We start from the raw sequence: 72,089 nt of genomic DNA, 5'->3' as shown, positions 1-72,089 counted from the left end.
TACACACCTATTGTGCAATCTTTGCAAACTATAATATTTTTCATGTTAGCATTTTACTTGCATGTTTTCCCAGACCCAAATCATTATCAATAATTTTATAACTTTAACTAATAACTTTTTGGATTATTTCTTTCTGCCCACTGCAAACCAAGCATTATGACCACCAGCTCTACTGTTTACACTGATGAATTATCTGCTAGTCTCTTCTTAATAGTCGAGGGATGAGTACTGCAGGACCAATGCACCCAGACCTTGGATCTTGTGACCTATTTGTAAATAGGTAAATGTATCACTTTATCTGTATATTGCTTCTTCAAAAAACTCTGTGCTATATACTGAACAAGTGTATAACTGGACTTTCCTTTTATTGCCTTTTGTCCAAGGATGGTGTGACAAACACATAAGGATAAATACCGTAATTGTCGGGCTATAAGCCGCTACTTTTTGCACAAGCTTTGAACCCTGCGGCTTTTAGTCAGGTGCGGCTTTTCTATGGATTGTCCGTGATTTTTGTGATATCGTAAGAGGATTTGTTTTGTTTGTTCCACTGTTGTACAGCACTACGTTGCCTGGCGGAAGGATCGGGGTTCAAGAGTGGTATGTTGGTCACATGTCCGTCCGCCAGGCAACGTAGTACCGTACGAAGTAGCGCGAAAAACAAACTTCAAAGTAGCGCTACGCGTTCAGCGGGAGGCGTGGATGATGAGCGGCGATAAACTTGCGAAAAGCAAGTTATGCTCAACTCCACTGGTGGATTCTGACAGCGTGGAAAAGTGTGAAAACATCCACGATCACCAACGGATTTCGAAGGGCTGGACTGCTGCATGATGGAGAGGAGGACACCGCCACGGCCCTTCAGAGGGTGTTCGACTCTGACGCTGACAACGAGGATTTGTTTGGTTTTGAAAGTGACAACGAAGGAGAGAAGCTGAGAGTGGATGAGAAGCCATCCTGAGCCTGTTCGTGTCCGACACTGGAGAAGAGGTGGTTTTAGTGCGCAGGAAGAAGAGAAAGATGGTGGTGAATGACTGACTTTTCTTCTTGTTAAAGCCGTGTCGCTGCACCTGAGCCTAAAAGGTAGGCCGAATCTATTTTTCTGGTGTGCTGTAGGTTATTGTTATGTACTACATTTGTTACTCGTTTATGAAGCACAGTACATGTTCCGTACTTGTAATTACCGCTACTTGTACATATACCTAAAAAGTTATGCAAATATGTACCCGTAACTTGTTTTTCAAAATATTAATAAAGGGGCGTGTCTCCAAACAGCCATCTCTTTCCTGACAATTCCCTTTGTGCATATTCTCTTATATATGATAAGTCAACATTGAAACACCTGCGGCTTTTAGTCAGGTGCGGCTAATGTATGTACAAAACAGGATTTTCCCCTGATTTTAGCTTGTGCGGCTAATATTCGGGTGCGCTTTGTAGTCCGGGAAATACGGTAGATGAGTAAGTGACTGCTGAACAATACATACTTTACAAAATATAAAGTAAACATAAGCTTAAAATAAGCATGAGCGTAAATGAAATTTGAAGTGCTGAAAGAAACAATTTTACATGCCTATGAACTTGTACCTGAGGCCTACAGGCAGAAATTTAGAAATCACAAGAAGTCCAGCATTCAAACATATGCTGAGTTTGCACATGAAAACGGGGCTCTTTTTGATAAATGGTGTCCTACTAACAGAGTTAGTGATGATTAGTCCCTTTGTGAGTTAATGCTATTGGAGGACTTTAAGAATTCTTTACCCGATGGAGTAATAATGTTCTCAAACGAACAGAAGGTGATGTCAATGTCAAAAGCAGCTGTGGTAGCCGATGAGTTTCTGTTAACAGATAAAAATGTGTTTACCCCTTTTTCTCGTCCAGGCAAACCTGCAGCGTTGTATCCTGCACAGCTTAAGTCTAGTTGCCCCTCCTCTAGGCCAGTAAGACTACCTTCACCTCCACATGGTGAGCGTTAATGCTTCTACTGCCATAAAAAGGATCATCTCATTGCAGAGTGTCTGGCATTAAAGCATAAACAGCAACCCTCCTCACAACCAGAAGGGGTGGGACTGATTAAAGCCCTTCATCCTAAAAGGGAGTAATTTCACTGACTGGGAATCCAAAAGATCAGCAACTGGTGAAAATACTGAGAGACACGGGGCCTCTCAGTCCATCAGAGAAGTGATCTTACCATTTTCTGAAGAGTCATTCTGTCAATCAAGTGTCATTGTCCAGGGAGTAGAACTGGGATCTCCACATTTTGCTTTGCCTTTCAAAGGTATTAACTTCATCCTAGGTAATGACTGTGCTGGAGGCAAAGGCATGTCCGTTCCCGAAGCATTAGACAGACCCAACCCGAGTCTGGAGTCTACTTCGGCTCAAGACCAGCCTCTGTAGTTACCCAGTCAGAAAAGTATGACCCTGACTTGGCTGATTCCTTTAAGAGGTCAGATCCCCTTGGCAATGTCATTACGCTTAAGTCTGGATCCAAAGGTCAGGCCAAAGTTCCACCTGCTGACAAATTACAACCAGTCCTGCCTTTGTCATTCTCCTGAGAGGAATTCATTACAGCAAAGAAAAATGATGTAACACTGTCAAAATGCCACTCTTCCATCCTTAGTCAGCAGGAGACAAAAGAAAAAGCTAGCTTACTTTTCAGATGAAGCTCTACTGATGTGCAGATGGACGGGTGAGGTCTCGGAAGACGTAAAGTGGTCTGCCGTTTATCAGGCAGTGGTGCCTACTGCCTATCGTATCCAGGTGCTGTGCACATGACCACCCATGGTCGGGATAATTGAGGATTAACAAAACATACAGCACAATTACAAACATTTCTTCTGGCCAGGTCTAAAATCGGATGTTATTTGTTACTGCCATACATGACAAAACCAACTGACAAACCAAAGAATCCCTCTGGCTCCCCTCTGTCCTGTCCCAGTAGCAGAGGAGCCATTTCAAAGAGTGATCGTTGACTGTGTGGGACCTAAATCTAAAACTGGATTTCAGTTTCTGTTGACAGTTATGTGTGCTTCCACCAGGTTTCCTGAGGCAATCCCACTACGGAGGATTACGGCTCAGATTGTTGTCAAAGCTCTGGTGAGATTCTTTTCAACCTTTGGTCTGCCTAAAGCTGTGCAAACTGACCATTGGTCAGTGACCAAGGCACCAACTTTAAGTTGAGTGTTCGACCAGGCCCTTAAAACATTAGGCATTGAGCACATAACCTCTAGTCCTTACCGTCCTTAACGTCAGGGGGCGCTAAAAAGGTTTGATCAGACTTGATCAGTCCATGTTGTGGAAACACTGTTACAGTTCTCAGCGGGACTGCGACGAAAGTGTTCCCCTTGTGTTATTTGCCTGTCATGAAGCTAAGTAAAGATAGGCTGGCTACTCCGTTTAACAACACCAAAATCCTCCCAGAGTCTGTCAAAATGCTAAATGACAGGTTAAAGAGAGCTTATTCCCTATCAAGGAATGCACTACCAACTTCACAAGCAAAGATGAAGAGACACTTTGACCAGAGGGCTGTTGACCATTCATTCCAGCCAGGTGACAAAGTGGTCCTTCTCCTTCCTGTGTCTGGCTCAGCTCTTTCTGTTAAATTCTCTAGTCCTTAAGTTGTAGACAAAAAGCACAGCAAGACCAACTACATAATTCGGACCCTAGATCGTAGAAGCCCTGTCATGTCAACATGATGAAGCTGTATGGCCCAAGAACAGGTGGCTACATCACTGATGGCTTCTGTTTCCAAGGTGAAATAATCCCTGATGAAGATGGGTTGGTGTTACGGGGTGCTGAGCCTCAAAGTGCTGGACTAGGTAATTCGAAGGGTTAACTGGTGGCACGACCATAGCTGGACTGGCCATCGGGTATTTGCCCGGTGGGTCGATGGAGATTTTTCGTTTTTGTGGGCCGATGATTTTTTTTCTTGTAACGATATAAACAATGAGAGGTGGTGGATTGGCCAGATGCTGGCAGATGTGTAAAAATAACTCTGGCGGTGGCTATGGTGGAGCTTCCACAGAGGCCAGCAGGTGGATGAGAGAAAGGGGAGGCAGGAGGAGCAGAGACCCGAGGTGGCCGCCGGTCCGAGTATCAGGTGAACTGAACTTCAGGTAAGAAGTTATGACCTGCAGTCCATCTGGGTCAGATATAAACCAAGTTTAGGTGGAGTTTATTTTCGTTGTGCTGACTTTTTACAGTCAGTTACAATAACTCGTACTGCGTGCTAGCTAGCATGATGGAGTTTCTACAGCTGGGTGGTGCTATTATGTTACTGATGTTTAACTTTATTTTGTTCATAAGGTTAGTTAGTAGAGTTTCCAACCGTCCCGTAAAAAACGGAATCGTCTCGTATTCAGAGAAAATATTACGCGTTTCGTATTGAGGTGAAAAGGAACAGTTTGTCCCGGACTTCAGCTACAATGAAAAAGACACAAAGCTGGATTTATTCTGTCTTTACACTGTCAGCTGCCTCTTCTTCTCTCATTCTCTCCTGTTTCTACTTCAATCATGAAACTGATCAATGATCAGCTGATCGTCTCTCTTGTTTGTTTATCGCCCACTTTGCGCCAGAAAGAGGAAACCAGCGGATGTCGCGCTAAACAACAGCAGCACTTTTGAGCTTGATCAGCTGTTGTTAGAATTTATTTAATATTAATTTCTAGGATCAGCTGATGTTTGCTGGAGCCACAGCTGTAAAGCTGCTGGTCATGATGTCGGTTTGGATATGTGGTGAGAGGGAAACATGAAGATGAAACCAGGAGATGTCCTTACTGAATCATCAGAGCTGTGATGGAGAAACAGGTTTACCTTTTAGGTGACATGGATGAGTTGAAGTTATGAACTGTTTCTGAGAGACAAATAACACCAGGATCCTTTTCTATGTAGCTGACAGCTGGTAACTGTGCAGGGGCGGGTCTAGCAAAGTGTTGCCAGGGGGGCAGGTAGGGAATTAACAGGGAGAGGGGGGCACAAAGAAATACTTTTCTTTCTTGTTCTCATTTAAAATGTCTCACTTTAATAAATAATTATCTGAATCTTACAACCAAAGTTTTTATCTGACATAAAATGTATAGAAATCATACATATACCAACAAGACTGTGCATCACTGTCACAACAGCGTTTTCATCCAAAGGCTTTATGGCTTTAATACCTGGGGGGTCGGTCTCTAGTCAAAATGCCCGGGCCGATTTTTTGTCCCAGTCCAGCCCTGCGTACGACACACAGTGAATTAATCTGGGAAGGTGCATTAAAAAATAAATGCCCGGGCCAGCGGTGCACATCGCAAATTAGCTCGCATAGACACATTAGTTGTGCCGCTTCTTAATGACGGTATCTTAGCTAACAACCCCAACTACCAGATTCAACTTGTAATTGGCTAAAAATAACTTAGCCTACCAGTGAGAGGGACGTTGCTAGCTGGCAGTTTTATCAAGCGATGTTGAAATTTCCACATTCTGACACTTCAAAAGCTTCAGCAGCTGTCGGCTCAGTGCAGCATCAGCACCACGGAGATACACGGATACATCCGTAGACTCGAGACAGAATTCACTATGTGTTTTTGGGACTTTCAGGTGTTTGGACCAATGTTTTCTTTTCTGATCAAACCAGAAATCTTTAATGAGCAGCTGGGTTTGTCTCGCACTGGCTGAGTTAATGCCAGTTAATGTGACATGGAAATGCAGCTGATTGAACTGAAAAGCTCGACTCTGTGGGGTCAAAGTTTGCAGAACTACGAACGCAGCTGGAATCCACAGCTGTGCGTGTTCATGGAGCTGCATGTTCACCTGCTGGACATCACTACCTGACAAGGTTAACTGTCTTCAGAACATTGCAGAGGCCTTATTGACAGTATTTGGCTCTACATGTCTGTGTGAGCAGATTTTCTCTCACATGAGTCCTCAGGTAGCCTCTGAATGCTGGACACTCGGAGACCTGTGTCTCCTGTCTGCTCCTAACTTCTCTTTACCATTCAAACTGGAAATAGATGCCAGCACAGTTGGGGCAGGAGCAGTGCTTCTCCAGGAGGATAATCAGGGTATTGACCATCCTGTGAGTTACTTCGCTTGCAAGTTTGATAAACATTATCTCAAGTATTGTACTATTAAAAAGGAGACGCTTGCTTTGTTGTGGGCCTTGCAGCATTTTGAAGTTTATATAGGGTCAAGTCTTCACAGATCACAACCCTTTGGTGTTACTCTCTAGGATGTATAATCATAACCAGCGACGTATGCATTGGTCACTGATTATTCAGAACTCTGTTCTCGACATCCATCACAAAAAGAGATCAGAGAACATTGTAGCAGACACACTCTCCCGTGCTACTTAAACATGTTACCAAAGCTTGGCTCCTAATGGGTGGGGGTGTTACACGCCACCATAAGTGGCTGCTCTTGTCTTTCAGGTGTCAAGCCTCAACCTATATACCAATTCAGAGTTAATTGGCACGTGTCTGTTGGCTGATCTGGGCACAGTAGACCAATTGCTCGGCAGGGATCATTATAAAAGGACACCTCCATGGCCAGCTGGGCTGCTTCTGACGGTCTCTGAACTTTTGTTTGTAGGTTTGTGTGTGTGTGAACAGAGTGTTGTGGTGGGAGGCTGGACAGGTAAGTTTGGGGTAGCCCATATACCTGCAACAGAGTTACAGTTGTTAAAACCACTAGTGTAGTGGCGAATTTCTGTCCCAAGCTTCGAAAAAATATTTCTTCCACTTCTTAATGTGAGCTGTTCAGATTTATTTCTGACTCGTACATACAAACAAAAGATGTCACGGTCAAAAAACTACTTGCTGCTACAGCGCACATTTCCATTGCCGTCCTGGCTCACTCTAACCTGCTACCACACATGCGCTGTAATGTTTTCTTACCCGACACAAACTAAACGCGCAGCATTTATTCTCTAACAACATATTATACAAAATCAAACATGTAACATAATAACTGAAACAGTATCAAAAATATTTCTCTATGGAGTGGCTCTAACAACTAGATTATGTAGTTGATGCCACTTTTGTATGTTTATGAGCTTTTTTGTCGAGCAGCCCAGCAGGCCTTTTGCGTATTGGTTTAGACTTTAAGGAAGCTCTTTGTGCTGTATTAATTCCTTTGATTTGGCTCGAGCCCCTAGTCCTCCTCCCCCACCTTTTTCCTTTGCTAGGTTCATTATTGTCAAGGCATGGTAAACGATAAATAGACACTGCCTGACTATTCATCTTTCTGTTGTCCCTCTCTTTCATTAATTTTGGTTGTGTTGCTGTCTCCCCCCTGCCTTAGCCCCCACCGTGGTGGGGGGTGACGTAACAGCCATCGAGTGAGACAGGGCCAACTATGAAAGAATCAACTGCTCCAAAAACATCTTTAGGCTCACTTGAAATTTGCAGCTGCCCACACAGACAAGCCAAATGCTTCCTGTCAGACAAGACAAGAATTGTTGGTCTGTTGGATTTTCATGTTGTACAGTTTTTTTGTTGTCTTTGTGACCCCAATACATTAGTCACGTATAACCAGATCACAGTGATAAACCAGGCTATATAATTACATTGGGATCAGGGAGTCTAACTTCAAGGCACGTCTGCTCATTTGGTGAATATCCTATGTCTGAAGAGTCTCCCTTTCTGCAGCATCTACTCCCTTGGGCAAAAGCCAGCCTCTCTGTTTCCTCAGCTGTGGATGTGGAATTCAGCCAGATCCATTTGTTTCTATCAGCAGAGGGCTGTATCTCCAGAGAAAAAGGTTCAGCGATTAGAACAGCTCATAATTTTCAAAATGACATTTTTGAGAGCTGCTTCGTGTTTTAAAGCTGTCGAAAAGCTTCCCAAAGGTTAGTTTAGTTCTAGCTGAAGTGAAGGACTGAGGATTTTCTCTTTGTCTTCTTATTTCTTTTAGAAAACTGAGGGTTTCTAAAAAGGCAACAATTGCTATGGACAAGAAGTGGTGTTGTTACAGCTGTCTGACAAAAATTGACCAATTAATAAAAACTGGTTAGTGATGTTTTTGGCCAGTACAACGTCATAATAGACGTGATGATGGATTCCAAAGTTACTGTGATCTGGCATTAAGATGGCAATTGAGATTAAGTCAGTTCCTGTTCTTCAGTCAAGTGACCGAGTGAATGGAAAAGTGGTTTTAAACAAATTGAATGAGAGAGTTCTTCCACTCAATGAAGGACACAGGGCAGTTTCTGAATTTCCCTCAAGACATAGCTCACTCACCTGCAATTCCATTAGTCAAAAATGAACATTCATATACTCAGGCAGGAAACAAAAATCTAGAAGGTGCCCGCGATGTAGTCACTTAGAAGCAGCTGACAAAACTGTCAAGAATAAAAGGCACTGCTGAATATCATGTAAGTGCGTTTTACATCTTGGCCACTGAGAAGTCTGAATTTTGATTATTTGAAAGATGTGGAATTACATTTAGTGAGGATAACAAAGTGTTTGTTTTTGTAGCTTTACATGAACGTGACTAAACACAACAGCTGAACATCAGCTAAAACCAAAAAAGCTTTTATATCCTTGTACTTGTACTGTTGTCTGGGTGAATCTTATCAGTGAATCCTTGGTCAGTTTATAACAGTTCTAATGTTCAACAGGACCTACAGTCGAAACCACAATATCTTTGTGCAAGGTAATAAAGTTATTGTCATCACTGACAAATATCAGTCTTCCTGTTGACCCACTGCTACATCTTCTGCTTGATGACTCTAGGCTTCCAATGACAATGAAAGCACGCAAATTGTGGCTGGCAGGCATAACTGCGGCCAAAAAGCTAGTGGTTCAGAGGTGGCTACCACCACATGATCTCTCGGAGAAACACTGGTTACATGCCTTCTTAGATATCTTGTACTTGGAACTATCCTCAGCTAGGGTCAACCATGCAAACAGTCCAAAACTGGCTAAAGGGAATTAGAGAGACCAAAAGCTTACTCAGAAATGTGCAATAGGGAGTTAATACATGTTATTCTCTTTTTGTGTTAAATCACTGATCTATTGTACCTTTCTCCTTGTTCATTAACCTGTAGTGTCATTGGAATGTCATGGTTATGCTGCAAATGTGATATGTGTTGGTAGGGAGGGTGGGGGTGAGGAGGGGGAGAAAAGGGACTCAGGGTTTGGGGTAATGTTCTCGAGAAACCAAATATATTGTATGTTTGTGGCGTGCTGCGTAAGACAGTTTCCCTTTGTTCTAAAAGCAAATAAATATTGCATTATAAAAAAAACACTATCTTTATTATCCTACGTGTAACAAATCTGTTTATTAACAGTCATGTTTGTCAGAATGGATAGGTCAGTTGTAAGTAGCACATTTTCACAGATGTTTGTTTTGGACCCAAGAATTTGTAAAGTCCCTCCAGTTTGTGATGGGATGACCTTTTAGCAACCACTCAAAGAAGAACTAAACAGAGTCTTGGTTGAAAAGTGTCAATACAACTTGACCCAAATGCAAGACACAATACAAAGGCAAGAATAGCTTTCTGTACTTTACTGTGTATATACACAATATACATGACATGGTGTGACTGTAGGAGCCCTGGTTCGACTATGAGAGTGGCAGCAAGTCTCTGAGGTGATGGACACTGAAACAGAGGAGAGACCGGTTACTGATCTGAGTGAGAGGAACCAGAAGCAGAGTAACACTGGCAGGGTTAGTGGTTTACTTGAGTATGCGAGGAGCCTAACGAGGAGCGGTTCTGAGTGAATGTCCAGATGCAAACAAATTCCAACCTGTTTTCCAGGTGCAACCAGAGCCGGTGGGCAGGAGGACAGGCAGGTAAAGACGGCATGAATCCAGAGAAGCGTGAGTAACCTTAAGCTGAGCTCAGCAGCTAATGGAAGAGAAGAGTAGTTCAGCGTGGCATGGACTCGTGGTGTGGCTGCTTGGAGAGAGAAGAGAACAAGGTCAGTACAAAGAACAAAGAATTATTATGTGGTCTAGTTACAACCAAGTCTTTTTGACCTAAAACTGGTTTAGTGACATGAAGAGGGCCAACAACATAGTAGAAGTTAGTTTTTAGTTTGACTCCATAAGACAATGTGTGGGCAGGGAATTCAAATCTCAACGTTGGAGTGTTCTGGCTCTAGATATGATTGAATACTGAGTACTGCCCAACATTGCATTGGTCTGTTTTGTGCCCCCTGGCCTGGTGAGTGTCAGGGAGGAGTGTGATCCTAAATCCTGGCTATGCGCCACCTAGTGGTCTCTATAGGTAATGCCATGAGATAGAACATTTGTAGTGTGCAGTGAGAGAACCACTAAATCAGTAAATAAATACATAATAAACACAAAAAATCTAACTGACGTGTCAACTTTTTAAAACTTGTTTAAAAACATGGACTGAACTGTGATCCCCACGAACAATGAATTAGTTAACTATAGCTATTATTTTAAACACACATTTAACTGTTCATATTTTCAGTCAAATTACTTTTAATTTTTTCAATTATGTATGAAAACGCAAATAGAAATGCATACTTTCAGTTTTGTGCCACAGCTAGTCACCCAAAACTCCCTTTCAATAACATCCCAAGGATGGTGTATTGTACTGAGATATGGTAACTGGAGGGATGCATCCAGGTGAAGGAGAGAGGGCGCAGCAAGTCCGCAGCCCCGGTAAGCAGCAAAATCTGGGCGAGAGGCGCCGTAAAGCTCGCGGCTCCCCTTTGCCACAGACCCTTCCTGGCCGAAGCGGAGCCAACTACGACGCACCACCGCAGAGGAAATGTGCCCGGCGGGGAGGCCAGCATTTGAGTGTTTTTTCAGTCGTCTATTGTCCAAATTTGTTGAGTCTGTGCAAACTGTAGTATCAGTTTCTTGTTCTTAGCAGACAGCAGTGGCCCCAGTGTGCTCTTCTGCTGCTGCACAACACGTGTCGTGTAAAGCAGAGAGTACCGGAAGAATGCTACTTGGTCTGTAGTTACTAACAACCATGTTATGGCCTGATTTAAAAACAGTTGTAATCACTGCGGTTTTCTTTCCAAGCACGTGGAAACACTCTATTATTAATGGGACAATTAATGGTTTTTTATAATAGGAGGAAATAATGCCTCCTGAGTTTTGATAAATACTGTATCCATTCCATGTTCTTCCGTTTCCCTTGAATACTTGACAGAACAAACTATCCTATGAACTTCTGAATTAGTTGTTTCTCTAAAAGTCAGAATAGGAGCATTAGTATAGAGGAGTCATTATAAAGCCGCACATGTGCAGTGTTGGGGGTTCTTAGTAACAGAAATGTGTTACACACTACTTGCTACTTTTCTTAAAAGCAATGCAATATGTCACCAAATGACTCGCTGAAGACAGTAATGCAGTTTTTCCTGTCCTGAATGCAGTTTGCATGTTACCAGTGCGCTCTCCACCTTTTACAAAAACACTTCGTCAGATAACTGATGAACAAAACCTGAAAACATGAGCAACAAAATGATGTTAGCTTGTCTCTACCCTGTTGCTTCTCTGTTGGATAGAAATGCAGAAGCACAGAGTAGTAATGAGTCGGTGATGATGGACTGGGCATTTCAACAGCAGACTGTGAATGTGATGTTACCAAATCTCCATGATAACACATAAGTGATGAATCTGGACATGTTGAATGACCTATTCATGATTTCACAGACCGGGGCATGAATTGAATTCCTGGAGCTTTTAAAGATGAAAATCAAAACACTGTCCCTGCTGAGTGGAAACTATTCTTTTGTGATTTTTCACTCAGAATTAGGCCAAATGTTGCACTGCACACAGTCAAACATAGCTTTGAATATTCTGGTTTATAAAGAAGACATATTAATCATCAGGAACTAGGACGATTCATTGACTTGCCGTTGCTAAGTGAGCTAGGCGGTGGTGTCTGGATGTGTTCCTGGCCAGCAGGGTGATAAATCTCTGAATCCCTCTCCCAATCTCTTGTGTCACAGCCATCAGCCTGTGTTTAATGTTTCCTTTTGCTGGTGCCAAGAAGCTGTCCCCCGTGGTGTTGAGTCCCACATCATGCTTAACAGCAAAGCGCTCACCAAGAGGCCAGGCAAAGGCCAAACATTTATTCTGTGTCAGGAAGTGAGGGAGTTAAGTGTGGTTAATGTGCAAACAAGCATGGCAGGACAGCTTAGTAGCATCTGGGAAAAGAAGGTGAAAGCTAATATGAAAATACATCAATAAAAGTAAGTGCTTTAAGGGATACGAGGGAATGAAAGGTCAGGCATGAAGCAGAAGGGAGATTTGAGGCAAGCTTGGATGATTGTGCTCCTACTAGTGCCTGAAAATGATCTTTCTTTAGAGGTTCCCTTAAATATGGGAGAAAAAACTTCATGTTCACATAAACAGATGACTTTGGGATGGAGTGGAGACACTCAATTGCATCCAGCTGTTGTGCTGATGGATGGGAAGCAACCATTTACTGAAAAAGTGGTTCTGGTGTGATGTGCACACACAATCATGTGCAGCATGGAAATGGTAGCTGGCTTTTGGCCCGTTATATTAGCAATAGGGAGTGGGAATGGAAAATTACAAACTGCACGTCTCTGAAGAAGTCTTTGCTCACGCAGACCAGGAAAGTGTTTTTGTGCATTCACATGTAATGCCAGAAGCATAATCTATTTTGCTTAGAGAGAGCTACGAACAATGAAAAGCTGAGCTCAATTTCCACCACAGTTAGGAGGTGGCCTTAATAAAAATAACTCACTGCTGTCTTTGTGTGTGTTAAGCACATATTTAATGAGCAGTTTCTTTCAAGTGCAGAAACCAACACTATTCATTATACCCTCAGGATTTCAGGTTTCCACCTGCAGTAAAAACAGGAAAAGTCCTTATGAATGCGCGTCAAAAATCAACAGATAGTAACCGTTTTATCTTTTATCCTGTTGGGTCACAGTTTTCACTTGATTTTAAAAGCTTTGCACATTACAAAGTTCAAGCACATCATTGCCCAGCTCAATTAACCTTTTTTGTGGGTCAAACAATATTGACACCAGTCATTTTGTGTTTTTCTGAAATAATTCTGTTATTGTCTACAAAATATTAAAAAATAAGCTATCGGGAAATCCTCCAGTTTAAAATCCTGTTTAAAAAAAGCATTTGGGACAATTGTGTTGGTGGCAGCTTTTGTTATAATATCAATAATATTTATATGAATATGGGATACTGTTACATGTTTGCATAGACTTTTGTGGAATATGGAGACACTCCTGGCAATGGAGTGAGCAAAGTGAGACTCATATTTTAGGGTTGGTGGAGATGAGTGTGAACACCCAAACAATCCCTGTCAGTGATGGAGAAGCTTTGATGAACAAATTTGGTAAGAAGTTCACCAGCATGAAGGAAATGAAGTTTCGAACTTTCCTTAGGGGGACCCCAGCACGCCTGCTTAAAGAAAAGTAACCCTCTACTGCATGACCTTTTCATTTTTGGGGAAAAAAAATATTTCTCCCAATTTTGGGGGAGTTTTAGGGTTCCTAATAATATATCAATCATAAAATTTGCCCCCCCCCAAACAGATATTGGTTTGTTGCTTCAAGGCAACACTGTGTGACAAGGGCAGTAAAACGCCAAGTTATTCTTTAATAAGTTGTATTTGTACAACAAGGATGAACAAATAAATAAACAACAAAAAACAATGTAAACATTTCACAGAACAATAAAACACCAACATTTGACCATAACCCCATGCGCGCACACACACACACACACACACACACACAGTTACTTTACCAACTGACCCCTGACCCCTGAGCTCCTAAGTGTCCCTCAAACCTGATTCAGGGATCCACTCCTCTACTTCACTGTCACTCCCTGAAAGCTCACTGTCCTCACTTTCTGAGGACAGAAAGCACACATTCCCTTGGTTTCCTTCCATAAAAGGTATTTACATCCATGTCCTCTAACTTTGGGTAGATTGTAGTAAAAAACATTGACTATGATCATATAAATGCACACAAACACATGTCTACACACATATGCAAATGCATTATATTGCCTGAAAAAATTGGGCTAACTGCGCAGTGTTGCCTTGAGGCACCAAATGAAAGTTAACAATTTTACTGTATAAATAAATTTTAAAAAGTAGATCAGTAAATAGCATTATTTGAAAAAATATATAAAAAAAGTGTGACACCTGACCATGTGGGCGGAGCATGCATGAAATTGAATGTTTAGTAGAACTGTGCAACACAAGCACTTAGTTACAGCATGTTTCATTGTATCCAGACACAGCTAGAGACACATGCAGCAGCATCTGTGCAGTCGACAGTTGAAGAAAAAAACATTGAAACTTCACTTCAATACGTTGGTTCCTTTGTTTAAAAGGCCGAAATGAAGCAAGGGAGATCAAGAAGAGGATCAGTGAGTGCTTCACCATACAGTACAGTACAGCTGATTAACCTACGAGAAGAATTTCAAATTCTACAGGCTGAAAATGTCAAATTAAAAGAAGAGGCAGAAAAATCAAGAGAAGCTAAAAATTCAAAGTTTGAAACTGAAGCAGTATTGCAGGAATTACTGCATGTAAGTCTAAAACTTAAAGGAGAGAAAATGGGAAAACAACAGGCAGAAAATGAGAATGAAAATATCAAGAAAGAACTGTTGGAAGCTCAAAAAGCGTTGGAGGAAGAGAAAACCACAGCACAAGAAGCCAAAAATAAATATCAAACTGCAAAGAAGGAGGCAGGAACTGTGACACAGGAATTACAGGAGGTGCAGGAAGCTTTTGAAGAGGGCAAAAGGAAAATGCAGTTGGCAACACAAGAAGCTGCAAATGTAACGGCTGAAGCTGAAACACTAAGGAAGGAATTACTGCACGTAAAGCAACAACTTGAAGAGGAGAAAAAAGGTAAACATGAGGCAGAAAATGAGATTGAAAATATGAAGAAAGAACTGTTGGAAGCTCAAAAAGTGTTGGAGGAAGAGAAAATTAAAATGCTGGAAGCAAAGAAAGAAATGAAGCAGAAGAAGAAGTTGCTGGAAACACAGGAAGCACTAGAAAAAGAGACACGTGGAAAATGGGAGGCAAAACCGGAAAGTGAAACTCTGAAGAAGGAACTGATGAAAGTGCAAGAAGAACTTGCAGAAGAGAAAATTGAGGTGAAGGTATTCAAGAAAGAAATGACCGGCTCTGCGGTGACCAAGAAAGACTGCAAAGACGCACTTAAAGAAATACGAAAGCACAAAAAGGAAGCTAAAGAGCTCCTCAAACACAAAGTGAAACTGGCCAAACAGCAGCTGAAAGAAAAATGTAAAGATGCAGCATCGAGTTTGAGGACATCAATAGTTTCTTCCTCCTTCCCCCTCGCTCCACCCTTCTTCTTCTCTCTCGGTCTCTCGCTCCTCTCTCCTCTTCTCTACCCTCACCCCTCACCTCTAACCCACTTTCTCTTTCACCGTCCCTCTCCTCCTAAAAATCCCCCCAAACTTTTCTTGGGACGTTTGTTTGTTTTTTAAAAACTCTAATCTGAATACATCTACTGAAATACACAAATAAAATTGCCATAACTTGATGAGACCTCATGTTGCCTGCTTCTTTTCTTGTGTGTCCGTGGATGTAAAACAGTAACACACTTTCTGCTCTGTGTGTCTTTAATTGTAAATAAATGCAGTGCAACAAACTTCTGCTCTAAATCTTTTTTTAGCAGAAAGCTTTTTTTGCCCCTTCCTGATTTCTTATGTTTTAACATGTTTGTTACACTTACATGTTTCCGATTTCAAATGTGAACACAGATGTTCAGAGTAAATACAGATCGTAGTTTTTTAAATGATGATTTCATTTAGTTTGGGGAAACAGCTCTCCAACTTTACCTCATGTGAAAAAGTAATTTCCTTCTAAACCTAATAAGTGGTTTTGTCATCTAGCAAGAACTGCAATCAAGCATTTGCAATAACTGGTGATGAGTGTTTTACAGCGCTGTGGAGGAATTTTGGTTCACTCTTCTTTGCAGAATTGCTTTAATTTGGCCACTTTGAAGGGTTTTTAAGGTCATGCTAAATCATCTCAATCTGATTCCACCTGCAACTCAACACCTCAAAGACCAAGGAACTGGTTGTGGACTTCGGGAGGTCCAGAGCAGGTCCACTGCCAGTTCAGATAGAGGGAGAGGAGGTGGAGGTGGTCAAAACGTACAAGTACCTCTGGCTGTGGGTGGACAACAAACTGGACTGGTCAGGCAACACGCAGCACCTGTATAAAAAAGGACAAAGCCGACTGTACTTCCTCAGGAGGCTGAGGTCTTTTAACATCTGCAGGAAGCTCCTGAGGATGTTTTACCAGTCGGTGGTTGCTGGAGTACTTTTCTATGCTGTGGTGTGCTGGGGGAGCAGCACAGCAAAGAAGGACTCATCCAGGCTGGAAAAACTGATCAGGAAGGCGGGCTCTGTGGTCGGCATGAAGCTGGACACTCTGGTGACAGTGGCAGAGAAAAGGACACTAAAAAAACTGCTGGACATTATGGACAATGCTGGGCATCCTCTGCACACGGCCATAAACAACCAGAGGAGTCTGTTCAGTGACAGGTTGCTTCTCCCAAAGTCAAGAAGCAACAGACTTAAAAACTCCTTTGTCCCACCCATCATCAGACTGTTTAAAGAACCCGTAGCTTTCCAGGCCCCTGTAGCCAGTGCAGCCGGGGGTAGCGTAATTGGTGGATCTGTTTTGAGACATGTGAAGCCAGAGACACCAGCAACCATAGTCAGTTGTTTTCCAAGGGCCAGAGCAGGCGACATTGAGGAAAATTAATTTTTATAGCAGCAATCTTTCACACCAGCCTATTAATCAACCAAAGACCCAGACAGACTTTTAATTCATTTGAAAGCCTGATGCTTAACATTGTCCACCCCAGCTGTGAAACTCAGAAACCAGTCTTACCTGTTATCATCTATCGTCCACCTGGGCCTTACACAGAGTTTCTCTCTGATTTCTCAGACTTTTTATCTGATTTAGTGCTCAGCTCAGATAAAATAATTATTGTGGGTGATTTTAACATCCATGTAGATGCTAAAAATGACAGCCTCAACATGGCATCTAATCTGTTATTAGACTCAATTGGCTTCTCTCAAAATGTTAAAGAACCCACCCACCACTTTAATCACACTCTAGATCTTGTTTTAACATATGGCATAGAAACTGAACATTTAACAGTGTTTCCTGAAAACCCTCTCCTGTCTGATCATTTCCTGATAACATTTACATTTACAATAATTGATTACACAGCAGTGGAGAGTAGACTTTATCACAGTAGACGTCTTTCTGAAAGCGCTGTAACTAAGTTTAAGAATATAATCCACCCACTGTTATCATCCTCAATGCCCTGTACCAACACAGAGCAGAGCAGCTATCTGAACGCTACCCCAACAGAGGTTGATTATCTTGTTAATAATTTCACCTCCTCACTACGTACGACTCTGGATACTGTAGCCCCAGTGAAAACTAAGGTCTCTAATCAGAAGTACCTGACTCCGTGGTATAATTCTCAAACACGTCGCCTAAAGCAGATGACTCGTAAGCTGGAGAGGAAATGGCGTGTCACAAATTTAGAGGATCATCATTTAGCCTGGAGAAATAGTTTGCTGCTTTATAAGAAAGCCCTCCGCAAAGCCAGAACATCTTACTATTCATCACTGATTGAAGAAAATAAGAACAACCCCAGGTTTCTCTTCAGCACTGTAGCCAGGCTGACAAACAGTCAGAGCTCTGTTGAGCCAACCATCCCTTTAACGTTAACTAGTAATGACTTCATGAACTTCTTCACAAATAACATTTTAATCATTAGAGAAAAAATTACCAATAATCATCCCACAGATGCAATATTATCTACAGCTACTCTTAGTACCATTGATGTTAAGTTAGACTCTTTTTCTCCAATTGATCTTTCTGAGTTAACTTCAATAATTACTTCCTCCAAACCATCAACGTGTCTTTTAGACCCCATTCCTACAAAACTGCTCAAAGAAGTCCTGCCATTAATTAATTCTTCGATCTTAAATATGATCAACTATCTCTAATAATCAGCTATGTACCACAGGCCTTCAAGCTGGCTGTGGTTAAACCTTTACTCAAAAAGCATCTCTAGACCCAGCAGTCTTAGCTAATTATAGGCCAATCTCCAACCTTCCTTTATATCAAACATCCTTGAAAGAGTAGTTGTCAAACAGCTAACAGATCATCTGCAGAGGAATGGTTTATTTGAAGAGTTTCAGTCAGGTTTCAGAGCTCATCACAGCACAGAAACAGCTTTAGTGAAGGTTACAAATGATCTTCTTATGGCCTCTGACAGTGGACTCATCTCTGTGCTTGTCCTGCTAGACCTCAGTGCAGCGTTCGATACTGTCGACCATAATATCCTATTAGAGCGATTAGAACATGCTGTAGGTGTTACAGGTACTGCACTGCAGTGGTTTGTATCATATCTATCTAATAGACTCCAGTTTGTGCATGTAAATGGAGAGTCCTCTTCACACACTGAGGTTAATTATGGAGTTCCACAGGGTTCAGTGCTAGGACCAATTCTGTTTACATTATACATGCTTCCCTTAGGCAGCATCATTAGAAGACATAGCATACATTTTCACTGCTATGCAGATGACACCCAGCTCTATCTGTCCATGAAGCCAGATAACACACACCAATGAGTTAAACTGCAGGAATGTCTTAAAGACATAAAGACCTGGATGGCCGCTAACTTTCTGCTTCTTAATTCAGATCAAACTGAGCTTATTGTACTCGGCCCTGAAAATCTTAGAAATATGGTATCTAAGCAGATTCTTCCTCTGGATGGCATTACCTTGGCCTCCAGTAACACTGTGAGGAACCTTGGAGTCATTTTTGACCAGGACATGTCCTTCAACGCACATATTAAACAAATATGTAAGACTGCTTTCTTCCATTTGTGCAACATCTCTAAAATTAGAAATATCCTGTCTCAGAGTGACGCTGAAAAACTAGTTCATGCATTTATTACTTCCAGGCTGGACGACTGTAATTCATTATTATCAGGAAGTCCTAAAAACTCCCTGAAAAGCCTTCAGTTAATCCAAAATGCTGCAGCAAGAGTCCTGACACAGTTTAATAATAGGCCAATTATTAAACCCCTTTCTGAACCAGTGAGGCTTGCGATGTCATCAGTGATGTCACCCTTAAAGAAGCATGCCTCGATACAGGCTTCATAAAAGACCTCCTGAATTTCTCAATACATGCTGCAAAGCCTTGGGACAGTGCATCCCATCACTTACTAGCAGTGTGACTGCAAGACTCAAGCTTTTTTGTAAATATCATTTAAATAATAAGTGTGAATATTCAGACACAGGAGCAAGAAGCCTTTTGCTGGAACCCTTTTTTCTCTCATGTAGCTAGAGGCTTTTGTTTGTCCTTTATTTTCAGTTTAGGAAAAATAGAAAATGTTAGAGACTTTAGTTTGTTTTAGTATTTCTCACAACTCAAGCCAATAACTTGCAGCTTAGCATGTTCATTTGTTTGCCATTGGCTTCCTTCGGTGTGGTTGGAGTGTCATCACTTAGCCAAGCAAACTGGAATTCCAGACAAAACATGACTCACTTTTCTATTGCAAACATAACAGTTCATGAAACACTGCGTTCAGCACATTAAGTCCACTCCTACATTTGGATTTAAGAGATCGAATGAGGAAATTAAGACTAAAGTAACTAAAGTAGGATTAGGCTTAAAGGGTTATAGAACAACATAGTCACACCTTTGCTGAAAAACATTTTGACTGATTGTCAGATTGTTTCCTCATGAAGCGGTTAGCCAAAGTACCACCACCAACTCTTTTTGTCACAAAGCTTAATTCTCAATGGACACACTCAGGATCAACGACCTGCATCAGTCCTACAGCAGCAGTAGGAGGGTAGCAGCATACACTGGCAGCTGCTCCAGTCAGCAGCACACATATTCAGTCTCTAAGGAATAAGTAGCAATACGACTCAGCGTTGACTCATGACTTTCCGTCTCTGCCACGAGCAGACTAAATCTGCGGTCAGAACCATTCCTATGGTACTTATTCAGTAATAAAGTCATTCCTCAGTTATGCATAAGAAAAACACTTACCTCTTAAAGCTGGAGTTGTTGAGAAACTCTCTTAACAAGTTGTGGGAAATTCGCTGCAACAGTCATCATCATTGATTTACTTGCTGCTCCAATCTTTAGAGACTTCATTTAAAATTTTAACGAATAAAACAGAACAAAAAACTATGAACTGTAAATTATTTGATTAAAGGCAGATGTTAAAAAAACTGGAATTTTGGACTATCGCACTCCCCAGTGTAAGTACTAAAATAAGAAACTATGTACTTGAGGATCACATCCATGCACTCTGAAAACTTTGAAATACAGTATGCTGGATAATGCAACGCAAAGGCTTTCCATTATACTGTACTAACACCTACATTAAGAAAGGAAGTCAATCAGTATTCACTGTGGGCAACATTTTCTGGTCTGTCCAGCCATTTACGTGAAAAGGGAAAAACATCTCTGGATGGAGGAGGGGGCCTAAGGGTACATCTGTCACCATCGTACAATGCTGTGATTGCAGCCATTCCCCAACTCTCTGTGAATGGGACTCATGGACATTGATCAGTGAGCTTTGATCAGTGGTTGTTGATCAATGGTCATGAGAATTTGCATATTAATAATCAAGAATCTGACCTCACAGCGTGTTGGTCAGATGTGTTAGTTTCAGTCATTATGCAAATGTACTGTTTATAAGATTGAAAACCTGCAGTCAGCTGAGACTGAAGAAGACGCTTGGATGAAGGATGAAACGTCCCATAATGTCAACTCAGGAAGTTACCGTCATGGCTATGATTCAATAAAAAACAACAAACAGGTAGTAGTGCAGGAGACAGCCAAACTGCTTTTGGAAATGTCCTGAGAGGAAATGAGTTTGTGCACATTTAACATTAACATATAGGGAACGCTGATGGTGGGTAGGCTTCACAGTTTATATCAGAACACAAACTAATGTGCTACAAATGAGCTCGACTGGATTTCTATTAAGACTGGAGCTTTTCTTCCTTTACACTATGACAGTGTTCATGCTATGACAAATATGCCCCACAAGAAGTGTGCACACATCACACATACCAGCCGTAGCACTATAATGTCTCCAGCTGAGATTCTGTAAGAATGTGATAATAATAAATTGCAGTACCTCGCTTTCTTTACTTTGTCTTGAATCACCAAAATGTGAACAGCCTGAAGAAAGGATGAGGGGACTATAGCGTTCGACTCTTCCCAGCACCAAAAGAAATGGCAGTTCTGTCAACATTTCTGTTGTCATCAGTCTAAATTTCCAAGGACTTACTTATTACCTGGAAGAGTTCTTTCTAAGTTGCAACAGAAAATTCACACATGTAACAATCCCACATCCTTAAAGTTCACACACACTTTAACCAGACATAATGTTTTATAACATAATTGTTTTTTTCAACTACTAAGAAAAAACAAATGTTATGATGCTCAGTTCAACTTTTCCATCTCACCATAAAGCTTGGCTAGCATGGCAGTAGCATCCCGTCTGTGGCTCGAACACAATCCTCCCGGTTTGTCCATGTTTACTTTCATGTACTGACATGTTTCAATGACCAATTTCTGTGGCATATGGACACCTATTAATATTACTGCAGGAACGGTTCGGACCAAGGAAAAATATGGCAAGAAAACACTTATTAAACATAAAGAATCAAGTTTCATTTCAAACGATTCCATTTAATATTTTAAATCAAACTGGAGTATGTGTGGAGGTGGTTTAGAAACGAAAACACTGACTGTGTTGTCTGCTTTGTTCTAGATGGATGCTGGTGTCTCCTGAGTGGACTGACGGTATATTTTCACGAAGGCCTGGACCCGAGAAACGTCAAACATCAATGAAGGCTTCAGGTCCCAAATGTCAGATTTCCATTTTGTGAATGCAAAAGGTTTGCTTGACTACACAGGCAGGCGGCTAACCTTCAGAGCCTGCTGGGTGGCTGAAGGACGCAGCACAGGTGAGTGTAAAATAAACCAAGCAGGACAAAACATGCTTCTTTATAAACGCCACTTGTTTCGACAGTTTAAAACGTCACTCAGGCTTCAGAGTTAAAGGTATAACTAGAATTCATGGAAATGAAAAGGCATTGCTACGTATTGGGTAGAAAACAATGCATATTTGCACCAGAAAACATATTTCCAAGACAAAGGTTGACATTTTAAACAATATATTGCTGTGTAAGACACAATGTCCCAGGACTGGACAGAACAACATGTACACTCGTCGGGTAAGAAAACAAAGCTTGAAATGCAGCAGGAGTACAGCAAAGAGAAAAACCTGTGAATACAGATTAATGTGACACTTCAGGTATTTTAAAGCATGCGGACATTTCTATTTAGAAAAGCTACTTAACAGGACACAAAGCTCTTTGTAAAATGATGCCCATAAACAGCATAATTCAATCATACACTCTGATAAGTATCAAGACAATAACATAGAAATGTCAACAACACATTTAAGCTCAGGTGATTACAGCACAGGCTTGTCCATAAAGGTAAAGGTAAGGTGCCAGGTTACAGCATGCAGTCGCCGATTCTTGAATTTTCTGGCATTGTCCTGGAGGGTGGACACTACTTTTAGTGTTGTTTAACAAGTGGACATGTTAAGATCTGCTGACTAGGAACGTCAAAGAACATGATCCTTATCATTTTAATCAAACCATTCACTGGATGGGAGCTCTGAGTTGGTTTGCAGTGGTCCTTCCCTTCAGTGGCCTAACAGAGCTGCTTCTTTATTATGTGGCTCAGGAGTTTGGGGTTTTCATTCATCCATAGCTAACAGACTGTCACTGAATCACTAAGAGCCTCCTTTAAAAGGTCCACCTCAGAATTCATCCATGTGTGATAATGTTCTGGAAAACCTTCAGTAGATCTATGTGGAGTCTTACAGATGCAGTGACCTGACTGAGTCTGAAGGATCTAAAGTTAGATTTCAGTTTACTGAAGTTAAATCTCTGATGTTTCCACTTCTCTTGTGGACTTATTCACAGGAATGAGAATTTTTCATTTATTTTAAATAAATAAATAAATGTAAGAAAACATGCCATTTGATAACTGCAGTGAACAGGTGATGCAGGGGACAGGTGCTCTCTGCCTGACAGCAGGTCTCAGGTGCTCGAGACACTTGGATCCAATCGTTTTCTTATCAGTTTATCTAATTTAGAGTTGCAATGTCTGGAGTCCACTGCAACTGACATTGGACTGATAAACAACGAATAAGTCATCTGCGATCTTGAACAGCGGACTTTCGTCTACTTCTGTAAGGTCCTGAACCACATAACGTCGCTGTTACCACAACAGAAAAGCAGCTTTGTTTGTCCGTATAACACAAAAGCGCAACAAGAAAAGCTTACCATCATGAGATACATGGCTCGCCAACAGCTCCACTATTCTGGTATCCTTCTAGCTGTTTGGACTTTTGCAGACCTACGTGGACATGAGGTGGTATCTTGGCCTTATCTTACAAATGACTCTCGCTAACTCATTTCACAGGAGCTACTTTTCACCTTTAAAATGTGTTTTTAAAATGTCTTCAGGGTGTGCCACAAGCTCTGGAACAATTTAAGTTTTAAAAACAAAAACAGCAACAATCAGAAAAAAACTTTAGAAAACTTTTGTTTATGGAGAGAGTGGCTGCAGCTAGATCCAAATAAATGGATGAGGAAAACCTGTGTAATAAGGACATTGGGTGATTGTTTCTGCAGCGAGACACAGCTCACCCGGAGTGAACTGAGCCAAGTATCAAAAACAAATTCCAGTCAAAGGCATTGATAGGCTAGGATGTTGCAAAGGTCCAGTAAGGTTGTGTTCAGAGCAACATCTGCACAGCGAATTAGGAAAAATAATTCCACAATGTTTACAAAACAGGATACAGACACGAGGGACGAATGAGAAAAAGGAAAATACTCTTATGTCATCCACCGAGGCAGTCCAGCGGACGGTGGATAATAAAATACAACCCTTCTATCATCTTATCCATCTGAACAAACATCATGGCTTCCATCAGGTTTCTCCTGCTACTTTCAACGTTTTTAGAAATTTTTTACAACAGCCTAAAAGGTCAACATTCAAAGTGGAGTCAGCACTTCTGAAGTCAGCCAGTGATGTTTGACAAGAGTTCAACATCCCTTCTAGTTCATCCTGGAGGTGTTCAGTAGGGTTCAGCTTCTCCCACCAACCCCATCCAACCATGCTTTAATGGAGCCTGCCATGTGCACTGGAGGCATGGAAGAAAGCTGTGCCGGTTTTAGTTAGAATGAGATGGATCCAACTTATAATGAAGTATGAGGCACAAAACCCACGATAAACAAGGTTTATTTTGGAAGGTTGATATTGTTGTGATATTCAGCAAGCAACAGTTCACAGAAGTGCTAATGAATACTGACTGTACGAATGCTAAGAATGGGAACTGATAAGATCAATATCACTTATTGATTTTCACTGGCTCCGCTTTTAGAGTCATCACCTTCACTAAGCAGCACATCAACATTATATTCGTTCAGAGTAATTGCATGCTGTGCGATCAGTGCTGGGGTCTTTACTCAAAAATATATTAGTCAGAACACTGTTCTTAAAAGCAATGAAGTACTTTAGTTTATTGTTCCCAGGAGAAAGTCCTCTGTGACCTGAAACTATCATCTTATAAGCATTTAATAACATAAACCTGAGGCAGTCCCAGCACACACCAACACAAATCCCTGTCCTGACGAGGACACACATGTGATCCTTGTCTTAGTATTTAGGTATGAACACGAAGCAAAGATGAAAACCAGCACAGAGACTTTAAGCGATCGTACGGTGCCTCTACTTTAGAAACATGAACAGGTAGAGATGAAGGCTTCATCGCTGGCTTCGATACCGGTTAATGTTCAGGCTCTGACTGCTGGGCTGGCGTCAGATTCACGATGCTTTAATTTAGCTCTGGGTTCTTGGCTAGCTTAGCGTTAGCACGCTGTGCTGTCTGTGTAAGCGCCTCCAAAGAGCTGATGTTGTGTTAGCGACATCATTAACAGCTGTTTCTGTCCTGGACACACTTTCCTTTGTACCACTGCACTCTCACGGTTTTGTGCAATGAAAATAACTGTGCCACCTCATCGGCGCATGAACTGAAATCGGCTGACTGTAGTGCAAATGCAAGGGGATAAGCAGGGTTGATAGGCAGGCAGACTAACTATAACTGGAAACTGGTTCTTATAGAGAATTTAGATTCGTATCCCTACCAACTGCACATTCACTCTGTACTGTGATGCACTAAATGAGGCTCTTACATAACATCCTTGGCTTTAAATAAAATACGACAACAAGAATGAAAATGAGTGAGGTGAATGAGTGAGGTGCAGCAAAGCGCCTGCAGAGCAGCTGTGGCAGAAACCTTGGGCTGTGGAGACCTAACGCAGAGATGTTAGACAGCTTTACATTATTAGATGTGACAACAGTTCAGTGGTATGTTGTCTCCAACAGCACCTCACGTTCCAAGTCCACTATACTTTGAACTCCATTGACACAGCACAGATTTCAAATGTGTAGCTGCGAGACATCAAACAGTGATGTAAGGCACTTTCTTTACAAGTGCTACTGGTTTTCTGTCCAAGTGTCTGACTACATACAGAATAAGTCATTAATGACTGCTGATCAGAAGACTGTTACAGTACCAGTCTGAAGTCACATTGAACATGACTACATGAACATTTTAAAAAGAGAGAAACTATAAAACACGACTATATAAAAAGACCTGATTTTTTTTCTGTTTTATACCCAGAAAGTAACAGTCTTTTGGTTTCAAATGAACCAGATATTTTTGCATATGAATGGCTCAGAGAATAAAAACAAAAAATAAAATAACTCAAAGTAACAGATAAATAAAAGTATAAAAAGCTAACCATGTCTTTAGTTTCATACATACACGTCACAGCATCTGTCCTTTGGAAGTTCATTATTACAGATAAGATGCAAATCCCCCAATTTGATAAATAAGTGTTTTCTCCAACAGAGTACCTGTAATAGTAGTTTTACAATGTGTGTTGTTAGTTATCCACATAAATCAATCGATTAATAAATAAACCCGGCTGAGGGATCAGAAGTTTTTGAAGACCTCCAAGTCTTTCTCGGCCACAGGGGGGTCTTTTTTCCAGTCATCCTCTGGGTAAACATCAAAGTTGGAGGTGTCGCCCTCATGGGAAACCTTAGGAACTATAGGAGGCTGGAAACAAGGAGGAGGAACGTGTTAAATGGAGGTGTGGAACTGCAGGGCAATGCTAGTGAGTATTCACATACAGGCAGTGTTCTTAATTCATCCAAAGTTTGATCCATAAACATCCGGACAGGGACACAGTTCTCTATTCAGCACTACAAAAATCGATCGCGATAACACACAGACTTTAAATTCAGTTCAAAGGGTTATTTATTTATCTATAGATATATATATATATATATATCTATAGATCTATATCTAGATATATCTATATCTAGATATAGATATAGATATATCTATCGATATAGATATCTATCGATATAGATATCTATCGATATAGATATCTATCTATATGAAACAAGTCCCTTTATGTAAAAATGGCGAAAAAGTAATTGAAAAAATTCATTTCATTCCGACGTGTCGTCCCTTGAAGCCACACAGAGGGTGTCGAGCTAGATTGTTTCCTAGTGTTTCCTCTTGACTGAAATCCTCTGTATTTACATTCCTGAAGCCACTTCTCGATTGAATATTTCCACATTCTTTTCCACTCAGCCAACTGTCTGAAAGATTTTTTCTCTTTGCGTGGGTTTTCCCTGAATTCTGTAGTTACTGAGCTCACCACAGCATTTCGTCTGTAAAGACCGAACCCGACAGTCGATCGAGCAGTTTTCATCATGTGTCCCATAGCTTTGGTTTTTCCATTGAGATCTCTTTGGATTGCAAACAGTTTGCAAATGCAAAGACATCATCATCATCAAAGACATCTGTTGCATTCGCCATTGAATAATTAAGAAATAGAGCAAAAAAGTCCAATTACTCTATGAACCTGTAGAAACTGAAGAAAACAGGAATGTCTGCAATGTGAAAGTCCTTAAATGAAAGTCTGCAATTCAATCACAGCATTATTGCATCATTTGAAACCATCGGTGTACTAGCGCACAAACGCAAAATTGTGAAAATGATTCTAATGTCCAAAATGTAAGCAGATTTTTTACCATCCTGATATGAATGTAGCTGAACAGGTGAAAAATACACCGAATCAAACCCACCTTTAGTTTCCTCAGAGGAACGGCCTCCCAGTCAATAGTTTTAAACCATCGGTGCTTTTTCACGTCGTCGGCTCCATTCTGAAACAGACAGCACAGATGTGTATGCACATACAGTGTTGGGAATATGTATTTGCCCCCTTTCCTCACTTCAGTTTTTTGTATATTTGTCACTCTTTAATGTTCAGTCGCCTGAAATATTGTTCAAAGAAAACCAGAGTAAAGGCAAAGTGCAATGTTTAAATGATGATGACAGAAAAATGCTAAACCAACCTCGCCCCCGATACAGTAACTGTAACATTTTGTTACACCCAGGAAATTCCAGCAGTTGTAACAAAGTAAAATGTTACAGTTACTTTATTACAAATGACGGAATTTCCTGGGTGTAACAAAATGTAAACATCTCATATTCATGGCTTCTGATTTTTAAATCTTTATAGAGTTTTGAAGTGTACTATAATCACAAAATGATGACGTTATTATTAATCCACACATTCAATATTCATATAAAGTCAGGCATTATTAAAGTTTTGAAATGAAAAAATAGGACTACACATTGTCAAAAGGAAATGGTAAATTAGTGGCACTTTTCTACTGTGAGCAGTCAAAGCGCTTCATACAACTTGCCTTATTCATCCATTCACACAATCACTTTTTTCCATGCTCCTTCAATCCAACATTCACACTCCAGTGGAGGCATCACAGCAACTCGGGGTTACGATCTTGCCCGGAGATAATATTCGGCACGTAGACTGGAACAAACTGGGGTCGACCCACCAAATGTCCGATTAGCAGGTGACTGGCTCTACCTGAGCTACAGCCAAGTCTACACCAAGGTCATGATTTACAGAAACAAACCTCCAGCAGAACCTCATTTATTTCTCTTTTTTTTCAGAAAAACACACCATCACCCATGGGTTTTTTTGGATCAGAAAATTGAAATAAACTCCAAAAGTGCACCAGCAGGAACTCTGATAGGCCAGGAACAATACTCATCTCCCACTAATATGCCACATTTGACCAATCAGAGCTCCTGCTGCTGCTCTGTGCAGACTGCACTCAACTGAAATTTGATCTACTTGACTTTCTCAGCGCATGTGTCTGCGTGAGTGAGGTGAAGCCGTGCGAGTGCACTGACCCAGACGAGGCTACAGCTGGTCGGCAGTGTCGGCTGATGTCTCGACTCAACAAAGAGCACGAGCAGATAAATCAGCATTTGATTTGTCCCTGAGCTTAAGACTGGTTTTTAATATCACACAGCTCAATTTGTCAACTTAAGATGGATGTAAAAACACATTGTGAGGCTTTTAATTTGAAAACATTGTTCAAGAACAAAATTGTCAAATCAGTAGCAAAAATATAAGAAAAAAGTTTATCCGTCATTGACCAAGATTATTGGGAACTTTAATGTTTACTTGACAAACATATCATTTTTTGGACAAAAGTAGTTCATCAGTTTCTTTGAAATAAACAAACTCTCAGTGTGTCATTATTCTAGTGCACTGTTCAACCTCCCAACATCAAAATCTGTGTTCTGTTAATGAGCGATGAGGCTGAGGAATACTGGCAGCCACAATCAATATCATCATGTTTGGAATTATGTGGCGTTAATCACAGAGCTCAGAGAGCCATCTGTTTTATTGAGAGCAGCTCACAGTGTCACACTGACTTCACTGATGTTCACTGACACACTTCAGTTTGAATGGAGATCTGCACTGCGCTGCCATACTGCATCACACTCTGTGCATTTCAATCATTTCTCCAGCGAGTTTGATAGTTAGCAAAATCCTAATCCTAATTTTAAAAATAGCATGTGTAACGTACTTGTACTGGAAAATGATTCACTAGGACTCACCTATCATGCGACTGTCGTTTTCCATCAAACACTCATTAAAACAGCGACCAACAGGTATGTTAGAGCAGCGGTCTCCAACCTTTTTTGCGCCACGGACCGTTTTATGCCCGACAATATTTTCACGAACCGGCCTTTAAGGTGTCGCGGATAAATACAACAAAATAAAACTAGTACCGGTACCGAAAAAAAGAAGTAGATTTATTCATAACACACGTGAAAAGACCCAGGAAAACAGAGTAAACGATAAAAACGATAACAAAATAACGCTGAAAACCGATAAAAACCCTGAAAACCAGACATTTCACACCTGAGCCTCAACTCTCGCGGCCCGGTACCAAACGACTCACGGACCGGTACCGGTCCGAGGCCCGGGGGTTGGGGACCGCTGTGTTAGCGCACTCATCCCCGACTGGCCGACGGAGGGGCGGGGTCACAGACACAAGGCAGCCAGGTGGGGAAATTTTGCTTTTACATTTTGTGACTCATTTTATTTCTCAATCTGATAAGAAAACTATTCAATCAGATAGTTGTTTGTGGTGAATGAAATACAGTTACACTTTCAAGCACTTCTAAGCACCACATCTGAAATTCAAGCACTTTTCAAACCTTGAAAAGACAACATTACAATTCAAGGATTTCAAGCACCCGTACGAACCCTGCTACTAAAGTTGGACACAATACAACCTGTAATTCTATCAACGACTCATTAGAAAACACTGCTGTGTTTATGTTCTTCATTGTGACTGGCTGCTGCGAAGGCTTAATTGGTCGTGGTCAGGTTATTAAAAACTATTGTTGGTATTCAAATTTGTTACGGACATATGAATGCCTCAACACCTCGACTTGAACTTATGAGTTCCTAAGCTTTTAGAAGTTAATGAGAAACCCAAAGGTCACTAATTTACAGGCTAACAGTTCAGGAGCACAGTAGACGACCAGGTTTGAGGAACTCGAGCTAGTATCCAAGCTTTTACATCGTCCTTACAACTAGCACGCTGTTGATCATGAGGGTTTACATCTCTTGCACGCAACGTCCAAGAATCAAACCAACTAAATGAAGTCAGAGAAGGAAAATCCACTTGTTTGAACTACTAGATGCAGCTTGAAAGCAGCACCAACCACTTTCCTGGCTGTAAGCCCAGAAAATGTTGTTTCTGAAATACTCGGCGTGAGCAGCCCATCTGACTCTGACAACCCCGCCACATCCAAAGTCACTAAAGTCACTTCGCTTCTTAAATGTTTCTTTCAACTTCAGTAGGTCATCTAAACAACCCCGATATGGGCTGCAGTCAGCTGATTGACTGATTAGACATTTATGTTAACAAGCAGTTGAACAGGTCTAATGAATCCGTCACTGAGCCACCGTCACATGACCTCCTCTTGTCATAAGACGCAGACACACTTCTGCCACATGGTGATATTTATTAAAACATGCCAGTCTCAGAATGGGATCCACCAGAACCATCAATAATGAAACAGCTGTGAGGAACGAGAGGGACATCAAATCAGAAAGAAGATCAACTAAACGAACACACGGCTAAAACTGGAGTAGACTGCGATTATCCAGAACTTCCTGGACGTTGTTGTGAGCTGGGAAAAATCCCAAACAAACGAACACAAAAAACATCCAAGAGAGAGAGGGAAGTCTGGTCACCCAATGGAGAGTGACCAATTTCAAATAAGTCATCAATGCAGCAGTTCAAATGTGCACAGTAATACAATTCTGGCTAACTGACTGTAACAAACTGGACATTTCTCTGAAAGGAGCTGGCGCTCGTTAAGCAAAATGGCTTATAAAATCATAACTGCAGATTGTATCCATCTGTTTTAAAATCTGTGAGCATAAAAAAGAGCTGCCCTCTATTAACACTCGTGTATTATAAGAAAAAAAAGAATTTGACTGATTTTCTCCAGAACTGTATCAAATGATTATTGGTCTGTGGATCGTTTCATACCCACATATCAAACCTATGTATCTTTGAAACTCTGTCTTTGTCCTCAAAACTCTGTTCTCCATACTTCTGTCTGAAATAAATGTCTCCAACTTTATGTTTTTCAGAAGAGTGAAGCTGCCGCTCTCACTGGAGAATATTTACATTGTAATTCAGACGTATTACACATGTACTGAAAAACCACAATAACTCCAAAAACCCTTCTGCATAAGTCTATTTCTTCAGGATTACGGTGCTCCAGCCGGACCACGGGCTTGTGCTAGTCATCAACTGCCTACTCAGAGTAAGACATATGGCACCACGTGGTTACAGGAGGCAGGAAATCAAACTAACTCACCTTCATGTTGCCTAGCCGTCTGGCTCGGTCAATCACGAGAAACTTCTTTATGAGGTCTCTGAGGAGACAAAGGAAAAGTCAGTGAATCCACAGCTTCACAATATAGTTGTACAGTACTGTCTCTGTGGGACACAACCACTCATGTCTTTCCAGCACTGTCACAATGACAAATATCTCCTCATTGCAAGGTGACTGACGGCCTATTACAGGTGACAAAGTGAGGTGTGTCCATTTGACAATCTCCAACTGAAGCAACTGAGAACATTTTTCAGCAAGACCTTCATCAGACCATAAATCAGAACATGTGATATAAACATCCACAGGGTTTCTCTCACAGGTGGCTGTAGCTCAGGAGGTGGAGCAGGTCACCTACTGATCGGAAGGTTGGAGGTTCGATCCCCGCCTCCTCCAGTCTGCATGCCAAGTATCCTTGGGCAAGATACCAACCCCAAGTTGCTCTCCGATGCGTCCATCGGAGTATGAATGTGTGTGAGTGTAGTTAGAAAGCACTCAGTATAGAGGTGGTGTGACTGGGTGAATGTGGCGTGTTGTATAGAGCTTTGAGCACTCCGGGAGAGTAGAAAAGCGCTCTATAAGAATCAGTCCATTTAAAGCGCGATACCTGCCGATGAACAGAAAGCTAACATATCTCAGATCCAACCATCTGCTAGCAGGCTGATAATTACGACAGCTGGATGCTGACAAGTCGACTATTTCTCATTTGTGACTGAATCACACTGTGTCTGAACTGTGGGAACGACACTTAATAAAGAAATATTTTAATTTAATGGGAATACTTATGGCAATTCATGGACTTCCAAAAGGAAAACAATTAAAGACACTTTAGACAGACTGTTTCTGCGTTTCCATGTAAGCATTCACACAGACAATGACTGTTCAAAGTCACTCTAAGAGGACGTTTTACAGGAAAACATCAATACAGTAGAACCCCGACTTACGAAATGAATTCGTTCCCGAGGGTCTTTCGTAAGTCGAAGCACCCATCGCGCCTTTTGAGTGAACGATGGGCTATAGGCTAATAGCTAACAGCGAAGCGCAAGTACGAAAGCCAAGGGTTGTCACATGATTCGGAAGGCATTCTGGGCTCAGCCAATCAGAGCCAGCGGATTTCGTAACACGGGCTGAAATATTGCCGTTCAGTGCCTTTGTAACTTGAATTTTTCGTTTAACGGGGTATTCGTAAGTCGGGGTTCCACTGTATATCCAATAATTCATGTAGTTAGAACGAGTCAAACTTTAATAGGAACTGTGAGCCAAGACACTGAGGTAGAGGAGAATCCTTCAGGTCCGATCAGTGAGTTCCTAGGAAGTCCTAAGGTAGCAGCTCATTTTAATACTCCTTTCCTATCTTGTGCTGGGACATTTCTCCAGTCTGTCTGCTTGTCTACATTCAACAGCAGCAGCTGCTGGAGAGACGGCGGGTGTCCCTCTGTGCGGCCTGTCACAGTTTGATGGATGGGACACTGTGCTGTGGACTGTGTAAGAAAGATATTCATAATTGTGGGAATATTAAAAATCCCTTCCTCTGTTGGCTGCTAGATAGATGGCTTAAGAGTGGCAAGTTGTGACTTTGCTGAATTATCAGTGGCTGACCTCTCCACAGTCACTGCATTAGAACTTAGTGACACACACACTCCCACCCAGAGTGCCTGTAATCATTCCTGCTCCTCCGGCTGTTGTGATGGGTGTTGTGCACTGGGTGGGGAACCAGTCTAAAAAGGCCAGGTGTGTCATTAGTGACTGCAGATCCACCCAAAGTGCCTCCTTAACCACAGGGACCCTGCAGATCCCCTCAGGAAACGGCCACAACAGCCGTTTGAAGTTTTACACCGAGTCATTTGAATGACTGTTAGTGTGTCAGTCAGCCTCAGTTGGGATACGAGAATTGTCTGACTGGCCACATCCTGCAAACAGGTCCACCTGCAGGCCTTTTTTGAGCAGCTGTACCACCATCATGCATATATCTGCATATCCAATAAGTACTGAAGTACATATTGGGGTGGTTGTGGGTCAGGAGGTGGAGGAGGAGGCCTTCTAATCAGAGGGGGTGTGAGTCGACCTCTGGCAGCTCCAGTCTGCATGCCAAAGGGAAGGATGCTAACCCGGGGTTGCTCCCGATGCGTTCATTAGAGGACAGCTGTGTATGAATGTTACACAGAAAGCACTTATAGAAAAGAAGTGCTTCCATGAATGAATTCTTTCTGCTTTCACTCTGACAGAAGCATCGCAGGACACCTCGACACACTGACAAGAAGGAATGAAACAGCCAACCTTCCAACTAGATGGCCTGTTCTACCTAAATAACATTCACAGCCACTCCTGTGGTTAACGATAAAAACCAACCATTGGCAGACCGATTGCTGGGTTGTGTGTCTGATCCCCTGCATGACGCCCACATCTTACTTGACATAGAAATCCAGATGACGTGGGAATTCCAGTTTTGCAGCCAGAATCTTCTGATAGATTCCAAATGGATTGTCATCAAAGAAAGGTGGATACCTGTGGAAAGACAGAAACGTCAGCCCAGCCTGCTGAAGCTGCAGACACACACTGACACACAATCACAAACCCAATTCAGGATCATGATGCAAGGAACAGGTAACAGAGGTAGGAGCTAAAAGGCTCGCGCTCACCTGAATCACTTAACAAACCTATGAATGAACATGTGAGGGGTCACCGTTTTGGGTCTATAAAAACCTTCTGGTGCAGACAGTGCAGTCTTTGTCCACAGCTGATGATTTTGTATGTCTGTGTGTGTACTCGCCCTCTACCATCCATCCACTGAATGCTTTCCCAGCTCTCAATTCTTCTTTTGGCCTGGACAAGTCATTACCCACAAATTACATAATGGCAGCTGCCTCTAAAGACCTTACACACGGAGCAGAAAGGCACATAATAACACAGTTTGTCACACCCTGCTTGTGTTCCCAGTGAAAAGTTGCAGCCATAAAACTGTTGGATGTGGGGCCTGTGGGAGCTGCAGTTTCTCTGAAACTGATGCTGTCACAGCTGAGGAATTTAGGTCAGATTGAGAATGCAAGTCATCTACCTCAAAACAGCAAAGTCCTGACTGCAGCGTGTCCAACATCCATTTGGGTTTAGTCACCCTGTGTGAAGATCAAGCTTCACACACGACTATGCAAAGACTGCGTTTCACCCGACAAGCTTCTTCAGTTCTAAAGACGTCTTCAAGAAACTTAAAGGAGTCCAGTTGCTTTCTTTCCAAGCTCCTTAGACTACGGTCGTGTCCAAATTCACGGGCTGCATCCTCCTGAGGCCGCATTTGTAGACCGATTACGTCACAGCGACGCGCCGAAGGCTGTCCAAATTCGTAGACTCCTCCGAATGCAGCCGACAAATGCGTCCTCCTTTTCCCCGAATTTGAAGGATGAGTCGGGTGTGTCCTTCGTGGCCTACCATATCCCAGAATTCATAGCGCGGCCCAGCCAAACTCCAGTTTCCAACAATGGCGGCCGCTACTAAGTTTTAAAATTACTCTTACTAATCTTTCTGGGTCACAAAATAAACTTTTAACATATTTTCAGGCGAGAAAGTAGCTGTGTAAACATCAAATATCTGCTCGGTTTATCAAGATATCGCATATTTGCAAAAGTGCTTCGACGTTTTCGGAGGCGTCTGCTACCCACCAGCTCGATAGCTAGCCGGGAGCTCGAGGGTCACTGAAGCCGCCGAGAACGGCACAACTCCCGGCACATCATTTTCAGATCATCGCGGACTTTCGCTGCTCGGGTTAAACGTGATATATAAGTCACTTAGACAACCCAGAAATGTTATTGTTGGGCTTTTTTCAGTGTTTTGTTTGTTCGTGAGTAAATCGGTTTGGCTGAGATTAAAGTTATTAGATTAGATAAAATTAAACTTTATTAATCCCCCGGGTGGGTTCCTCCTTGGTTTTCACACAGCTGAATAAACAGCAAACAGAAAACTGATTAAACAGAAGTGTGAGACGGTCGAGAGTTTACGCCAGTGTCCTGTTATATTTTAGATAGCAAGGAGCAGACGGCTGAGCTGATTAAACTCCACCGAGACAGCGCTGACGCTACTCAGAAGGCTGGACCGTCCAATTTCACGGCCGTTTACTTCCGGCCTACCCGACCTTCTGAGGACCCGGCCCACGTAGACCGCGAAGGCCGGGTCCTCAGGAGGATGCAGCCCATGTGACCTGGATGACTGAGGACCTACACGGTTACACACATATGTTCTTGTTGTTTGAAGCCAATATTGACAATATACACATACTACATATGCATATGATTTTCTGTAGATTAGTAGAATGACAATCTTCTCATTAAATATCCTTTTGTTGTTCATTGGCATTTTGACATAATTTGGCTTTTGAATAAAAAATAAAATTCCCGGCTCGCCCCGGGAGCTTGAGGGTCCTGCACAGTGTCTTAGCTGTTCCCAGGACTGCGCTCTTCTGGACACAGATCTCCGATGTTGTTCCCGGGATCTGCTGGAGCCACTCGCCTAGCTTGGGAGCCTCTGCACACAGTCCCGCAGGATCTTAGCTCGGTCATTCTCCACCACCCTTGGGGGCATCTGTCATTTTGACCTCGGGACTTCCAGGCTGCATTCGGCACAGATGTTCCTGTACACTAAGCCGGCCACTTGGATATGATGCTCCATGCACGCCCTGCCTGCTGGCATCTTGCACCCTGCTGTTATGTGCTGGATTAGGGCTGGGTTTTGATGATCGATTTATCGATTAAAATCGATTCTGACTTGGATAACGTGATATCGATTCATCAAAATCCTGAATCAATTTTTAAATATAAATTTATTTTGGCCGAAACGCCAGAATCTCAGGTTAAAGCTCACAAAATTTCAACAACCACCAAACAGCTGAAACAGTAAATCAGAGCAGGAACACGGATTCTGCACAGAGACGTGAACACAAAGCTCGACCCGCCGACGCATCAGAATCAGCGAGATGTGACTTTCTCACCGACGGCACGGACACGGTCGGGGCTGAAAGCCGACAGCTCGCTGATCCTGATGTTTCGGCGGGTCGAGCTTTGTGTTTACGCCCTTTTTGCGCTGATTCTAAAGCTGCAGGTTTGATCTCTCTCCAAACATTATTGACCGAACCAGCAGCAAAAGAAGCTCCAAACTACGCTTCACATAAACATCGTCATGAAGTCACTCTGACTTTTGCTGTTTTGCTTCCACCAGGATAAAATCACATTCATGCACAGCTCTCTCTCTCTCTCTCTCAGCAACAGTTTCCCATCTAAAAATCTCGGCTTTCTGCATTATTCACTTGCTTGTTACGCACCAGTCTAAGCACCAGCGCTGTCAGCCGCTGTGTTTGGTTTTTACTTCCAACAACAGAGCCTCATTTCTGCCGTTCAACACTAATCAAATTAAAACTTTTTAAAATTGTGCAAAATTGCAAAACGCCGCGTCTCTAATCAAACCTCTGTAACTTTGCTTGACTTCAGCAGCATCAGGTCATGTTCACATGTTGATTCATGGTTTTCTTTCGTTCTTGTTCTACTGCAGAATATTTTTAAGGTTGTCTGCTTTAAAAAGTCAGGCCAGAAAAATCTGCTTCATGTTTTTCTGTTTTGTCCTCAGTTACTTTGACAAAGAAAAGACATCTGCTGTGATGCTCACACCTGTGATGAAGTCAAGCGTCAGCTTTGTTTTTATATATAGAAATATGGATATGTGCTGTGATCAGAATTACAATATTTCTGGCTGTCTGAGGCAAAATTTCCCCGATTCAAATCGAATCGATTCTAGAAATCAGTGATGATACCCAGCACCATGCTGGACTGTCTCAGGGGCATCTTTACACAGCCTGGGGTCTGCCTGCTGTGATAGACCCCAGCCTCTGTGGATCTTGTGTCAGAGCTTGTTCCTGTGCTGCCATGATTAGTGCCTCTGTGCTGTCTTTCAGTCCAGCTTTGTCCAGCCACTGGTAGGATTCTGGATGTCAGCCTCCTCCTCTATCTGCCGGTGGTACATACCGTGCAGGGGCCTGTCCTTCCATGATGGTTCCTCCTCCTCCTCCTCTTCCTTGGGTCTCTGCTGCCTGAAGTACTCCCAAAGCATGCAGTCATGTTTGGCCATCTTCCTGATGTACTCGCAGATGTTCGTTGTCTCATCCTGGACCGTGCTGCTGACGCTCTCCAGTCCCCGGCCTCCTTCCTTCCACTTAGCCTACAGCCTCAGGCTGCTGGACGTGGGGGGAAAGCTTTCCTAGCAGCCTCTTCATGGTTAATGTATACATTACTTTAAATTTGAACATTACCGCTGACTCCCAGGGATAGGGAAGGCTTAAAAGAAAATGCAAAATGGAGCCTCTGCTGATTGCAAGGGAACGTTACAACAAAGAAGAATTCTCCAGAAACCAGTTGCATCCACAAAGCTAACCAATGTGGGGAGATCATGGGCTTTTCTAAAATAAGATCCTGTCCTTGTAAAATGCCCTCGAATGAGATTTTATGTCAGCTTCATGAAACAGCCTCAGGGGAACCTCTGAGGTGTTCATTCAATTACTAGAAAGCCTGAAGAATCACTAAATGAACATGCATCGTAGGTTTGTTCCAGCATTTTCAAATCAGATTGTATTGACGGCTGCCGTGTGGAGGAACTGCTTTTAGGTTTCTTGTCGTTTCTCTTCATTAATTTATGTCCTGCAGTTGGAGTCCAGACCAGCAAGTGTCCCCTCCAGCAGCTCCATGTAACCACCAGCCTGATGCTCTGCTGAGCTGAAAAATCAGGTATGCAGAAAAGTAAGTTCTAGAAGAAATAAGGTTTCATACACACTGCCACATGTACTGCAACTGCAAATACAAAAAGGGTACTGGTTTCCATTAAGGACAGGAATATGGGCCCAGAAGTAAAATTATGAAGGAGACTTTCCCCCCTAATCCTTGACTTGATGTTTTTCCTACACATGCTTTGGCCCAAAGCAGGACGATCTACTGATACTGAGTTTTCAAAAACAGCTGCTGCATTCTTTGGTCGAGACGTGTGACAAACAGCTTCGCGGTGATGCTGAATGAAGAGTCTTTGTCCGTCTGTGGAAGTGTCCCTCTGCTGGGAGCAGCACAGCCTGCAGGTTTCCCCACATACACTAACACTTCAAAGCCTGCTCACATTCATACTTGGAAAAAGGTCACATTCCTTCCACAAATTCAAAGCCGTGGAGCTTTTCCCAGCAAAACAGACAGAACCTAGATGGAAGAGGAGGATAGGCCAGGCTCACAGAAAGGTGGCATTTCAGTGCAACTGGAGGAGGGCGCTCCACAGGGTTCAGCGTGATTTATCTAAGAACGTTATGTAGAGTCTGGACAGGTGTCAGTGGCACATCAAGGGTCAATATGAAACTCTGTAAAAGCTTTTTTCCTTTTAAGACTGGAATGTGTCCGAGTCACTGCTTTGTGTTTCTTTCCAGACAGATGGTCTCAGATTTTCACTGAGAGACACAGAGTCCACAGTTTAACTCTTTTTTCCACCCTCAGGCAGTTTTTACACATTTGTGTTAAGCCCCCCCCACTGAGGGAAATTTCAGTTAAGATCCTCTTTCCTCCATTTTGCTCAGTTGCAGAATAGAAAGTGATGCAGTGTGGGATGAACAAACAGACGACACTGAGGAAGCCTAAATCCACAGAAACACTGTGGAAAGTTCTCACCAATGCTAAACAAGCTACTCGCCAACTGGCTTGAAAACCTGTTTTTCTGTCTTTACTCATTTTATGGTAACTACAAAGTACTCCTGCCATTACTTTCAAAGGGTCTCTGGCATGTTGTAGTGCTTCCAAGCTTTGCACAGTGCTGTACATAATGCAACATGCACTGGTGCAATGAAATCATTGCTGGGTTAATGTCTCTGAAACAAGCCAATCACAGCCTTCAGCACTGCTCCGAATGCCACAGACGAATGGAAAGCCTTATTGTTTGTGAGCACATGAGAATAAACAGAGGTGCTTTCTACAAGGATCAGTGCTGTTGTTCTTCATGTGCTACAATGAGGCCCATTCACAGACTAATTTGTCACAGCTCTACAGCATCTAATAATGACAAGATTTCCCAGCATAAGACCATAACAGCAGTAATGCAGGTCTCTCTTGGAAATGAGATTTTTACCTGTATAAACAAAGGACTAATAAGTTAAAGTGCGATTAACTGAATAATTCTTCTGCTCCATGAACACAAACCACTCCAGTGGTCTGCTCTCTCTGTGCAGAGGTCCGTACTGCCTTTATGTCTACCCAAAAGGTTATTTCAGGGATGTGAGGGAGACCTCAGTGGTTGTCAGTGTGTACCTGCCTTATTGTGTGTGTATCTGCAGATATTTCTCTGAGCTGTCAGACTGTAGATTTCAGCAAGTCTCCCTCCACATAACAGCCGTGGCCTTGGGCCTGACTTTAACCTCCTAAGACCCGAACTCTTCCACAGGATACATTTTTAATCTCTTTGATATTTGGGCTGATTGATTGTCCTGATGAATGTAAAAACAAAGAATTACCAGATTTTTTTCTACCTTATTTTTGTTTCTAAGACAAATGAGAGCCACGTATGAGGATATTTGTTTAAAATGTTGATAGAACAGTAGCAGCATAACGTCCTCGTCAGTGGACATCAGGCCCTTGTAGAGCAAAATTGAGTATTTTGGTCTAAATAACCCAAAATGTGATGTCCACATATGTGGACGCAGGTCCTAGGAGGTTAAAGGTCAAACAGGTTCGACTCTGACTGCCTTTTACAAAATGAACGAGTGCAGATTTACCCCAGTCGGTCTAATGGAGGAGAGTGCCCTCTAGTGTTTAAAGCAGGTGTAGAGATGTTTACCATAGACTGCACCACTTACCCAGCCAGCATTTCAAAGATGAGGATGCCCAGAGCCCACCAGTCCACTGCCCGGCCGTGACCTTTGCTTTGGATGACTTCAGGAGCCAGATACTCAGGAGTCCCACACAGAGTCCAGGTCCTGATTGCCAGAGAGGACATCAAATATTTATTCCATCTCCTGCTTCCTCAATCCAAACCTACTTGTGTGACAGCTGTCTTATTATGAATGACAGGTTTCATTTTAATTTTCTTTCTGTCAAAGTTATTGATTCTTTCCATATAACTAGCAGAGTAGGAACAGCTTTGGTGTGAAATGGCTTCATGTTTAGATCATAAATGAATGTTATTAATTCATTCAGTGGCTAAACTGGCCACAGAAGACCAACCTGAGCCTTTTTACTCGTACATGATTTCAGGTGATTCTAACATCCTTCTCATTTGTATTTGCATCACCATGATGGTGCTGCAGTTTGTCCAGAGACAAGATGCAAACACAAACACAGTTCTGTGATTCCCGTTATCATTGCTTTTTGTAATCTTTACCTTCCACACTGCTAACGTGATCTGCACTTGCATTCTGGCCCAGCTGTGTCATCTTCAGTATTACCCTGAGGATGTGGGGCCTCAGTGTGGACGTGGGAAGAGTAATGGATCGATGTCTGCCTGAGTGTAATGTGGGCGGGCATAGGGCTGTTCGATATAACCATATATATCAGATGACAATATAAAAACGTCTATGTTTCATTTTACGCTATCGTTTGTTTTGTGGTGTCGCAAAATAAACTGTTTACGGCAATATTTCTTCATGGTTCTGATGTCACTGTAGCGGCTGTATTCATCTCTTAAAGTTCTCTCTTTCTCTTATATTTAATATAACCACACTACGGACGGACAAGCGCCTGTTTTTATACGTGGTCTTAGCAACAACGACGGTAGCAGCATCGCGTGTCCGCTTGTTTATGTTCCACATAAACCTTTCACAATAAAGCTCAAGATCCTGTTGAGACTTTTCAAAATAAACTGAATCACGTGAAAGATGCAGATTATTTACGGATGAGAAGTAAAAAGGAGCCGCCAGGTGCTAAAAAATAAACCTTAGACTCAAACGTTAGAACAGGCTTTTCCCCGCAGCACGCCGTGTAATAAATACTCACAAAGAAAACGGCGCCGTTACAACTTATGTCTAAAAATGTATCGTTTCATGCATCGTTAAAACACTCGACTCCAGCTACATGACGCCCAGCTGGAAACACTTCACGCAAGACGAGCTGCCCGACTTTCACAGAACTTACAGAAAATGTTACATTTTTGTGATTTATATCGTTATCGGACGATAGACGTCTTATATCGGGAGATGAGATCTTGGTCATGGCGGGCAGTGAAATCAAATACTGACCAACAGATGAAGGAGGTGTGAACAATAACGGGAAGCAGGAGCAGCTTTAGAGATGCTCAGCTCGCAGTCATGGTGTCTGTGTACACTGCCTTACACTTAATGCAATATGCTGCTTTAGTCAACTCTATTCACATTTGTAAACCTCATTTCAGTTGGGTGCACACGATAATGTTACCTTCAGAACAACTTACGCCTGTTCTAGGGTGGACACAATCTGAGACAAAGGCTCAATCATGTCGACCAGAACTTTTCAAAATAAGTGAAATGACAATTTGTGAGGTGAAAGAATAAACATGCACGACATTGTTTCAGTCTCTCCACATAGAAAGAAGTCCACCAAAGGATCCAATACTTAGAGGAGCCTTGGAAGATCGTCCTGACACTCCATACAGCTAAACAACAAGCACGCTGGTGAGAGCTGCTTTTGGTTTTGATTCATACAAACTCTCCTGTTATTGTGCAGACTCACATAATCACATGTTCCAAATCCGAGAGTGGAGAATAGATTTATAGACTGTCACATTAATATAGTGGCAGCCATGTTTAGAGAGACAGCAATCCTGTCAAATGCTACTATTCATATCCATAAATGTGTGCTTTAGAACGTCCACAGTGTGCGAATGGAAAACACACTAAGCTTCCATTAAATGCATGTACCGACCGAGAGGTGGGACACACCCTGGACAGGTTGCCAGACTAACACAGGACTAACACAGACACGCTCACACCTATACACAGTTTAACCCCTCCACCTGCATGTGTTTAGACTGTGGCAGGAAGTCGCAGTAACCCGGAGAGAACCCAGCTGGACACTGGGAGAAAATCATCAGTGAATATGGGCAACAGAGGCATTTATAACTGCTGCTGTTGCCCCCGCCTACATGTCCACTCTAGCATGTTTAATTGTCTCTCCCTCTCTGTCCTCCTCTTTCACCCAAAAGTTCAATAAAAGTAAAACCAGAACTTACAGACCAATAAAAGGCTTAAACTGATCTGTATTCATAACAATATTCAGACTGGATACAGCTGGTGCTGGACACAGACCCACACTTTGCTCTCACCTGGATCTGAAGCTGTGCTGTAAACCATGACGCGCAGAACAGGAACACAAATCTTTAACTAAACTAATAAAGTACATCAGCTCCTTTGCTGCCAACTGGTGCCACACCAGCAGACTAATGGAACAAAGAAAAACCAGCCGACACTATTAGTCACAACATCGCTCCTGCATATTTCAGTTAGGCGTGTTTTAAATGTGCATCACCTCTGCATCATCTTTCTGCCACAGCAACCAAAGTCTTATTTCGTCTATTACTGGCAAAGCAGCCACGCCAGTGTGTGAGCGCACTGCAACATCACCACATCAACAACACTGGGCAGTTTTCATCCTCCAACACAGAACATTAGAGGACAATATCAGAAGATAAGACTGAAATACATCATCATCACCATCACTACAGCTGTTTTTAGAGGTGCTGTGATGAAATGTAGGGACTCGCCTGAACTCGCCTGTGATGGAAGTCTAGAGCAGATTACTTGCATGTGGCTGTGCATGCTCCTGTCTAGCTGATTGACGCTCTCTGCATGTGTCTCACACACACACGCACGCACGCACACACACGCACGCACGCACGCACGCACGCACACACGCACGCACGCACGCACACACACACACACACACCTCTGTGAAAGCCACTTGTCCTTTGTTGAAGAGCACTTGGTCCAGTGCCAGCCTTTCATCATTTGTCACCAATATCACCTAGGTAATGACCTCTTTCAACCAGTTACCATGACAACAGTAATTTGTATGGAAATCACGTCGCCCCGGCGGAGGATGAGGAGGCTGCTGCTGTCGGTAGAATCATACGTGGGGTGCAGGATGGACATAAGTGTGATATGTGATGATATCGAGAGATGTGTTCTCGCTCTTCACAGTTTTGTGTCGTCACGTTTGAATGTGCTGATGAGTGTATCTGCCAGCAGGGGGCACTGTGGAGACACGGGCAGGTCTGTGCTTTATCACAACCTGAACGTGGAGAGCACAACAAAGCTCGTGGCAATCAGGCAGTTGTCTTCCTATTCCAGGCAATTCTGCTGCCCTCCATTTATATAAGAGGGTCACTTGCACATCAGAAAGGTATCTGCTGTCCATCTGTTCTGCTCTCGCAATCTGGGGGGAAATGTAATCTTACACCATTATGTTTACATGTACAGCTCTGGGCGAAATGCAGAGAGAAGCTGAGACCGCAGTGCAGATATAAAGCCATCTCTTCCTTCACTCTTCGACATTCTGCTGAGGTGACCGGGAGATCTCGACCACTGTTTATCTAATTCAGAATAAAGGACGCCAGTTTCTCCTCCAGTGAAACATTTCCTCCAGGAACATGAAGCTGTCTATGAGCTAATTGGCCAATCAAACTCCAAACAATACAACCATCCAGTGAGCAGCATGAGTCCAAGCCAAAGTGCTTTTACCTGTTGTGAACGTCCTCAGTCAGTGAAAAGCCATCAAGCTGCCTCTCTGAACGCTTTCGTGCGTCTTTTAAATTTCAGCTAAAGTCGTGACAGTGGACGTGCACCGTGTGCACAATCCAGCAGAAACTCACAGTTAAAACAGTCCTAAATAAAAAGGCAAAGGGCGGCTTCTGCCTCACACGAGTGCAGCGGCTGTTTGTGTCCAGGGCTCCTGACCGATGGTTGTTTGTGCTCTTTCTCAGGCAAATAGCTACAGAAAAACAGAATTTATGCAGCAAAAATACAAAATGCCAAATTTATCCAATCACATTCACCCCAAAATCCCACGCTTCAATCAACAACATCCAACATGTTCTATTTTATTGGATCATTTAAAAAATAATGTCACCAAATGACAGCAGATGCTGTCCGAGGTCATTTACTCTTACTATGCACGCATCCCATCCATGGATCCCACAGTAGTTACATAAACACGCAAATGGCAACAGTAAACATTCAGATGTGTTCCCACAAAATACTCTGTTATGAGGAGAACAAACTTCACTACTGTAAACGTAATGAAGTGCAACCTGAATCCTCACAAACCAGGACATACCCGGGTATAGATGCAGCTCAGTGAGCCGTGTGGGCAGAGCACTCATATCATTTGCAATCCAGAGGACATTTGTTCCTCACATCGTTATCTTGTATGAATTACAGAGGTATCTCTTTATAAAGAAGTGGTTACATTTTCTATTTTATGTACAGTAGGAAGGAGCTGAGACAGAGAGGCAGGCAGATGTAGAGGTTCCACTAAATGCTTGTAAAATTATAATATAAAGGTTCATTCTCACAAACTGAACCTGATATTTGCAGGTTCCAACCAAAGGTCAGCTCAGGTCTGACCTCCAAGTTTAGCAGTAGCCTGTGGGGCACAGTGAGACGAAGGGAAGGGACAGCCACCCATGTGTGCATCACATGATGCTAATCTGGGCTTTTTTGTTTTGTAACATATATTTTAATCAGATTCAGTAAAACACACAGCAAATAAAGTCTGTACATTAAAACTTGGACACATTAATGTGGAACAGAAAGCTCCTTCTTTCACGGTTTATTAAAAGTACTGTCAGCCAGTCCGTGGATGCCCTCAGCCTGCTGGCGCACACCTCTATGCTCTCAAAAATCTCGTGTCGCCTTGTTTTCAAGTTATTGCGTTTGTAAGATTTTCAGAAAACTTGACCTCCGATCTTGAGGTCACAGATCTCGTCAGAGTTTTAATGCGACCTGTGGTGCTGTTCTCCAGTTGGTGGATTCACACCACCTGACCATACTTCATGAGCCTTTGACGGCTGAGGGGTGACATGAAAACAAGTTCTGATGTGAAAGAAACACGATTGCATTAGAAAAAGCAACAAGCCCAGGCTTATTAGACAATAACGTATTATTAGTATTATTAAGGTAAAAAGATGAACATAATGTTCAATACAATACATCTTGCAGCTGTATGTACTAAATGTTTTACTATAAACAGGTAAATGTGTTCGAAGGACACGTCTGCCGTGGATCAGACGATGCCTTCAAGTTTAGGAGCACGTCTGGTTAGAATCAGCTGCTTTGTTGCTCCTGGCTTTGTTTATATAAATACATGATATCATTTGTTACCTGTCATCTGGCTTTACAGATCATTTCAGAGACTATTCCAAATTCCTTTCAGCTCTGACAAGCAATCATCTATTTTCTCCACCAATCACAGAGGCTAACTTTCTGCAGCGGGACACCTTCAAGAGCAATCGGAAGATGGAGTCTGTGTGCTACACAGAGTTATACACTAAATCATTGCTACCATTGCTGCCCTTTCAAGTTAAACCTCAGTTACTCGTCTCCAACATCTACGATCAGCTTTCATTACTTGATGACCAACAGGCTTCGTGACTGAGGCTGAGGCTCATGATGGACTCGTGCAACTGAAAGCTACAAAAGGCTTGTTGAACGAAATCCACAAGAAGCTATTTTATTGCAAAACACACCTTTATTCCAATGACAGCTCTGTATCGTCCCCAGCATCAACTAGTGCCTTAACAATACGCACTCGTTACCTTAAATCTTTCTTCTGCATTTAGTTCTTACTTCAAAACCAATATCCAGTGAGCACACAAACACTGGTTTTTACCTGTCCGTGAGCTTCTTGGCGAAGCCAAAGTCGGTCAGACGGATGTGTCCTTCGCTGTCCAGCAAGATGTTCTCAGGCTTCAGGTCTCGATACACAATTTCTTTGGAGTGGAGGTACTCAATGGCACAAACGATCTCAGAGGTATAGAAAAGGCCCGTGGCGTTGCTGAAGCGCCCACGGCTCCGTAAGTAGCTGAAGAGCTCGCCGCCCGGCACGTAGTCCATGAGCATATAGAGAAAACGTTCATCGTGGTGAGTCCAGAACCTGCCACATAACAGACAGCAGGGTCAAACGTGCCGTTAGCTCAGGCTTGCATTTAGCTTTTATCATCACTGAACGTCTTGTTCAGTCCTACAAGTTCACTGGAGGGTAAAACTGTTAACGTCTAAATAAGTGGAGAGAATCACATCAGATGAGAAGCTGCATCATTCTCCGGCTCTTTTATCTCCCAGCGTGTTTGGACAGGCGTGCAGGAACCGTTTCAGCTGGAGGGGCACTTCAGATGAATAAGGACAAAAAAGCACCGTCACTGATGAAGATGGAGGAGGCTGCTGGCCTCACTGACCCTCACGTTTCAGCTCTAGTCTTGCTTTCACAATTTGTCATTTCTATCCTTTATGTAACACAGAAAACGCAACGCTCCCAGGTTACACGCTAAAGAATAAACATGTTTTCTTATGATGCTTTGGATGATTATTCACACCAAAACACATCGAAACCGAGAAATATTCAAGTCAATTTAATTTTATTTATATAGGTTGAAATCACAACAACAATCACCTCAAAGCGAACCATAACCCTGTTTGTGAAGGAATTTAAATTCACTTCTGGATTTAACAGGAAGCCAACAAAGAGAATATGACAGAAACATTGCCTCTCTTTCTAGTCCCTCATCATCTACACTGCCTGAGGGAAGCATGTAAATGTAAGCCGACCTGGGCCTTGCACTGAACCCCGTGGAACTCCATAATTGACCTCAGTGTGTGAACTACTCTTTCAAGGATGTTTGATATGAAAGGTTGGAGATTGGCCTATAATTAGCTAAGACTGCTGGGTCTAGAGATGCTTTTTGAGTAAAGGTTTAACCACAGCCAACTTGAAAGTCTGTGGTACACAGCTGATTATTAGAGATAGTTGATCACATTTACAACTGGACTATGAGCCCCCATGTGTTTGCAGATGAGACTGCGAAGAGCACTCACAGTCTGATGAGAAAGGAGTGGTTGACCTCGCTCAGCACCTCCTTCTCGTTGTGGACGTGCTGCTCCTGCTTCAGTCGGATCACGTCGGGGATCTTCATCTGCTTCAGGGCAAAGAAGGCCCTGCTCTTTTTGTCCTTGACCAGGAAGACTCGTCCAAAAGTCCCCGTGCCTAAAGTGGGAGAAACAGGGAGAAGTAGGGGGTCACACAGGGGAACTTGACCATGACAAAGGATTGTTTATCAAGCAGGAGTCATCATCAGCCTGGAACCAAGGCCGTCCTGGTGCCAGGCAGCACGGGCTCAGCTCAGGCAGGCTGCTCTTCCCAGCGTGTTTTGGGTGTTTTTAGCTGTAGGTGAACAGGTTATGTGTGTGTCTTAGTTCTTATTGAATGTTTCTAATAGTACGCAGGAGCACACCAGCAAGTCTGTAGTGCAAGAGTCTTTACACCCTTCATTTTTTAGATGTTGTTTTACATTGTGTCAGGAAAAATGCACAAAATGGATTTATTGAAACCTCTGCATACTTTTAAACATATAGTATGTAAGGAATATGCAGTATTTGTACAATTCTACCAAGCTTCAAAGTCAGTATTTGGTATGACCCTTTTTTCCTTCACTACAAGCTGAACTTCTTTTCTTTAATCAATCTGTAAGCACAACTCAGCTTGTTTGAAGGGCGTTCTTTGGCTGCTGGCTGCCCTTTGTTAGGAGAAAAACTAACTTCACTATAAGCAACACTTACAGATCCAGAAGATTTATAATACTTAATGTACGAAGTTTGTGTTTGGCTAGTATATATGATCCAAATGTTGATGACCCCTCCTTTCTTCATTCCTTCTTTCCTTCCCTTTCTGATCACTGATACCGACTCATAATAGGAGGAGACTTCAACCTAGATTTAATCCAGAAATTGACACGCTCAGTACAGCAGGAAATAAACATTTTAAAGACCTTTATGCAGCTTTACACTCATCACAGATGAATCCCTCCGATGCTGACACTGCAGAACTTCTTAACAATATAACTCTACTGGAACTAAACGGATTCACCATTAGCAGCAGCAGCAATCTGACCAAATGTAGCTATCAAAGTTCAAACTGAAGACAGACCAGAAGGTAAGCCTATACGCTTATGACGTGTTACTTTCCTCGCAACGGTTGACCATCACATTTTGTTAGATAGGCTGAGACACTGGGTGGGTATATCAGGGTCTGCTTTGGACTGTTTGTGTGAGCGATTCTTCTCTGTGGCTACCTCTAAGTTCAGGTCTTCCTCCACTTCTCTTGCCTATGGTGTGCCACAAGGTTCTGTGTTGGGACCCTTGTTGTTTTTACTCCCTCTTCAGCACTTATTGAGCACTTTTAAGGACATTTCTTATCACTGCTATGCAGATGATATTCAGTTATATATCTCCTTTAAGCTACACGATGTTTCCAAACTTCACATCTTGCATAGGAGCATAGACTCCATTAGAGGCTGATAACTGAAGTCCTTGTTTATGCTCCTGATAAATTTGTGCCCTTGGTAGTGGGAAATTTAGGCCCTCTTGCTTCATTTGCCAAATCTTCTATTAGGTATCTTGGTGTTACTTTTGACCCAGCTCTGACGCTGGACGCTCATGTTATATCTCTGCTCCTGTTTTTACCATTTAAGAAACTTTGCTGAGTCCTACTGTGTCACGCTCTGAACTGACAATGATCATACATGCATTTATTTCATCTTGTTTGGACTACTGTAATTCTCTGTTCACCTGTCTAAGTAATGCCTCCTTGGAACGTCTGCAGGATGCTCAGAATGCTTTTGACCAAGTCTTCCAGGTGCTCCCATGCCACACCCCTGCTGATCCAGCTGCACTGGCTCCCCATAAAATTCAGAGTCCACTTTTAGATTATGATTTTGACATTCAGGGCTCTGCATGGACAAGCACCAACATACATCAGTGATCTTTTACATCCTTACATCCCCAGTAGGTCCCTGAGGTCATGTCCACCACACGAGGTTGAAAACAAAAGGAGACAGAGCTTCTGTAACTGTGGGCCCCAGACTCTGGAACTCCCATCTTCCATTGAGCTTGAGCTCTGTGGACTCAGTCATCTCTTTTAAAAAACAGCTAAAAACTCATCTTTTTAAACTTGCTTTTGGTTGATTTTTGTTTTTATGTTTTAGCTTCTGTGAAGCACTTTGTGATTTTATCTTGAAAGGTCCTATATAAATACAATTTTACTTACTTTACTTACAAACCTTGCTAAAGGATCACATTTATAGATAAGTTTTCATCCATATCAGACACTCCATCGACCAGAGTAAATCAGCAGCTCTGCTGTCAGACACCACTCCAATATACTCAGGTAACATTACATATCCAGGTATACATTTTTCAGCCGAGGGTGATCTCACACACTGAAGAACTTTACCTATATCACTCATGGGAAGAGTTGCCATTAAAATGATGAGTCTGCTGAAAATAAACTACTCATTTTCACTGATCCCTAATAAACCCTCTCTTATTTGGTTTAGATCACTAGACCCCAACATTTCAAAATGTTCATCACAGAAAAGTCTAAACTCTACAAAAACCAAAACATGAGTGTGATCTAGAACTGACAAAACTTTCTCACCATTTCTTATCCAATAGATCTGTTTTAAAATGGATTAAACCAAGCTTCTTAGACATCAAACGTTTTAAATATCTGTACCTCAAAAAGTTTGTACATTTTTGATAATCAATTGTTTAAAATTGACAAATCAATTTCGCTCCCAACCGTAAACTGGGAGCAAAACTTCTGGACACAAGCACGCTTAAACACCTTTGAAATGACTGAAAGCCCCAACATGCAACTTATACAGCAGTCTCTACAGAACACACTACAGAGGGCAAAGTTCGTTCCAAATGGACCTCACTCAGTCGAACACGTGCACTTATTGCAAAAACAACTCTGCTGAGAATTATATGCATGCTATATGTTCCTGAGCACGTGTGGATAAGACCTATGACCACATGTCTCGTTACAGCATACCAACCTCACCCAAACTGTGCAACTTCAGTGATAGAGGTGAACTAGATATGGAAGCAAATACATCTTTTATACTCCTTCTTTCCTTATGAATCGCAAAGAAAAGTATCCTCATGAACTGGAAACCAAAAAACACCTTATGTACCAATCAAAATAGAAACGGGTGGAATGTCTGCCTCTTCACCAAACCACGGATGGATGAATTTGTCTCCCTCCGGCCCCCACTGATCAATTCCACTACTTAATGGGGGTGGTTGGGTGTAGTCTCATTTCCCTGTTTGACTTGCAGGTGGATGATGATGGTCTCTGGGACTACGGGTGTCTGGTGGCCTCCTGGGGGCTGGAGAGCTGCGGTTGCTGTTTTGGAGTGTCTATGCATCTGCCTCAGTTGGTGACGGTTGAGAAGTGGGGTGGGTGCTGCCTAACGGTCTTGGGATGTGGGCTCTGGGGTGCTTGTGGTGCAGGGGACTTGGCGTCATCTGGGCAGGGGCGAGTGCTGGGCCTGGGATCCCAGCGCCCGGGGTCGCCTGGTCTCTGCTGTGTCCCTCCTTCTGTGGGGGCTGTCTGCACCTCCCTGGCCAACTCGCCGTGCAGTTTGGGCCGACCCACATTAGAATGTCCACTCTGCGCCTCGGGCCCTCGTGGGTGCTGTTAGGCCAATTGGGTGGGTTGGGGCGTCCAGGTGAGGGAACAACCGTTGTTGGGTGCAGCTCGTTTCAGACCCAGACCAGTTTGTCTCATCCCTTTAGTGTGTGTGTGTGTGTCTGTTGTAACTGATTGGTATTGTGACACAGTGTGCAGATGAGCCCCAGTCTACTCTGTGTGGTGGGGGTAGTGGGTGCCCCAGACTCGGTGGTGTCCCGGGGAATTTTCAGGTGCCCTGGAAACCTGTACCAAGTCAGTACCAAGGTGGCTGGTCTCTAGCGACTGGCCGTTGCCTCTGGTCCTCTGGGACTCTCACCCTTTGGCTGTGGACACCCCATCTGGGGCCTCCGTCCCTCTCCTGCTAGGATGGGCCTGCAGATGTCACAGAGATGTGCTGCCTCAGGTCTTCGGTACTCCTGGGGGCTACGAATGGCACGGTTGTCCTGGTTCGTTATTTGCCTCTGGCTCCTGGGGGACATTACTGGGGCTTCCCATCCTCATTATGAAGTACATTTGTGACAAAGACGCAGTTATTATAACACTCTCTCACTTACTCCCAGTACAAGTAAACTGTTGATTTAAGTATCTGTGTATTTTCCCATTCATGTGCTCTGGGAGTTGTACGTTTGTTTTTTCTTACAGGAGCAGCTGTTGGCGATACGGTGTGCATTTCTATTTGTACTCTATCCTTTTATTATTACTCTTTTTTCCCTGCCTGTCCTGCCTTAGACATCCTCATACGACACCACATTTAATGTAACAACTGAAATAACACAAACAGAAATGAATACATGAACAGATAAAAGATACAAGAGGAGCATGCAGAGATTCAAAATGTGCTTCACATCACAGTGCATTTAGATCCCAATTCTGATTGCAAAGCTACTGTCATGATGCCAAGGAGAACTGAAGTGAGCTCCCATCAGCACAGTAAGGTTGCTGATGCTTAACTGAACCTTTTAAGTGCCACCCACAGAGAACTAAAGGGCTTTAAATACGTCTGATTACAAGCAGACTGTCAGCTGCACAGAAAGCACAGAGGAAGAGGAGCAAACGTTGCTGCGCTGACCCCAAACACCTGATATACTGGTTCTGAATCATGGCTATATAAGCAGCAGCTATTTGCTATTAGCTAAAGAAACATGAGAAAGTAGGTCATGAAACATGAAGCAGCAATCACAAAAAGTGTTTGTGTTTTAAAAATGACGAGTACTGTTCAGGGAGTACACACACACGCGCACACGCACGCACGCACACACGCACGCACACACACACACACGCACACGTGCACACGCACACACACACACACGCACGCACACACACGCGCACACGCACGCACGCACACACACACACACGCGCACACACACACACGCACGCACACACTGCCTGCACCATGTGACATGTTTCAGTTTCGTCTCTGTTCCTGTAAACTAGTTGTGCAAGTGTTTTCATGCCTTTTGCAGTTACATGTGTGACTAGTATCCTTAATCTGATTGGACAACACCATTGTTGCTCGTGGGTCTTTCACGTCTCCTTATACTTGTTGCTATGAGAAACAACATTAAGAAAAACAGAATAATGTGATTCATTCAGACAGGGAAGAAAGGGCATGAGCAATCAGACTGAGTGCCGTCAGGTCAGAGTGGAACTGTGAGAGTGGGCAGTAATGGCTAAGATCCCACAGGAGCAGGCAGCGTGTCCTCCTGTGGCCACATGAGGACAGTTTGTGTAGTCAGGTATTGGCCTGAGCCCAGAACTGTTCTCCTCCTAAAGACAAAGAAGCAATTGGCATTTTATTCCTGCGGTGCTGATGGGCAGAGAGAGACGGATGTGTGATATAACAGCTACTCTGAGTCACACGTGGAACTGCTGCAGCTCCCTAATGAAATGCTGGCTGTCTCGTTCCTCAGCTTTACCTCCAATGAACCTTTGTCTCAGCCCTGTTGCTGTTGCCACAGCAACATAGAAACAGCGGTGCACCGTCACAGTCAGGTGAACAAGTCATATCTAGAAAAATGTCTTTTAAAATGAAAATGCTTCTGTAGGACTGTCAGTGTGTAAGAATGATCCAAACGACCACACACAGCCCACTCAGCTGCAACGCCCTATTAACAAAGATTATGACCGTCTGCATCAGCCCTGTTTCATGACCTGGTTTAGGGAACAGCGCACCTCAGTCTTTGTAATGAGTCATTTGAAGAGGCCTAGTCACAGAATGGCAGTTTCTGTACTGGTTTGTAGTTAGGTTAGAGAGGATGGCTCTGCTTCTTATAATAGGACATGAATAGTGGATGAATGAAATGCACAGCTGTGTATTCTTTAGTTGCCCTCCATGCAGACTGTGCCAAAACATTATGGTGGGAGAATTTAACAAAAGCCAGTCTGGAGAGCTTTAATGCTAGCAAGCCGTCAGTGCACTTAACTACATAATTAGCATGTTGTTAGACAAGTCTTTCCCCTCATCCAAGAACAGAATTGTTCTCACAGGCACTTGGTTATGTTACTAAGCGCAGAGATGCTTTTCAGTGTTGTGATCAGACACCAAGCAGTGACACTGAAATGAAAGTGAAGGCCAGGTGATGTCAGACAATAATGTACTTTGAATTGAAACTGATCCATAACTCTTCATCTACCCGTTTGCTTCTGAAGCTTAGACAAAACAACCGTACTGTATGCAACAGTACACATTCCCACTCCACCGGCAGTTACAATAAATAAATAAAAGCAGGATCAACAAATCCCCAAACATGTTTGGCTCATAGATGTTGCCTGTGAGTGATGGTCACAAAGGCCACCGCAGCATGTGACAGCAGCAGACTCACCTAATGGCACCAGAGAGCTGTCTTATGTTTTCAATGACAATTAAAGTGCACATGTAAAGAGCTTTAGCTGGTCTGTTTTAGCCACCAAATCCCTCTCATCAGACAAAATGAGTTGGCAAATAGGATTTTTATGCCGTTGCTTCCAGAAACAGCGGATGAATGCGATCCCCTGCTGCACACCTGCCCAGCACTCATTAGGCTTTGGCTTGTGTGTAGCCTAATGCATATTACCAAAATGCTGCATGAGCGTATGTTAGACTATTACTAATAATGAAATCATTTTGAAGGCTCCTTACATTGTTCCATGTAAAGCTCTGCACAGTTCTTCATTTAAAAAGACAGCAGAGGTGACAGATGGGTCCAGTTTCCACCCTTTAGTAAAAAGTGACCAACTCAAATCGTTCTGCCAGGGGAACTTTTTTCATTTGATCTTGATCTAAATATACAACAAGGTGAACTTTAAGACCCTGGCCATAACAGACTGGGTGACTCACATATGTGGAGGACACTCACACACAGGCAGCAGATGAGAAGTTCAACTTGAACCACACAGGGATACAAACATATGCTCAGTTCATACAGAGAGGAAATGCAACCAGAAGAAGAAGAAGGAGGAAAAATTCTATAAAATAAATCAGAGAAGATTTTTAAAACAGGGCCAAGTGAGCCATCAGGGATCACAGCTGTAAAGATATTTATTATATAAACTGTCATTTCCAGGTGCTTTTAATCTGACCATGACAGCTAAGATTAGGATTGTAGTTATTCATAAGACGTTTGGGGTGCTGTAGTAAATTAAGGGTACTGATCCAATGTTTGGAGTGCATAGCAGTCAGTGACTCAGAAAGCTGGACTGGACATTGTGAGAATAAGCCAGGGTCGAGTGAGTGACCATGTGCAGGAGTGACAGATGGATCAGGGCTGGATTGAAATGACATCGGGGGGACTCTGAGCCCCTTCTTCGTTGGACTGGCGATGGACAGATTCACAGACGAGGCAGTGAGAGTTTGCTTGGACTATGATGTTCTCAGACAACATTATGATATGCAGCGAAAGTAGGTAGCAGGGAGAGATGAGACCCTGAGAGGTGGAGGTATGCACTGGAGAGAAGAAGGATGAATGTCAGTAGAAGCAAAACAGAAAACATGCATGTGCATGAGAGGCAAACAGGTACAACAATAAAGACACAACAAGCTGTGAAATGCCGCAAACATCCACAGCAGTGCACAGTGCAGAAGAGAGGTGGATCAGTGCAGGCAGGGTGGAGAGGGTGGAGACGAGCGTCAGGGTGACAGCAGCAACAGTGAACGTAAGGGTTTGATGCACGCTCAGTCCAGGAGCGCTGATCCTGTTCATCTGGACTTTTGTGACATCACTATAAGAAAGACATCATGAAACTCGCTGAGCTTGAGTAAACTGGTCTTTAAGTGCAAACTCAATTACATGCTCCTTTCATTCCATCCCTACAAACAGTTACAGTTACACATCCAGTTTACACAATTGTAAATTGGATATCTAACTGACTCTAGCATTTCTGAATTCAAGTAACGTGTGGCACGTGCATTTGTTTGTCATACTGATTAAAATGCAATGCTTAAGAGTAGGGCTGCCACAAACGATTATTTTGATAGTCGACTAATCAGATCATGCATCCATTGGATGTACAGCTACAGCTTATTGCACCAGCAGCATCTGCTCTTATATAACCATCATTAGCTTACAGCTTTAAGTGTTTAAGGTATGTGCTAACTAAAAATAAAGACAAGATGATAGTTTATTAAATTTTAATGAAATTTGCAGATTGTTTCGGTGAAGTTTAATAAACTCCTTGCTATCTAAAATATAACAGGACACCGGAGTAAATTCTCGAGCATCTCACACTTCTGATAATCAGCTGTCTGCTTGACGTTTATTCAGCTGTGTAAAAACTATAACTTTAATCTCAGCCAAACCGATTTACTCAGGAACAAATAAAATACTACAAAAAGCCAAACAATAACATTTTTAAGTTATCTAAGTGACTTATATATGTTTAACCTGAGTAGCGAAAGACGGCGGTGGGTTTGAAAACGATTTGCCGGGAGTCCGGTGTTCTCACGGCTCTAGTGAGCCTTGCCCCCGGCTAACTATCGAGCTAGTGGGTAACAGACGTCTCCGAAAACGTCGGAGCGCTTTTGAAAATATGTGGTGTCTTGATAAACTGAGCAGATATTTGAGGTTTACACAGCTACATTCTCGCCTGAAAATATGTTAAACGTTTATTTTGTGACCCAGAAAGAATAATAAGAGTAATATTAAAACTAACTAGCTGCCGCCATTGTTGACAACTGAGCTGGGCTGCGCTATGAATTCTGGGACAGAGCTGCTGCTTCTTCTTCGGGGATCAACGGCAGCTGGCATCCTTGTACATGCAGTGCTGCCATCTTCTGTTTCAGTCCGTTATTACACTCTTAAATCCTACTACTTATTCCTGCGTCTTTTGGGATCTTACAAAGCTTCAAACGACGCATCGACTATTAAATCAGTCGTCGACGATTTTGATAGTCGACGTAATCGTGACTAGTCAACTAATCGTGGCAGCCCTACTTAAGAGTTAAATCCAGCCGGAGTCACGTGGGACCGCCGAGGAAGATGGCCGCACACTAGAGGCGCTCCTAAAGCCTGATGATTAATGTTCTGAATCTGGAAACATACACTCCAGCTGTAGTCATAAATTGGACACCCCTTGTCGACTTTGAAGTTTTTCAAGAATTACCGTCTTTGGAAAATGGCAGGTAATAACAAAGCAAACTTTTTTAAGGGAGCTACCACGAGGAAGAAGCAAGCTAGCATTAGCCTCGCTCCGGAGCCGCCCGAAAATACACCTGCATCTGACGCCACCTCTCCAGCAGTAGTTGAGGAAGGTATGGGGAGCGAGAGCAAAAAGGACATTTTTGAGGAAATTAAGAAAATGAATGCTACTCTCCAGGTCGTAGCAAAAGATGTCACCACTATTAAAGAAGCCACTAAAGAACTAAAAGATTCGGTGGAAGATATAAAAGTGAGGTTAGGAGAGGCGGAACAACGTATCTCAGACATGGAAGATGCCAGCGTGCTTACCGAGGCAAAAGTGGACAAATTCCAGAAAAGGATGGAGGCGTTGTGGTCACGAGTGGAGGACCTTGAAAACCGTAGTAGGAGAAACAACGTACGGATTATTGGACTTAAAGAAGGTGTGGAGACACCCGGGAACGTGGACAAATATGTGACGGAGATTCTGGCCAAAGCACTTGAGCTTTCTGGAAGTGAATTTGAAATTGAACGTGCGCATCGTTCCCCTGTACCAATGCCGGAATCTGACGAGCCTCCCAGGGTGATACATGTCCGCTTTCTACGTTCATCTGCTAGGGAGAAAGTACTACGGGTGGCCAGAGAGAAGCGTGGAGTCGATTGGCAAGGCGCCAAGCTTTCCTTCTTTGAAGATGTGACAAGGGAGCTGGCGGAGAAGAGGAAGGCATTCAACCCGGTGAAGAAGCGTCTCCGAGAGCTACAAGTGAAGCATAGGCTGATGTATCCTGCAACGCTCATTTTTACGTGGAACGGACAAAAGAAAGCATTCAAAGACGGAAAGGAGGCCGAGAAATTCCTGCAGGAGTCGACTTAGAGGAGTGCGGGACATGATGTAACAGATCGGAGAATGTATGTGAATTTTAAAATAAGGTAACAAATAAACAATGGGCGCAACGGGGCTGCGGCGGCGGTGCTGCTGTCGGACGATTAGCGTGTCTCACGGACCAAGGACAGTTTAGTGTCTCAAGCTAAAGTTAGTTAGGCTTGGGTAGGAGGGGGGGGGAGGGAGGGGTCGCTTAGCAACGTTGTTTTGGGTTGCTATGCAAAGAAGGGTGTTCGTTTTGTTCAGGTTTGGTTTTTTTTTTTTTTTTTTAAAGACAGCTAGTTTGATAGGACCAGATGGGTTTTGTAATATTGAGTGCCTATGTATATATTTGTGTTGTAAAGCGCACAAGGCGTGCCTTACCCCATTTCTATTAGAAAGCGATGAACAGGTATACTAAAATAATATCGTGGAACATAAATGGATGTGGGGACCCAATTAAAAGGAAGAAGGTTCTAACATACTTAACAACTAAAAATACAGATATAGCGTTTATTCAGGAATCCCACATTGCTGGGGAAGAAGAGGCGAAAAAGTTTAAACGAGACTGGGTGGGCTCCGTTTTTCATAGTTCATATTCGAGTAAACGAAATGGTGTTTTGATCCTTATTAATAAAAAATTAAGCTTCGTGTTGCTGAAAAAATATAATGATAAAGAAGGGCGCATTATATGCTTGGAAGCCTTAATTAATGGGGTTCGAACAGTTTTGTGTAATATTTATGCACCTAATAAAGAAGAGCCAGATTTTTTTCACAAAATTAACAAGATAATAGGGGATCATGAGGGGCAGGTAATACTGGCCGGAGATTTCAACCAGGTGATGGATGGGATAATTGATAAGAGCAAACCCAGGGGTAGGTCTACACCCAGGGACAGAGAGGCTGTTCATTTACTGACAGAGGATCTTTGCCTAGTAGACGTTTGGAGGTTAGTTAATCCCAGTTCAAGGGAATATACATTTTACTCCAATTGTCATAAAACATATTCGAGGATAGATTTCGCCTTAATATCAAAGTCTTTGGTCAATTCAGTTGTCGACTGTGAGATTGGTGCCATTGCCATTAGTGATCATGCCACAGTAGAGTTGCAAATTGATTTAAACACAGATAGAACAAAGAGGGGTCGCTGGAGGCTTAACACGATGTTGTTGCAGGACAAAAGTTTTAGTGAGGAGTTAACAAAGGATCTTAAAATTTTCTTCGATATCAATATGGGTTCCACAGATAAAGTAGCCACAGTTTGGGAAGCATCTAAAGCATATATAAGAGGAAAGATAATTGCATATGCAACAAAAGTTAAGAAAAGTGATCTAGAACGGGGAAAAACCTTAGATAAAGAAATACGAGAATTGGAGAAGGATTTAGCGAGACAATACTCAAATTATAAATACCAGACTGTATGTAAATTAAAATACCAGCTGAATGACATTTATAACAAAAAGGCAGAATATGCCTTATTTAGGCTTAAAACAAAATTTTATGAAGGTGGCGAAAAGAATGGAAGACTATTGGCAAGGCAACTGAAGCAGCAAGATAATTTAAATAATATATCTATGATTAAGAAAGACGGCCAAGTGGTAACCTCATCAAAAGAAATGAATTCAATTTTCCAATCATTTTATCAAGATTTGTATACCTCTGCTGGTGCACTCAATGAGAGGGAGGTGAAGACATTTTTTTCAGGTCTACAATTACCTACTCTTTCTGGGGAACAGAAAACAAGACTGGATGAGCCTATAACTGAAGAAGAGGTCAGAGCTGCGATCTCATCAATGAAAAATGGGAAATCGCCAGGCTTGGATGGCTTCCCGATTGAGTATTATAAGAAATATATTGATATTTTAGCTCCAGTCTTGCATAAAGTTTACCTTGAGGCATTAGAGGTAGGTTCCTTACCGAGTACATTTAATGAGGCACTAATCTCCCTTATTCCTAAAAAGGATAGGGATCTATCGGACCCATCAAATTACCGGCCAGTAAGCCTTTTGGGCGTCGATTACAAAATTTTGACGAAGGTTTTGGCCTTCCGCCTGGATCAAATATTACCAGATATCATCAATGGTGATCAGGTTGGCTTTATTAAGAATAGGTCCTCAGGTGATAACATTAGAAGACTTCTTCATCTCATGCACAAAAGCAAATCTAGTCTAGCCCCGGTTGCGGCCTTCTCGCTGGATGCTGAGAAGGCTTTTGATCGGGTAGAATGGGGCTTCCTTATGACAACCCTTGCAAGGTTCGGGTTTGGGCCTGGATTTTGTAATTGGGTCAAAACTGTATATGCAAGTCCAAGGGCAGCAGTTTTGACAAATGGATTGGTGTCAGAGTTTTTCCATCTTACTCGCGGGACCCGGCAGGGGTGTTCTTTGTCCCCGCTGCTTTTCACAATATTTCTGGAACCACTGGCCCTGGCTATTCGAGCTAACAGGGATGTCAGAGGTGTTCATGCAGGGGGTATGGAGCACAAGTTATTTCTATATGCTGATGACATCTTAGCAGTATTAACGGATCCCATGCAGTCTCTACCAGCGCTACTCACATGTGTTGAGTCATTTTCAAGGTTGTCAGGTTATAAGATAAACTGGTACAAATCGGAAGGCATGCCACTATCAGCATCATGTCATTCTAGATGCATTACTCCATTCAATTTTAAGTACTTACCTTCAGGTATGAAGTATTTAGGAATATTATTAAAACCCAAACTGGAGGATATTATGCTTTCAAATATGGAACCTCTCCTCTTAAAGATAAAAACAAATCTGGATAAATGGGGTAAATTGAATCTTACACTATGGGGTAAAATTAATGTGATTAAAATGATGGTGGCCCCACAGTTCAATTATGTTTCCATGATGTTACCTGTAAGAATTCCTTTACACATATTTAGTCAATTTGAGAAGTTAATTAAAGATTTTTTGTGGAATAACAAGAAGCCAAGAGTGAATATAAAGAAAATGTGGGCCTCTAAAGACATTGGGGGAATGGCCCTCCCAAATGTGAAGTTGTATAATTTAGCTTTTGAAATGTCAAGACTGGCCAAGCACTGGACAGGTTCGAACTCTGAGCTGAGCTGGATGAAGATCGAACGGGAACTAGTGAGCCCTTTTCCACCCTTGGATGTTCTCTCACAGGGCTCAGCAATTAATGGACAAGACTTTCATAATAACCCAGTGCTCGGGTATTCTAAAGCTGTCTGGGTAGAGGTGCACAAGATGTGTGGAGCATCTCATTTAAGACAACCTTATACCTCGCTATGGAACAACACTGCTGTACAGATTGGGCGAAAAACAGTGTTCTGGAAGGAATTGGCTTGTCAAAGGCATACACAGGATAACTGATCTTTACTCAGGGGGAGTGTTTATGTCATTCGCTGAAATAACCCAAAAATATGGTTTGATAAGAGAAAATAATTTTTGGAGATATTTACAAATAAGGGATTGTATTACCAAAAGAAAATTTACTCAAAGCTCAAATATGGTGGTAGAGTTTTTAGAATTGTCCAGTACAGCACATAGAGCAGCTGTTTTCTACAAACTGTTTAACAATCCAAAAAAAGAGATATGTGAAAACTTGAGGATTAAATGGCAGAGAGATCTGAGTTGTGCAATTTCTAAAGAAGACTGGTGTAGAATTTTGTCATTCTCTGATAAATATATAAGAGAGGCCAGGGGTAAATTTACTCAGTATAAATTAATACACAGATGGTACTTCACTCCGTCCAAACTTTATAGAATGGGAATCAGTCCCAGTAATATATGCTGGAAATGTAGTTCAGATCCAGGGACATTTATGCATGCTATTTGGGAATGTGGGAAAGTTTATCCCTTTTGGCAAAAAGTATTGGACAAAATAGGAAGGTGGATTGGTTTGATAATACCCTTGTCACCAAGACTGTGCTTATTAGGGGATCGGTCGGTGTTACCTGGGGTTTCAAAATATGACTTTGTGGTTATAAAGGTGGGGGTGATCGCAGCGGCTCGAGTTATTCTCAGTGTATGGAAGGAACCATCTCCTCCAGAATGTAATAGGTGGAAAGAAAATATGCTGAAAATGGTGTCGTATGAAAAATTCTTGGCTAGGATTAATGATGATAGGGAGGGGTTTGACAAATCATGGGGATGTGTTTTTGGCTGAGATGGTTGGAATTTATTTGGTCAGGGCAATTATCTTTAGTTAAATTTTATGCTTGCTGCATTGTATGTTTGTGTAAGCACTCAGTAATGGAATAACTTAAGAATTTGATTTTATTGTCCTTTTTTTTTTGCGGGTGTATCGATAGTAAGTGTTGAAAGTAGACCCAAAATACAAATGAGAATTAACCATGGGATTAGAAGCTGTCTTTTCTTTTCTTTGCTTCTTTTCTGTTGTTGTTTTGTTTGTTGTTTTGTTTGTTTTCATGTTGTTAAATGTTAAAAACAAATAAAGACTTCAATTACAAAAAAAAAAAAAAAAGAGTTAAATCCAGCCCACAGCTGGCTGGGCCGTAAGGCGTTTGATTCACAGTCCTCTGGGTAAGAGTCCGAAGGTTTCTGCCTGAGTTCTTGTGGCATCAGGTACAGCAGGTGCCAACAGCGAGGTGTCCTCACGGCAGCCTGCTGCCTGAACATGTCCAACCTCTGCCTGGGCATGTTCATGGCAGCTTTTTGATCTCTACAACCCAGATGACACATGGGTCAGGTGACATTATTGGCCTATCAGATATCAGCATCAGAATCCTTCCAGAGGAAATTATGTTTAAAAAGAAGAAGAAGAAGAAGAATACTTTTCACTTCCATAACAATTCATAAATGGTGTCATCCCATAGTTTTATTCAATTGGATGCCATTTGTAGTCACTGAATCACAGCAAATCTGTAGCACAAGTTCAGTTCAAACTGCACCAAATCAAGTTGTTACTGAAAGATATGACACCTTTATATTTATTGTTTACTGATAACCATGAGCCTTCATTCATTTATACTAGCTGACCTGAGCAAAGGGTAACCCTCCACACAGTTATGATGAAACACACTGACGTCCAATACTGACTGAAGTATTATTGGATGAGATACTTATTTGCAGTGTTTGCATATTAAAAGGATAAAACTATTATTTGTGTTTAAAAAGTGCTATATTTCTCTTTAAGTCCTAGACTGACGCTGAGGTGCAACCCCGGCAGGGATGGATGTGCCAGCAACTACACAGAAACAACAGCAGCCTTCCTCACCAACTCAATTCAGTCAGCAAAGAAAATATGGTGCCAAGCGATCATGGGGGGTGGAGCCTAGCACACTCCAGACAACCATTCACACCCATGGGCAGTTTAAAATCATCAATTAACCCAACCCCACCAAATGCATGTGTTTGGACTGTGAGAGGACGCTGGATTACCCAGAGAGACGCCACGCAAACATGGGTAGAACATGCGTGCAGAACAGGCCAGGTGGTGGATTCCAACTCAGGACCTCAGGACCCCCACCATGTTATAACTGGTGCGGGTCCTGATGCTGCTCAATGGATAATGTGTTAATAACAAATGGATGCCACATTTGATACAAATGTGGAAAAAAACTACAGTCAGCTAAATTCAAAGAGACTCCAAAAATCAAAGTGATAAACTGATGCAGCAGGATACTCTAGTTTATGTGCCTGTATGGACGTCTGACAACATGGGGGACGCTCCTAATGAGACAAGGGACAGGGTCTCCTCCCAGATCTGGACCAGGGCATCGTTGAGGTGAATCTGGGCAGGTTAGGTGGAACAAAACATGCTGCTCTACTGGATTCAGGTCAGGCATAGTGTGCATGTATACCACACGGTGTGTGGGGGCATTTGCACTACGGACAGCTTAAAAACAGTGTTGTTATTGACACTGGTGCTTATATTGTTCTAATATTTTTTTTAAATGCCTCTTACTTTTTTGTACCATATCAAGTCTGAGCGCACCTAATAATCTGACCTATGGTACCCGTATTATACGGATAAACTCATCTGTTCTGGGATGCACCCTGGACCCAGTGCAGGTGGTGGGAGACAGAAGGACTCTGGCCAAAATAACATCTCTGATGGACAGAGTCTCCCAGCCCATGCATGTAGATGTTGCTGCAGAGCTGCTTCAGTGACAGACTGCTGCATCCTCGATGCATGAAGGAGCGTTTCCGCAGGTCCTTCCTCCCTGCAGCTGTCAGACTGCACAATCAGAACTGCTCCCAACAAACACAGAGGTTTACATCAGCGCTGTAACAACACCTTTCAGTATCCTGCTCTGTTTGCCACTTATCTGTACTCTAATTTAAATAACTGTAAAGTACTCTGCTTTGGTAACTATTGTCCATGATGTAAATATGTAAAAATGGTGTTTCTGTTCTGTTTGAATATGTGGTTTTTGCTGCTGATACAACCAATACAACGAGTATTTAAATGAAAAATAAAAAGAAGGTAAGCTTAAACTTAAAAGTTTGGTGGCCCGTACCCTGGGAGGGGTGACGGGCAGCAGCAGCAGTAGTGAGCTTACACTACTGGGAAAAGTACAAATAAAGAAACGGCAGAAGATTCATTCAGCTGACCAGAAGCTTCAATTCCAACAGTTTCTATGGGAATGAAACAAAGTCAGGATTAGGATCAGACCTGAGCACAGTCGATGACTCCAAACAGCCACACACTGGAAACTGAATGAAAACGCAGAAGAGTGAACGTGTGAGTAAGAGTGACACACTGCAGGCTCACAGTTCAGACCAACTGAGAGATCATTTTAATGAGGAAACAGAACAGATCCGATTGTTTCACAGCAGAGAACCTTTCAGTTGGCAGCGACTGCCAATAACAGGAGACGTTGAACAGGAAATCACTGAACACTCCAGCAAAGCTTCTACTTCCTTAGAACAACATGTTACGATCATAGAAACCAATCAGCACAGACTCTGTCAAACTCTCACCCTGCACACCATCAGCACCTGGTCCAGGTGTGACCAACTCCAGCTTTATGTTTTTAAGGAAAAGATCTCAAATATGAAAAATCATCACTTTTAAAAAAGGTTTTCTGATGTCAAACACCTCTGGGGAACACCCAGTCTAAAGCCTAAGATAAGACACCCGAACAGTTATGGACAAATCAAATGTTGTGGTCAACTCACCGACTGTGGCGACAGTCTCCAGGTCATCAAGGCAATATATGCGGTTATTTGGTGAGGCGTCTTCAGCTGAGCTGCTCGCGTTGCTTTTACTTTCTTTAAGGGAGTTTGTCTCACTGTTGGCTCCGACCTTTGCTTTGGATGACGCCATCGCTGACTTTCGGAACTATTTTGGGACTATGTGGATCTATAAACATCCAGCCAGGGGCAAACTGAGTGAAGACCACGCATTTCTGGAGACAGACTTCTTCGTCAACCTTGCACAGCACGTCGGATACCAGTGACTGGGGCTTGCCGCCCTGGATGATTACAAAAACACTCCTAAAGTTTACCTTAATAAACTGAGTTAACTAACAGTCAATGGGGAAAATAACCGCAGATTTAAATGACACAAAGAAGCCGGTCACAGGTGCACTAGTCTGTAGCGTTAGCGGCTAACACAGTGTTCACGGAGAATGCAGCGCTGCACATCTGTTCAAGCATAATGAAAGTGGGCTTCATAAGCCGCACAACGCAATCCTACATAAACCATGGGACTTTCCCGGCATATCGTCAGTAATTCTCCCCATTATTATCGCAACTACAACAACAGACCTCACCCTGAATTTCTTCTTTCGGTCCACATCGACCAGGAAGAGATTCCGGTCGCTTTTCAAGTAATTTCCGGTTAGGACTTTCAGAAGAAAAGAAAATGAACCAGTTTACTGGATAAAACGAGAAAGTGAGCGAGATCCGAGTTTTCCTTCATCATTGTCGTTTTACATCTACACGTTAAAGAATCGGTATATGTGCAAAATCTGAAAAAATGCAAATATTTTCTATGTTATATTAGTCAACGTCTTGAACCTGCTGTCTTACTGGAAGTGACTTGGCACGGAAACTGGATGTTGACGAACAATCGGTTAACGAATAAAACGAATTAGTTCCGAGACGTTAACCAATCATGTGTGAGTCAAGAGTCAGGGCGTGGTGATGAAGACAGGTGCTGAACCCCGAGCTTTAACAAGCAGACAAAGCTATTAACAGTAAAAGAATAGCATACATGTATGAAATTAACAAATGACATCTTATTACTCAGCTTATTACTCTTCAGGTCCTGCATGCAATCAACCTAAGAGATGCACTATACATTAACCTGTATAATTATTTGCTGAGAAACAGTGAGCCATCATAATTTCAAACCTACCAACTGCTGGAGTCTGCAGAAACATGTCTCAAGCAGCACCTACCGTGCTAGCTTCTTAATTATTACTAGAAATGAGGTAATGTTTTGGTAGCATTTGCATATGTGTGTGATCATTCTGTAAACACAATGGCATGAAAGGTTTTAGCTGAATTCTAATAAACTTTGTAGGGATGTAGAATAGAGTAATATAGATAGATAGAGTAGATTCATCCTTTACATTTTGCTCAAGTACACAAAGATCTTCAAGGTCAGCTTAATGACTTTTTGGTTAAAAATTGACAAAACGCAGTATAACTTAGAAACTCTGATTCTAACAAGGGTGATATTATTAGAAATAACCTGTCACATTTGAATTGGGACTTCTCCGTCAACGTCAGGAAATTGATCTGAAGATCAAAATGATAGTAAATAGAACTACTTAATATGTATCTTACTGCCAGTAAGGGGCCTCCGGCCTTCTCTTTCTGGGATGGCTGCACAGTATTTGCTGAGATGTGTGGCCTTAGGTCTTCGGTACTCTTGGAGGCTGTGGATGGCCAAGATCTCCTGGATCCATCTCTGCCTGCCTCTGGTTTCTGGGGGGGGGGGCGTTACTGCAGCTCCCCACCCTCATAATGAAGTTCATTACTCACTATGCCTCTTTCTCTCTCTCACACACACACACACACACACACACACACACACACACACACTTTGCTCCATCCTTTTATCATATTCTCTACTCCCCCCCCCCTTTATTTTCTCCTGCCTGTCAGCTTACACATTATCATACAACACATATAACGTAATATAAAAAATATTTTTTAAAAAATGATAATTTTGAGAAATGTCAAAATTTCAAGATTAAAGTGGAAATACTTTAAGTACTACTTAAAATAAAAAAATAAAAAAACAATGAAAAAAGGGAAATACTATATCCATAAGAAAGTCAAAGTGTGGAGATTACAGTTGTTGTTGCAGGACAAACTGCCACGGCTGCTACGTCTTGTGTAGATGACTTAGTAAAACAAACTGATCAGCCATCTTATCGTGTTTTGTGATACATACATCCTCTTTATTGCACGAGAGCGTAACCATCCATGTCCTTGTCCATTACCAGGCATTTCATTTTGTACAAATTCAACCAACTCACCAAAGTCTATATGTTTTTTTCCTTGTGCCCAAGCTTCTGAACAAAGCTTCAGTTGGTCTTATCTTTCTTATTATCCCGCTGTGTTCATGTGCTAAAAGATCCATTCCATCCATTCTCCTCCTCTTATCCAATTCAGGGTCTCGGGGGGCTGGAGCCTGTCCCAGCTGTCTTAGGGCAAGAGGCAGGGTATACCATGGACAGGTCACCAGCCTGTCGCAGAGCTAACACACATTCATGCTCACACTTATGGGCAATTTAACCTAACCCCACTAACTGTGCTTCTTTGGATTACCATCCAATATGGTATGGTATCCGGTATCCTTACCGGATTGTGGGAGGAAACCAGAGTCCCCGGAGAGAAGACCATGCAAACACAAGGAGAACATGCAAACTCCACACAGAAAATCCCTGGCTTGATGGTGGAATTGAACTCAGGCCCTTCTTGTGAGGCAACAGTGCTAACCACTGCACCACTGTGCTGCCCAAGTAAATAACTTCCTTGTAACTAAACTGACACTGGAATAACGCTGTTAGATGATGAGATGGTGAAACTGTACTTCAATGTGGATTAAATTGATTTTTTCCCTCCAAATGCTAATACCCCAAAAATACAACAAAAAACAAAATAACCCAGATGTTAATGCTCTGTAATAACAAGTTCTCAAACGTGTTGAAATGTTTTCAGAAGGCACCAATGCTAAATTGGCATCACACTGGCTAATGTGGTTCCTCCAGTTAACTCACGTGCACACATCCATTAATTAAGCCCCAGCAGGTAAGATTAGTATTGAACACATCACCACATTCTCTAAGTAAATATTTTTGTAAAGGTGTTGGCATGAACTTTTCACCAGATGCCAGTAATAACCAATCAAATCCACACGTACAAAGAAATCCAACCATAGATGTCCATAATGAAGTTATGTGTAAAAATGAAAATATGACACAGAAAAAAGATTATTGCACACAGTGAAATTTATTGAATACTTTGTACCAAAGCCTTTTTTGGTGATGACAGCTTCAAGGCGCCTCCTGTATGGAGAAACTAGTCCCATTGCTCAGGCGTGACTTTGGCCACACAATCAGTCTTCTACTCCCAAAGGTTCAGTGAACTCTGAGCTTTAGATCTTTCCAGAGCCGTTGAATGGGAGAGTTGTGGCATCTCCATTCACTCCAATAGGTCATTTTCCCCCCTCCAGCAGTGGCGGAGCATGGTACAAAAGATGATTGGCCGCTGGAAAAAGAAAAAGTGGGGACATCTTTTTTTTTTTTCAGAATTCTGAGGAAATAACAGTCAATTATTTGATTGATCAAATCTGTAGCATGGAGCCTCACAATAGTTCTGAGGGTTATCAACATATACAGGGAGTGCAGAATTATTAGGCAAGTTGTATTTTTGAGGAATAATTTTATTATTGAACAACAACCATGTTCTCAATGAACCCAAAAAACTCATTAATATCAAAGCTGAATGTTTTTGGAAGTAGTTTTTAGTTTGTTTTTAGTTTTAGCTATTTTAGGGGGATATCTGTGTGTGCAGGTGACTATTACTGTGCATAATTATTAGGCAACTTAACAAAAAACAAATATATACCCATTTCAATTATTTATTTTTACCAGTGAAACCAATATAACATCTCCACATTCACAAATATACATTTCTGACATTCAAAAACAAAACAAAAACAAATCAGCGACCAATATAGCCACCTTTCTTTGCAAGGACACTCAAAAGCCTGCCATCCATGGATTCTGTCAGTGTTTTGATCTGTTCACCATCAACATTGCGTGCAGCAGCAACCACAGCCTCCCAGACACTGTTCAGAGAGGTGTACTGTTTTCCCTCCTTGTAAATCTCACATTTGATGATGGACCACAGGTTCTCAATGGGGTTCAGATCAGGTGAACAAGGAGGCCATGTCATTAGTTTTTCTTCTTTTATACCCTTTCTTGCCAGCCACGCTGTGGAGTACTTGGACGCGTGTGATGGAGCATTGTCCTGCATGAAAATCATGTTTTTCTTGAAGGATGCAGACTTCTTCCTGTACCACTGCTTGAAGAAGGTGTCTTCCAGAAACTGGCAGTAGGACTGGGAGTTGAGCTTGACTCCATCCTCAACCCGAAAAGGCCCCACAAGCTCATCTTTGATGATACCAGCCCAAACCAGTACTCCACCTCCACCTTGCTGGCGTCTGAGTCGGACTGGAGCTCTCTGCCCTTTACCAATCCAGCCACGGGCCCATCCATCTGGCCCATCAAGACTCACTCTCATTTCATCAGTCCATAAAACCTTAGAAAAACCAGTCTTGAGATATTTCTTGGCCCAGTCTTGACGTTTCAGCTTGTGTGTCTTGTTCAGTGGTGGTCGTCTTTCAGCCTTTCTTACCTTGGCCATGTCTCTGAGTATTGCACACCTTGTGCTTTTGGGCACTCCAGTGATGTTGCAGCTCTGAAATATGGCCAAACTGGTGGCAAGTGGCATCTTGGCAGCTGCACGCTTGACTTTTCTCAGTTCATGGGCAGTTATTTTGCGCCTTGGTTTTTCCACACGCTTCTTGCGACCCTGTTGACTATTTTGAATGAAACGCTTGATTGTTCGATGATCACGCTTCAGAAGCTTTGCAATTTTGAGACTGCTGCATCCCTCTGCAAGATATCTCACTATTTTTGACTTTTCTGAGCCTGTCAAGTCCTTCTTTTGACCCATTTTGCCAAAGGAAAGGACGTTGCCTAATAATTATGCACACCTGATATAGGGTGTTGATGTCATTAGACCACACCCCTTCTCATTACAGCGATGCACATCACCTAATATGCTTAATTGGTAGTAGGCTTTCGAGCCTATACAGCTTGGAGTAAGACAACATGCATGAAGAGGATGATGTGGACAAAATACTCATTTGCCTAATAATTCTGCACTCCCTGTACTAGCCACACTATAAAGATACAGCAGCACAGAAGTTTGACGTGTATTTTAAAAGGAAAGAAAGGATTAAAAACAAGTATCCTTGTTATCAGTACAACTGCCGTCTACTTGTGGAACCACCACTCTGACTCTGACTTACTCAAGGGCTCTCACTCTTTTAATAGCTTTTCAATTGGATTCAGGTCAGGTGACTGGCTGGGCCATTCTAGAGGCTTTATTTTTTTCTCTGAAACCAATTGAGAGTTTCCTTGGCAGTGTGCTTGGAATCGTTGTCTTCCTGAAACGTTCACGTTCATTTCATGGTCCTGGTAGATGGCAGCACATTTTTAGCAAGAATGTCTTGGTACATTTTTCCATTTATCCCTGCTATAGTTATATGAAGTGTGCCAGTGCCATATTCTGAAAAACAGCCCCACACTATGATGTTCCAAACTTCACTGTTGTTGGTGTTTTGGGGGTGATATGCAGTGCCTTTAGGACCCCCAAACATGGTGTTTGTTATGTTATCCACAGTTCTGCAGCACTATATACATATGGACAGTATTAACTAGGGGTGCAACGATACTCGTATCGATATTGAACCGTTCGATACAGTGCTTTCGGTTCGGTACGCATATGTATCGAAAAATACAAAATTTTAAATTTATTTTATCAACTTTTCTTCTGACGATGCTGTCTGTGTTGAGCGCTCAGTGGATCTGCGTTCGACTACTCCGCCTAGGCTGCACTGTCGAGCGCAGATCCACTGAGCGCAGCGCAAGCTAGCAAGACAGAAGCTAAGCTCCTTGCAACATGGCAAATTGAACCTCCCCCACCATCATTCAGATCTGGCCTTTGGAACTATTTTGGTTTTCATGTTCAACATGTTCAACATGGTTTCCTTCAACATCTGCCAGAAAATGCTCAGGATTTTCTATGAGTCTGTTGTGGCCAGTGCGATCCTCTATGCTGTTGCATGCTGGGGGAGCAGGCTGAGGATCGCAGATGCCAACAGACTTAATAAACTAATCCGTAAGGCCAGTAATGTTGTGGGGATGGAGCTGGACTCCCTCAAGGTGGTGTCGGAGAGGCGGATGCTGTCCAAGATAAAGACAATGTTGGATAACACCTCCCACCCACTCCATGACATGCTGGTCAGTCACAGGAGCTCGTTCAGTGAGAGACTGAGATTACCGAAAAGCACCACTGAACGACACAGGAAATCTTTCCTGCCTGTGGCCATCTCCCTATACAACGCATCCACTTAACACACTGGTTACTGCTACAACTACACGTTTCTTTTCCAGCTATTTATTTATGAGTGACTTATGTATGTATATATATGTATATATTGTACTATTCTTGTTAGCGTATTGTCTGTCTTGTCTTAATGTTGGTTTATAATGGAGCACTGTAACAAAAAATAATTTCCCCCAGGGATTAATAAAGTATTCTGATTCTGATTCTGATTCTGATGTGACGTATGACCCTGAAGGTAAGCGCGTCATGGACAAAAGTAAAACAGTATGTCGGCTGTGCCACGCAATGCTCAATTACATTGGTGGGAGCTACTGCGTTAGCGCAGTTTGGTCGTTAACGTGTTGACGCCGTCCAGCCCCACGCACGGGGCGATCCGCGGTAGCTCGTTAATGGAGATTTGCCGTGTTGTGCCGTTAACGTCGTTTCAGAATAACGCTGACAGCACTAGTGGGAACACAACGAACATGACTGCACATTTACGCCGACATCATCCTAGTGCAAAGACAAGTGGAAGCAGACAAAAACAACAAGCACGCATGCTACAAACTTTACCCGAGTCATTTAGACAGCCGTTAGCACAGGATTCTCCTTATGGGGACCTGATATGTTTAATATGCTGCTGAGAATATAGCCCAGAAGAAGCGTATAGTATAGCTTTAATTTGGAAAGAGCCATTTCTCTGTAATAAACTCTCTTTTCCAAAGATGAGGGATTCCTCAATCAGATAGATTTATTTATTTATTACTTTGTTGTTTCAGCAACATTAAATTTAAAAACTGTACTTTTGAGTTAAAATATATATTTATAATTTTAATAAATGACAAATTAAAAAAGCATGAACATTTTTTTGTATCGAAAAAATATCGAACCGTGACACCAAAGTATCGAACCGAACCGTGAATTTTGTG

The 72,089-nt window shown here is 42.4% G+C and overlaps 1 protein-coding gene across 2 annotated transcripts; it reads right to left on the bottom strand.

Moving 5' to 3' along the window:
- Positions 1 to 22,005: 22,005 nt before the first annotated feature.
- prkx (protein kinase X-linked) lies at positions 22,006 to 65,491 on the bottom strand. 2 transcript variants are annotated; one of them, XM_084921018.1, is made up of 9 exons: positions 65,298 to 65,491; positions 64,702 to 64,997; positions 47,461 to 47,629; positions 46,259 to 46,522; positions 40,258 to 40,377; positions 33,816 to 33,911; positions 31,392 to 31,449; positions 27,251 to 27,328; positions 22,006 to 26,210 (listed from the first exon to the last, which is right to left on the bottom strand). In XM_084921018.1, the coding sequence occupies exons 2-9, from the start codon at positions 64,847 to 64,849 to the stop codon at positions 26,085 to 26,087; spliced, it is 1,059 nt and encodes a 352-aa protein (XP_084777144.1). In that variant the 5' UTR covers positions 64,850 to 64,997; positions 65,298 to 65,491; the 3' UTR covers positions 22,006 to 26,084. The 2 variants fall into 2 exon arrangements, with proteins under 2 accessions (XP_084777144.1, XP_084777143.1); XM_084921017.1 differs by having other exon boundaries at positions 64,702 to 65,374.
- Positions 65,492 to 72,089: the final 6,598 nt, after the last annotated feature.

Source organism: Perissodus microlepis, chromosome 23, assembly GCF_051167445.1.
Source record: "Perissodus microlepis isolate ML-2025 ecotype Zambia chromosome 23, ASM5116744v1, whole genome shotgun sequence".
NCBI lineage: Eukaryota > Metazoa > Chordata > Actinopteri > Cichliformes > Cichlidae > Perissodus > Perissodus microlepis.
This window is presented reverse-complemented; position numbering and strand designations above follow the sequence as displayed.

Bases quoted from the DNA above. Each gene is read 5' to 3' on its own strand.
- prkx (XM_084921018.1), bottom strand. From the start codon at position 64,849: ATGGCGTCATCCAAAGCAAAGGTCGGAGCCAACAGTGAGACAAACTCC. The intron at 31,450-33,815 runs GTAAGATGTGGG...TTGTCTCCTCAG, and splicing joins CATCTGGATTTCTATGTCAA to AGACCTCATAAAGAAGTTTC. The intron at 26,211-27,250 runs GTGGGTTTGATT...CCTTGTTTCCAG, and splicing joins TTCCTCTGAGGAAACTAAAG to CCTCCTATAGTTCCTAAGGT.